This window comes from Bidens hawaiensis, unplaced genomic scaffold (genome assembly GCF_021521415.1).
Source record: "Bidens hawaiensis isolate Kalapana, Puna unplaced genomic scaffold, B.hawaiensis_p1.1 tig00008103_1, whole genome shotgun sequence".
In the NCBI taxonomy this organism is placed as follows: domain Eukaryota; kingdom Viridiplantae; phylum Streptophyta; class Magnoliopsida; order Asterales; family Asteraceae; genus Bidens; species Bidens hawaiensis.
The window spans coordinates 203,476-275,564 of record NW_027491575.1 but is presented as its reverse complement, the minus strand read 5'-3'; the positions used below and the strand labels follow the sequence as shown (position 1 = coordinate 275,564).

The following is a 72,089-nucleotide window of genomic DNA, read 5'->3' as shown; positions in this document are numbered from 1 at the left end:
TTAAAAACAAACTTTTAAAGCTTAAAACGTGTAAACCGGCAAAGTTCGCCTAAGCGAGCTGACTGGTGTATAAAAACCTTAAAAATGGACTATTTTCATGAAACTAAGTTAGTTAGGTAAAAATAAATCATCCGAAAATAATTCGGATGATTTGGGTAATTTTACCCGATTTAGTCGTTTCCGGTATATTAAAGACGGAAACGGGCCCCGCGGCCAAACGGGGTGTCTAAACCGAGCTCTAATTTCACCACTTTAATTAAAATATCAATAACAACTATTTTCGGGTCGTATGTGGCCAAACTCATTTTTGAAAACATAAAGACGAATAACCGTGCTAGGCACGCAAAACGAGAAAACAAACTAATGATAGTTTTGACTAAAGAACTCTAAGTGATATCACAATCTAAGTCCTGAGAAGTGTTTCGGGGTTAACATTGTCCCCGGATCGTGTACGGTACTGGGTTAACAGTGTCCCCAGACGTACCGATTAACACGAATTTAAGATATATTAATAGAAATTGTGTAGTAACGACTTAGGGATCGTATTACAGATCCGGACCGGTAGCTGTGCACGATATTACATCTTTGCTCACAAAAAGGTGAGTTTTTCACGAGCCCCTTTTTATTGAACTATTTTCCCGGGACGGAAAGCATGTTTTTTTATCAAAGTGTTTAAGTACATGCCGATCGCATGGAAATTAATGTATTTATATAATGTTTATTGTACGGGAATCGTACGGTAATGTATTAAGATGGTAATTGTCTGAGTTGCTAATATTGTAAGGCCCGAAACAGTGTTCTGGGTTAACAGTGTCCCCAGAGGTTATTAAATGTATTTCTGGGTTAACAGTGTCCCAGAGGCTATTAAATGTATTTCTGGGTTAACAGTGTCCCCAGAGGTTATTAAATGTATTTCTGGGTTAACAGTGTCCCCAGAGGTTATTAAATGTATTTCTGGGTTAACAGTGTCCCCAGAGGTTATTAAATGTGTTTCTGGGTTAACAGTGTCCCCAGAGGTTATTAAATGTGTTTCTGGGTTAACAGAGTTTCCACTTATAGGCTCAGCATAATTACATCATTAACTTATGATTATTAAAATGATTTGTCAGGGTTTACTTAAATTAGTGAAACTCACCAACTATTCGTAGTTGACCCGTTTTCTTTACATGCTTTCTAGGTACACCCAAATTGGAATGAGTGATACGTGCTTGATGATGTGTGCTATTTTGTGGAAGCTTAAGAGTTTATATTTTGTATTAAGCATGTTAACGTAATATTGGTAAAACTTATGTGATAACGCCTAGTCGGTAACGAAACTCGGAACAATGTAATACGTTTAAATTATTGTAGTGGTGTTTTCTTTATAAGCAATGTTGTTGATATCAGATGTGTCTGTTGCATCCCGTGTACGTTTCCGCTGCGGTTACGGGGTGTTACAGATTTCCTCTCAGATATTGAAAAATCCGCTTGACTGCAGCTAGATGAGTCACTCGTGGACTTGCTTGAAACCTAGCACAAAGACAAACAGCAAACATAATGTCGGGGCAAGAAGCCGTTAGATACATTAAAGATCCAATCATAGCACGATAGAGGGTAGGATCAACAGTATCCTCCAATTCATCCGGTGATAAATTGTGACCCACGGGGAGAGGGGTTGAAGGGATTTTTTCAGCGGATATCTTGAATCGGCTCAAGACATCGTTCACATATTTCAAACTTCGTTTGCATAAAGATTCCTTTAGCAGACTGGTGAATTTGCAGCCCTAGAAAGAAATTCATTTCTCCCATCGAGCTCATTTCGAACTTCGTTTGCATTGACTTCTCGAACTCCTTACATAACGTGTCGTTTGTAGACCCAAAGATAATGTCGTCGACATAAATCTGAACTAGGAGAAGATCATCACCAACAGTTTTATGAAATAAAGTGCAGTCGACAGTTCCTCGCTTGAAGCCATTATCAGTTAGATGGTCGGCGAGCGTGCCATACCAAGTTCTCGGGGCTTGATGTAGACCATACAGGGCCTTGTTTAATCGGTAAACTCGGTCCGGATTATCAGGATCTTCAAAGGCAGGAGGCTGTAAAACGAACACTTCCTCGTGTAGTTCACCATTGAGAAAAGCACTTTTAACATCCATTTGATAGACCTTGATATTCTTATAAGCAGCATATGCCAGAAAGATTCGAATAGATTCTAATCTTGCGACCGGAGCATACACTTCAGTGTAATCAATACCCTCTTGCTGATGAAAACCTTGCACCACTAATCGTGCCTTGTTCCTTACGATCACCCCACGATCGTCATTCTTACATTTAAATACCCACTTAGTCGGAATAGCTTTCTTGACTCTAGCGGGTTTGTCGATTAAATACCAAACACCTAAACATGCAAATTGTTGTAATTCTTCTTGCATGGCTTCTACCCAAGAAGGATCTTGAAGTGCCATACGAGGTATCGATGGCTCAACTTGGGATAGAAAGCAAGTGAATTTGGCAATATTTACAATTCTAGAGGAATGTAAATCTGCATAAGCACACAATACATTATTCTCACTTGACGAAGCAACTTGATGACGTGTTTGAACGCCCACATCAAGTTCTCCAATGATGTTTTCCTGTGGATGATAACTATGAATCCAAAGATTGGGATTCTCAGGAACAACAACATTTTCAAATAATTTAGTGTAGTGTTCACCAAGTTCAGGAGATGAAACATCACTATCAAGTTCAATAACCGGATCATCAGCTTGATTCTCATCAGAAGAAGTAGATACATTATCAAAAATAGCTGGAGACGCATCACATGGATCTTCAGTTGGATCAACGGGTGGATCTTCAACATCATTAGAACTTGAAAATCTCGGAATAACGAAATGATCTTAAAAATATGCTCGAACCAGGTCTTCATCAAAGTTATCTGTTGATGGAGTAAATGAATTAAATAATCCATCATAATCAAACATCCAGTTGGGACCTTTCCCTTGAGGGGGTGTGGTGTACTTTTGACAGTCCACATGATACCATTCCTCAACATAACCAGAAATGACATTAAATACTCTTTTCTTTGGAGACGCATACCCCAAGAAATATCCTTCAATGGCTTTTTCTTCAAACTTACTCGCATCCTTCTTCAGCATTGTACAAGGACACCCAAAAGGTTCCAAATACTTTAAGTTAGGCTTTCGATTGTTTAAAAGCTCATAACTTGTCTTCTTGAGTTGTTTAACAGTTAGCACCTGATTAAGCGTAAAACAAGCTGTATTCACCGCTTCAGTCCAGAATTGGACAGGAAGCTTAGAATCAGCAAGCATAGTTCTTGCGGCTTCAATCAAGGTTCTATTCTTCCTTTCAACAACACCGTTGTTGTGGTACATAAGGTGCACTGTATTCGCGGTGAATTCCTTTTTGAATACAAAAGAAATCCAATACATTGTTCTTAAATTCAGTACCATTATCACTTCGAATTCTCCACACCTTGTGTTTGTATAGTGATTCGATTTTAGTGATTAGGTTTTGTACCAGAACAGGTGTTTGATCCTTTGAACTCAAAAATAAGACCCATGAGTATCTTGAATAAACATCGGTAACAACGAGACAATACCAATCTCTAGATATACTAGCACGATTCACAGAGCCAAAAAGATCCATATGAGGTCGTTCAAGAGGAGTATCAATGGAATTCAATAACTTAGATGGGTTTGACTTTTTCTTCTGCTTGCCCTTCTTGCACACAACGCAATGATCAGATAACTTAAAGTTCTTCAACGAAACACCCTCAACTAAGTCATTTTCCATTAAATAATTCATCTTTCGAACATGTATGTGACCCATTCTATGATGCCATAGAATTGAGTCTTTCTCAGTTGCTTTTGAGACAAAACATGTGTCGATAGACGTTGTTACTTTAGAACTCATATTTAAGACATAAATATCATTTGATCGAGGTGATCACATGACAACCATGTCCTCGGGAATCACATATCCCGGTTTCAAAATCAGACACTCTTTATCAGTAAATACTGTGGTATACTTTTTATCGCAAATTTGTGACACACTGAATAAATTATGGTCCACCTTGTCATAGTAATTGACTTTTTCAAATGTAATATGACCATTTGAAACTTCACTCTCTTGTGTTATCATGCCCCCAAAATTCCCAGCAAACGCCACATAACCCCCTTGAATATTTTTCACATTTGTTAAGAAGTAGAGATTTCCAGTGATATGACGAGAACATCCACTATTCATTATCCAGTTTTCACCAGACACAGTCTAGGATGTACCCTACACACAAAGTAAAAGTGATTAGTTCAAAAAGGCAGCCCAGGCCTTAGTCTTGGGTACCTTTTGAGTTCCTCCTGGAACATTAACATTAATTGAATTCAACTGTTGTTCAGCAACTTGAGAATAAGTTACCGGCTTCTTAGACTTTTGTCTTAGATAAGCAGATTGAACGACATTTGAGTTCACGTTCTTGCATATAGGCTCAGTTGGCACAAACTTTGGTTTCACTTGACTATGTGTTTCATTCACATGAATTACCTTACGTGGATTCACGTTTGAAAACATGATGGGAGTATCATCATCACACGACACAGGTCGTTTCAGAATCTCCTTTATCATAGGAACTAGTCTTGAATGTTCCTTGACAAAAAGATGAAGCAACTGGGATTTCTGCTGACCACAGTTTCTCACCACATGACCTTGTTGTCCACAAAAAAAGCAACTTTGCATGTCCACACGATCAGGTTGAGGTTTGGCAAAAACAGATGCAACAGAAGGTTGGTAACTCACATTTTTAGTGAAACTCTTGGCCAAATCATCAGACGATGCAGACTTCTTTTTCATATAAAAGTCATTATTAGAGCAGTTTGAAAAACTTTGCAATGTGTCAGTTCCAGTGGATTTTACAAACTGAACTTTCTTAGCCCTTTTTAATACTTGTTTAGCTCTAACCAATGGGTCTGAAGAGTTTGATATTTTGGCACAAGCATATTGACGTTCAAGGTCTTGTAGTTTGTCAGTTTCATTGTAAAAGACGCTTTCGATCAGTTCAGGTTTAATGCTGCTAATCGGAAAGTCTTTTTCAGTTAACATCGTGTTCATTCCCTTCAACTTAAAAACCCTAGCAGATGATGGCTTAGAAGCAGTAGGATTGATGAAACGCATCAAGTCCTCATCAGAAATTTTTGGTTTTTCCGATATCTTTGTCTGCACAGGTTTAATTTTCACTTGTTCTTCCTTTTTCACATGACACTTGTATGAACCATACACATCTTCCTCAAATTCATGAGGCTCACAAAGAATGTGATTAGAACTTGGAATGTTCTTGTTCTTGTGTATCACCTCGGGTTCAAATGCATCCTCAATAATTACTTTGTCAATATTTTCAACAAAGACTTTGTTTCTTTCAACATGAGGTTTCTGAGTTGCAGGTTGGGCTTTAACAGTTTCAGGTTTAACTGGTTTAGATTTTTCAAAAATCACAGGTTCTTTCACAATCACATCTTCTTCTCTTTTAGCAAAAGGATTTATTTTATAATCATTGTGAAAAGGTGGTGGAATTTCAACAAAACCTATACCTGTCTTTGAATCTTTTTGCTTACCAGATACTTCGATTATTTCGTTTAGCAAAAAGGAAGAATTTCTGAATTTTCCCAACTTGTTCTTTAACTCAAGAAGCTCATTCTCAAGCTCTGTTATCTTTGAACGATGTTTCAGAATTTCTTGAAACTTTTGATCATTTATTTTCATTTTTACAGATAACTCAGCCTTGAGATCATCGTTACTTGTCGACAAAGCTTCAATCTTCTCTCGAGATCTCATTTGAGATTCAAGAGATTGTCGATAAATATCCTTTAATGAAGCAATTTCTCTCACTAAATTATCATTATGATTCTTTAAAGACTCTAACTTAGGTTTGTTAGTCTCACATTCAACACAAGTTACTTTAACATATGAAGTAGTAGAGATAGAATGACTAACCTCATTGATCTTAGCCATAGAAGCAAACGTGGTTGGAATATTAACACATGAATCATCAGAGTCTGATTCAGTGTCATTGTTAGACGATAACTCACTTCCACTTGTATCTTGAAATGCATCATTTGTCTTGAACATGACCAAATTGGTTTGATTGCCATTACACAGTAATCATTGTGACCAATCAGTTCCATCAGCTAACATTGCTTGTGACCCAGAAGTAGACGGTTTCTTTTCAGCATCATTACCTCGTGGTGTAGAAGAACTTTGGTTTTGACCACGAGGACCAGTATACTCCTTTTTCAGCTTATCACACTCTTTTGCAAAATGCCCAAATTCCTGGAAATTATAACATTTGACTTTTAATTTATCAAATCCCAACTTCTTGTTTAAAGCAGGAAGATCTTTGCCAGTCCTTTGCATAAACCTTTTAACTTTACGGATAATCATTGCCATATTCCACTTCAAGTCAATAATCTCTAAGTCATCCGGATCAATCTGATCATAGTCTTCATTAGTCAAATCACTTGTGGCTATCTTACTACTTACCAAATTCTCGTAGGAGGACATGAAGGCTGTCAGAAAAGCAAAGTTTTGTTCATCTTCCTTCATGTTTACAATTGGTGGTGGAGAGAATTGATTTGTAGTAGATGAATTTCCAAATCCACCAGAAGAACCAGGTGATCCAGAATTACCAGCAGTGTAGAAACATGCTCTTTGATCACTATAGATGGTTGTTGCATTCTCACTTGCATTTCATGTAAGAAATGCCGTGATCGGTGAAATGGTTGAACTTAGAGGCATGCTACCACCGTAAAAAGCAGGATCTTGACTCTCTTTGGAAGACTTTTGACATTTGAGATCGTACTCTCTTGCTTCAATCTATTGCATGAATTCAGATGGCGTCAAGTCTTCATTGTTGAAGTAATTGTTCTCTTTCAGAACCATCAAAAACGTAGAATAAGAACTGGGTAGTGCACTCTTGATAGTATCAATCTTATCAACCTCCGAAGTTTCCAGCTTCATTTTATCCATCACAGCTATCAAATGACTGAACCTTGTCGTCATCTCCTAAACAGTCTCACCCTTCAATAAATTAAAGTTTCTAAATTGAAACTTGAGCATTACCTTCTTACTCTCAGTTGTATTACCCATACTCCTCATACGAATATGTTGGAATAGTGAAGCACAAATTTTTATGCTACCCACTTGGTGAAAGATGTTTTCGGGTAAAGCCATTGTAAGAGTAGAGTAGGCTTTTGTCTCAATCTCTAAAGCTTTATTTTCTTCTTGTGAGTATTGAGAGATAGCTTTAGGTGTATAACCAATAGTCTCATCTCCAATCATAGGAACAGTGTAAACCTCATCCAAACAATATGAACAGTCTGGGTGAACAAAACCCAAATGAGCACGAAAGCGGGGTTCCCATTTAAAAATAAAATCGCTAAATTTCATTAATCGTGGACATTTTGAATGTGAACCTATCTCAGTGTTCAGTTGTAGCATTTGTTGCATTAACATATTTTGAGACGCCAATGCATACATACTAGCCATATTGTTAAATGACAATACTTTCAAACTTCAGGGGTTAAAATTGAAAATTGTCTTAACGAACTGCAAACAGTAGTTAAGGAAATACAATTCATGAATTGAGAGTTGTCCAGGTAACGAATCAGGAACAATATTAACGAATCTAAAATGATAACGAATAAGAAATGTTTTAACGAACTTGTCAACGAACTAGTTTGATGAAATGAGTCAACGAATCAGATTAACGAATCTGATTTCAGTTCAACGAATCACTAAGTGAAAACTTAGCAAATTAGAATAACGAACTGGTGAGTTTCCTTAACGAATCACTAAACGAATTAGGTGACGAATTAAAGTAATGAACTAGGTACAGTTGATAACGAATCAACTATAGCGTATCAGGTTGTTACAACGGTTGTAACAAACTCTGACACCTATTGCCACCTGTCAAAAGTTGTTGGAATTAAAGTTAACGAATTAAGACAAGTGTCTTACGAACTGAAAGACACGAATGAGAAAATGTAACGAATTGAGACACGAATTGGTGAACAGTAAGTAACGAATTAGATGTGAATTTAACGAATCAGCTGAAAATTTAATCAATCTTCAAACACCTATGAAGATCTTCAAATCTTCAACCTCCCTTTTCTAGATTTCTGGAAAATATGAACACCAAAACCAAAAACCCAAATCTGTTATATTCAACCAATTCAACACCAAATCGCACAAAATCACCTATCAAACTACTCGGAAACACAACGGGAAACCAACTCAATCCATCTCGTAACTCAAATCACTATAAATCAAACTCAATTTGACCAAAACACACACTCTATTTTTGGCCAAAACAGATCTAAACCAATTCAATTCAAAACCAATCCAAAATGCAATTCCTTATCACAACAACCTTCCAATACCTTAACCAACACAGATCGAATCCAAATCAATCCATAACCAGTCCAATTCACACTCAATTTGATCAAACTCAAACTGAAACAAAACTGATAACAAAACCGTCCTTAATTAACTAATTATACACTCGAATTAAGAGCAATCGAACAACCGAAAGATCTGATACCACTTGAGAATACCTTAAACAGATCTCAGATCTGATATATAATATAATAACTAAAACGGATCTAGATCATGATGCTCTTATAAGATTATGTATTAATGTTATATCTATTAGTATTGATTGTATATATGTGTATGTATAATATTAAGGTGAAGATTGAGTGAACAATTGGGCAGAGGTTTGATAATCTTAACTCAAAGCTTAAATTAACACTGGAAACTACCACTATATATAAAAGACGGGTCTGGTTCGTTAACATTCCATGACGAACCAGACACCGACTTCGTTACAATACTTTCACGTAATAAACTTAACGAAACACCCCCTGATTTGTTAAACATCCTTAAAGAATCAGGAGGAAACATAACTTAAGTCTAGTTTGTTAGACAACCTTAACGAACTAGATGACTAACTTAACGAACTACATTAATGTCTTTAATAATTATTACATAAATAAAACGATAAATACATTAACCATAGTTACAAAGACTCGAGACGCAAAACCGTGCACTAACAGGAGGAATAGGATGAATCTTGTCAGAAGAGTGTGGCAAAGATTCTTCTTCAGCATCATTTGGCTCCTCATTGACACAATCTTCAATGTATTTAATGAAATTAGCTTTATCACTCTTCTTTTAAGTTTTGATCTCAGCAAAAATTTCCTCGGTCTTCTTGTCATCCTCACAAATAATTTTTTCTTGATCCACAGCAGTTACATCTTCCTTAGCTCCCATAATACCATTTCCAACATTCTTCTCAACTTCAGTCTTTAAAACCTCAGCAACATTTGTTTGAAACTGTTTATCCAGATAAAACCTTCATCAAATTGTGAAGCATGATATTCCTTTTGAGAAGTTGAGGCTTCATTTGGTTTCTTGGTGGTAACTGGATCAACTTGGGATGATGAATTTCTGTGGTAAATAGCTTGTTTATTGTAGTTTCTTCCAAATGGATTCGACCCATTATCAGCCACTTCCTTATTTGTGCATTCTTTTTTGAAATGCCCTTTTTCCTTGCACTTGAAACATTTCACCTTTGATTTACAAAATTCAAGCTTAAATGTATTACCATCAAGGCAATTTTTTCTAGTAATCTCCTAAAACCTTTGAGTCCTTCTGATTACACTTACTATACACCATCTAATGTCTAGTATCTCCATTTCTTATGGATCAGTTTGATCATAATCTTCTTTTGTCATGTTGAAGTTGCCTGTTCTACCTGTAATAAGGCATTCATATGACTCCAACACAAATCCCAGAAATGACATGTGTTCATTGACAAAATCAGTAGTAAGTACCTCAGGGTTTTTGCTTTTTGGAATCTTGAGATAGTTGCTTGGATGACATTTTGCTTGAGTAACTGCTTGAAATTGAGGAGTTTGTGGAATACATTGTTGATTTCCCACAAAAGAAGTTCCCATATTATCAATACAGTAAGCACTTTGAATATTTTGGTTTTGAGGCACCATAGATTGAGAACTTGACAAGTCCGAGCCCCGGTGCGGAAGCGTGAATAATTGTCAATACTAATCAACGGTATGGAGCTCGGATCTAGGTTTAGGATCAAATCTAACTCGTATTCACTCTTGAATGATGTTAGTTGGACGGATGAGGTGTATTGGGAGAGAGCCTGATTTGATTAACAAACGACAATAAAGTAGGATGAACAATTGTAATCAAAACACAAACAAGATAGAAACGGTAGTATGAAATATTAGCCGAATGATTCTCATTAAGATGAAACACTCATACATACATTCATACATACAATCAATTAAGAAATATCTCAGCCGCCACCAGGAGAGCTCATCCTGGAGGCAGAGACTCTCTCAAAGGGATAAAACCCTAAATCTCACATATACACAATACAGTCACTCATACCAGACAAATGAATAAAAACATCTATTTATAATAGTCTAGCATGACTTGGTCTTCAAGCCATCCACCCTTGGTTGAGACCAAAATAATATATTTTTCACCCAAAGATTAATTCGATGCGTCTGTCTAAAATATAAGTCCCAACAATCTCCCCCTTAGACCGATGCCATCGAATTTCTTCCATGATCACCTCATAACTCGTTGTCTTTCATTGAAATTCTCCCCCTCACGTTAAGCTTCTCCCGTTGTTCATTTCGAATCATCACTCTTATACCACTTCTGGATATAGTTGTATGGGCATATGAACGAGGCTTTGAACTTCAAAGATCAACTTCAAGTAACAAGGTTATCACAAAAAGAAATAAACTCAATGTGATCATCAAATAATCTTCAATTCTTCAAAACCGTTTCTTCCCATGTAAATAATCTTCAAACCATTCCCTGAATTAAGATAGCATTCAAGTCAACCATAACCCGTTCTTGACTGTTCAAGTGACTATTTCATAGGAGGTTAGACTCTACTGATCATCCTTTCAACATTGTTGCTCGTGATGACTCCATCTTCTCATCCGTACTAGGAAATCTGAAAATTTACAAATGATGAAACGTCTTTGAAAAACCTTGGATTGTTGATCTTGATCAACTTTTCCTTAGCTTGAGTCTTTTATTTAATTTGAAGCTAGCCATTTGCAATGAAATTCAAAGATTTTTACTCCCCCAATTTCGTTGCAATTGTCTTTAATAAATGTGTCTTCAAATCAAGTGTGGGTGAAACAATCTTGATCATCCTCATCAAGATTGTAAAAATCTCAGATAAACATATTCAAAAGTTGGTTGACACTAAAAGTGATAAAATCCTTAAGCTTGGTCAACACTTGTTCTTGTAAAGCTTTTGATGAAGTCGTGAAATTGGATGAGGTTTGAATTCCATAAGCTTGTTGATGATTGGAGAAAAATTACCAAAATACCCCTGGTATATATCTTCCGTAGAGAACAGCTTGGTCAAACGGTCAACGGCACCAAAAATCTCAAAAGTTTCTTCAAAACTTTGAAATGTTTCACAAACTCTGTTTCCTAGCACACAATGTGCTTGGGAGCACCTTCCTAGCACAAAGTATGCTTGGTTACATTCCAAGCACAAAGCATACTCTGATTCAATTTCCAAGCACAAAGTGTACTCGGAAGCACTTTCCTAGCACAAAGTGTACTCGGAAAACTAAGTGTGCTCGGAAACAAAGTGTACTCGGAAGCAAAGTGTACTCGGAAGAAAAGTGTACTCGGAAGCAAAACACTTGTGATTTTTCAATTTTTCAACGAGCACAGAGTGTGCTCGGGAGCAAAAGTGTGCTCGGAAGTACTTACTATCACTAAGTGTGCTCGGGAATACTTGTGATTTTTCATTTTCTTCACTTAACACCAAGCATGCTCGGGAGCAAGGGTGTGCTCGACACAAACTTGAGTTTTCTCTTCACAAACATAATTGTTCATGGCAAAACAAAGTATGCTCGAAAAAGAGTCTGCTCGAATAAATAACAAAGTGTGCTCGAGACTTAAAGAAGATAGTTTTCTTGAGAAGACAAAGGATATGCTCTGGGTTTCACAAAGTGTGCTCGAATTTGATGTGCTCGATATAAGATGTGCTCGAAATAACCTGTGCTCGAGCCTAACAAAGATGTGCTTGGGCAAAACACCTCCTGTGCTCGAAGCAGCACTTAGTCATTTTCCATACTCGAGTCCAATCTTATTTTTTCATAGTGTGCTCGAGACATCAAAACTTCATTTCTGCGTCATTAGTCACTGATTTGCCCTTGAAGAACCTGCTCGAATATTCACTTTGCATCTGCTGCAACAAACAATGATGAAATTGCCTTTAGTACCTGTTCATTCTTGACTTGTACATTCTCCTTATCAGTTTGTACCATCGGCAATATTTTTCAATAAACATCTACTGTTTTTGCAGCACGAGCACACAAAACCCTAATTTTTCAAATCCAAAATCAAGTTTCGGCATCTGAAATAAACCATTATAGCACCATCCAAGTCATCTCGAAATCAAAGAAACCTATCTTCATATCATAATCAACCTTTTCAGATCTAGAAATAATCAGATGAACAGTGTTGCCCCAAAACGAGCCAAATAACACTGTTACATCAGATCTGGACCGTTTTGACCAAATAAACATGAAATTGATGTTGGATCTCCAAACGAGTCATCAACCCAAACATCAATCCATATACTTTTCTCTGAATCATCAAATAATTTCAAAACCCCCAAAAAATAATTTCAACGAACTTCATCATTTAACGTCCATGGTGGATTCAAGAGCGAAATGAATCAGTTCAGCGGTTAGTCTGAACGATTCGGTAACCCAGGCTCTGATACCAATTGACAAGTCCGAGCCCCGGTGCGGAAGCGTGAATAATTGTCAATACTAATCAACGGTGTGGAGCTCGGATCTAGGGTTAGGATCAAATCTAACTCGTATTCACTCTTGAATGATGTTAGTTGGACGGATGAGGTGTATTGGGAGAGAGCCTGATTTGATTAACAAACGACAATAAAGTAGGATGAACAATTGTAATCAAAACACAAACAAGATAGAAACGGTAGTATGAAATATTAGCCGAATGATTCTCATTAAGATGAAACACTCATACATACATTCATACATACAATCAATTAAGAAATATCTCAGCCGCCACCAGGAGAGCTCATCCTGGAGGCAGAGACTCTCTCAAAGGGATAAAACCCTAAATCTCACATATACACAATACAGTTACTCATACCAGACAAATGAATAAAAACATCTATTTATACTAGTCTAGCATGACTTGGTCTTCAAGCCATCCACCCTTGGTTGAGACCAAAATAATATATTTTTCACCCAAAGATTAATTCGATGCGTCGGTCTAAAATATAAGTCCCAACAGAACTTTTGAAGTAGAGACCAATATCTTGTGTAGCGATGAACTCTTCATTTTCTGTTTCTTCCTTAGTTCGAATTCTTGTGCTTCAAATTTCTCAATGAACCTAGCCAAGTTTAGCCGCGCAAATGAAACAAGATTGGCTTGTTGAATCATTTTGAGTCTCCCACTCCTTAGGCAAAGCGTCAGCCAACTTATCAATGTGCTCATAATCAGGCTTTTCTTTTCCCAAAGGCTTTATTTTGTTCACCAGATGACAGTACATTTCTATTAATTGAGCAAAAGATTATCCCTTCACCATTGTGAATATATCAAATTCTTTCTTTAGAAGAGCAATTTTACTCTTCCTCATGTCAGGATTCCATTTATTCTTATTCAACAAAGCTTGCCAAATGGAATAGCACGATCTATTGGGTTGAAGCAGTTGGAAATTTTCAGCTTTGATTGATTATTGGAAAAGATTCAACATCTTATTTTCCCTAAGAAATGTTTCTTGATCTCCAGCTTCAATTTGAGATAAATGATAATTGGATCCATTCTCATTCTTAGGTATGATATATTCCTCTTCAACAACAGTCCAAGTATCTTATTTCAACGCTTGAACATAGGTCTCAAACTTGTCGGTCCATGAAGGATAATCCTCCATCTTGAGAAACTTTAGAGGCATGTTGTAAGTACCTGTCTCATTCTCCAAGCTCAGACTCAGAAGCAAGCTTGATGGCTGAGATACTAAAGCACTCATGTTATCCATTTTCACAACTAGATTACCCACGGATATGTCTTATGTTCGTATAAGTGTTCCTCAATGTATATGTCTAAGAAACGTATATCTTCTAGCATATAAGTCATAGCAGCAGATAAGGCTCAAGCAACGTATATGTCACTTATGCGTAGAACACTTATGCGCTGGAAAACTTATGTGCCGGATAAGATATTCGTTCCCTAACATGTATGCCAGAGATCATTTTGGAAAATTTGAGGATGCAAAACACCTTGGTTGAGTCAGAAACTTTCTAGGATTGATGGTAACTAATAGCATGAACTCTTGTGACAAGTTGGTAGAAATGTGACAGTGAAATCTTCTGTTCTTGCATAAAGCCGATGAAAAGAGATGAAACTTGTGTTATTCTAAAGTAGATAATGAGCCCAATGCTTCTGATACTACTCGAAAGAACATGTGCCAATGACGTGTAGGATCGATATGACAATCTAATAGTATCTACTCTTCAACATTATGCGCTGAAGTCATAATGAGATGAATTGAACACAAGTAATCCTTTTAGTCTCTTTACTTATATTACTCAAAACAGTTCAAGTACAAAACAGATATTACAATATTTCAGCTCGAGTACTTTTGAATGAACAACTTCTAAATGTAGCGCATTAGTCTAGTATTTATAGACTTGAATAGCACATATACGGCGCATATGTTATGCGCCGTATAAGTACATATGCGTAGCATATGGACTTATGCACTATAACATACAAAACTCCATTCAAACTGTTTTGAATACATACAAGACCCTAACATTAGACATCTATGCACTAACATATTCTCTCTACTCTCTCTTCATACTTACTCTCTTATCACCTCTTACTCATATCAAATTATTGATTCTCACGCTGGAGACTGATCGCAGGAGACGCCCTCTTACGGTGAGATATACCGGCCGTGTTATTTAATCTTAGCAGGTTAGGAAGCAATGTTAGTGTTATACCCTTGGATTGTCATACATTCATTGTCTCAATACCCCTTATAGCAACAAAACAGTAAACAATTTATCTATTTGAACAAATTAATATCACATTAACTGAATCCATATTTAATTATAGATCAATTAGTAATATCAAAGTTAGGTTAAAGCGGAAACACACAAATTACGATAAGATTTTAGAAGGTTTCATATTAAAGAACAGTATTATCATTACTATAATTAAAAGATTTCAATATATTCTCCCCCTCAACCTTACTTATTGTAACACCCCGTAACCGCAGCGGAAACATAAACGGGATGCAACAGACACATCTGATATCAACAGCATTGCTTATAAAGAAAACACCACTACATTAATTTACAACATATTACATCGTTCTGAGTTTAGTTACCGTCTAGGCGTTAACACATAAGTTTTGCCAACATTACATTAACATATTTAATACAAAAAGATCACTAAGCTTCCACAAAAAGCACGCATCGTCAAGCATGTAGCAATTATTCCAGTTTGGGAGTACCTAAAAAGCATGTAAAGAAAACGGGTCAACTACGAATAGTTGGTGAGTTTCACTAATTTAAATAAACAGTGACAAATCATTATAGTAATCATATATTAGCGATGTAATTATGCTGAGCCCACAAGTGAAACCTCTGACTATCCACAAACAACCCCGTGGCATACTCCGCCCACGAACCTGCCCCAAACCGCTATGCCTAACATTACATAGCAAAATAAATAACAACAAAATAGACATGTGCAACTGGCTGGGAAACATCAGCAAATCCATGCCGGACCAGTTGGGTTTGTCAGACCAATAGTACTATTCACACTCTACCGGCTTTCAGTTAATCACTCGTGTTCCGGGGCCTTAGAATGTTAGCAACTCAGACAATTACCATCTTAGTACATTTCCGTACGATTCCCGTACGATTCCCGTACAATAAAATATATATAAATACACGCAAATCCATGCGTTCAGTATGTACTTAAACATTTCAGTAGTAACATGCTTCCGCCCCGGGAAAATATTTAAAAACAATTCAGAAAAAGGGGCTCGTGAAACTCACCTTATCGCAAGCAGTAACACAGTATGTGAGCTATTAATCCGGATCTGTAATACGATCCCTAAATTCGTTACTATACAATCACTATTAATATAACTTTAACCGTGTTAACCGGTACATCTGGAGACACTGTTAACCCAGTACTGTAACCGTTCCGGGGGCAATGTTAACCCAGAAACACTTCTCCGGACTCCGATTGTGATATCGTTTAGAGTTCACTAGTCAAAATTACTATTAGTCGTTTTTCCCGTTTTGCGTGCCTAGCACGGTTATCCGTTTTCACGTTTCAAAAAATGAGTTTGGTCACACGCGACCCGAAAATAGTTGTTGACTGATAATTTAATTAAAGTTGTGAATTTAGAGCTCGGTTTAGACGCCCCGATTGGCCGCGGGACCCGTTTCCGTCCTTGGCGTACCGGAAACTGTTAAATCGGTTAAAAATTACTCAAATCATCCGAATTATTTTCGGATTATTCATTTTTACTTGTTTAACTCAATTATATGAAAATAGTTCATTTTTAGGGTTTTTATACACCAGTCAGCTCGCTTAGGCGAACTTTACCGGTTTACGCGTTTTAAGCTTTAAAAGTTTGTTTTTATCTTCTTTTTAGCACAAATAATTATCCGTTTAGTCTCGGATCTTGAAATTTTGCACCAATCACTTTTTGACAGTGGGGAATTCTATAAAAATATTTCCAGAATTAATTTTTATATTTAAAATTTATTTATCTATTTTTAAACACCATTTAAACACTAAATATGTCGTAAATACCAAACGATCTTAGAAAAATCCCAAATTTTTCCTGGATGACCCCTGCCATCCACATAGTCCCCTGTAATTTTTCCAGAACTAAAATCCCTTTTTACATGCCATTTTAACTAAAACCGAGCTAGAAAACCCTAGAGCTCGTTTAACCGAAAAGCCTACTTAGACTTCTCCAACGGACCTAAAATTTTGTGTGTGACTTTTACATGTTATAAAAAGCTTATCTGGAATTTTCCATAATTTTTCATGATATTTAACTATTTTTCACTATTTTTGGCCAAAACCGAGCATTAAATTCACCAAATATTCATCCTTTGTCCAAAAATTACCAAAAGTTCACAGAACTCATATTTTCATGTATCTAACACCTCTGTAAAATTTCATGACCCAACTCTAAATACATCACAATCTGTTCAAATCACAACATCATACAAAAAACCGAACTACCTTGTGTTTCTAGCTTCAAATCGCAAGGATCTCGCTTTCTAGCCTTTGCTATCAACTAGATACAACACCTACAAGCACAATAACACCACACCAAGCAAGTTACACTCACAATCAAGCCATTTCTTTCATGGTTTCGGTTATGGTTTAAAAACAAAGATTTAACCGTAAAAATTCGTTTTTGGTTCGTTTAACTCCTTTCTTGGACCAAGATCCCTTGTATAACCCGTATACATCACTTGATCATGCAAGAATCGGTTTTCATCTTTGAAACCTCATTTTCTTGCAAATACACTCAAGAAATGAAGATAAACACGTACATAACACGATCTTTACCTCGGTTTTCTTGCTAGAATCTCGGGTTTTAGTTCATAGGTTGAGAGGAAATGAAGATTGTTGAGTTGTGTTGGATGAAAAAAAGAAAATAATAAGGGAAAGAGGACCTTGAGTCCGATCGGCATTAAGGGAGGGGTGGGGTGGGACCCACCTCTTCATTTTTAGCCACACATTCAGATTTCTGTAATCTGGATAATGTTTTGGATAATCTGGTTCAGTTCGTTTTTCGGTTAAACGTTTAATTCGGCTTAAAACGAGGTTAAAATTGTCGTTTTCGGCTTAAAAAAAATTTATTTAAAACCGATTTAAAAACCTTAAAAACTTAAACCATGACATTTATTAACTTAAAACATCATATTATTAATAATTGCGCACCTTTTTCGGCTTGATCGATCGTCTCTTGCTCGGTTTGGTATTAAAGGTTTCGTTTAACGTACCGACGTACCATTAAATCGAAAATTCTTTTCTGTGCTTTAATTCACTTATCCCGAAGCTTTAACACTTCACAAACATCACTAAATATTATATATCTCGTCTATAATGTATCCCCGATTCGTTCGGGCTTCAATAACCGTTAATCGGTTAATCGTATTTCCAATACGATTAACTGTATAATCGAGTATAATCCGTACTGTGAATCATACATACTCGTATAAAACACATTATAATTCATATATTCATTATTAAATAACACATAAATAGTATATACCGGTTAGGGTATACCTGATTCTGCCGGAATCGTTACACTTATCATTCATTGTTTTTCAGTACAATCGTATTCTAATCAAATGAATGTGTGATGTGTAAAAGTGTTAATGAAGAAGAGACTCTCTTCTCCAATATATACAAGTGTATAACTACTGATGAGCTAAAGGTGAAAACGACATTCAACAAATTATGTTACAAACAACTGATAATAAGTAATCCTATTATAACCATAGTAGAGATCAACAGTAGTTGTTAGTCTTTAGTCTTTGCAACAGATGTTTGTTATGTCAGATTTTTAAGAGCAGCAGTTTGCATTAACCATAGTAGAGAACAATAAATGGTTGAACCATTAGTTGTTTGGTTTCTAACCATCAGTCCTTTGATAGGTTCAATACTTAAAATATGAAATTCATATAAATAATGTGAATTCATTCAACAAATGAACTAGAAGGTAAATTAACCTTTTTTTTTAGAATTTACCACTATATAATTCTTCAAAGCTATTAAACTGATATCTTTATCTTCTATATCTACTTATAAATCGGACCGGTTGTCGAACAAACAACTTAGTCAGATGTTGATTCACTGGGTCCAACCGTTTTGCTCCAATTTTATTAATGTTAGCTTCCAACGGAATCGATTATGATAATATTTCCCGGTCTGGTTAGCCATGTTCAGTCATGAAATTTGTTGGATTTACATAAACTTAACCGGTACCATACATACATATATGAGCACATTGAGTTCATAACTTATAAGATCAGGTGTTTGAATAATAAATGCCCACAAGAAGATAAACAAAGAAATTTTTATTTCCAAAAATGAAGAGGAATCTTAATATCTTATACCTAGGATTCTTGGCATTGGATCATCCTTCATCATTTAACAACGTACTGCCCATAATTATCTTACATAAATAATATCCACAAAAGGTTTCAAAAAAAGGAATTAATTTGTACATTATTAAAGCGTGTGTAAGTAATGTCGTTCATGTTGTTATTTAAAGCCTGAAAACAGTACAGGAAATATATAACAAAAATACTTGCATTGAAGTAAATTAATATGTCGGCAAGTAAAATGCTTACACTTGGCCTTAATTTTTAAAAAGTTGTTTACATTTTTTGACTGTTTACTTACCGACACATAATGTACAAGACACTAAAATCATAGTAGTATTAACAAGTGTATGCCTGCTGCTGTCATATATAATAACATTATATAACGTCGTGGTGTGTGTTGGGTTTTGAACTATATAGTACGTAAAGTTAAATATTAGTCTTGATTAGAAATTGGAATAAAGGACGTCATACGAACCCAAAATTTGGAGTAAATAAATTATAAAACAGTGTTAGGTTTACCCAATCCAACAACATTACTAAAGTTATGCCCTCGGCTTTTTGGTATATCCACTTACAATTTTTTTAAGCCATCATTCGGCCTATATATTTTTAGTTGCCCCAAGTCTTCCACTTAATTATATATATACACGCAAATTACATAACTAGTTTTAATTACTTTTATAAAAACAAATGATACGTAAAATTATTATGTACCAGTTTATGGATATAACAAAAGTTAGAATAAAGTGGTATAAATGGATGTATGACCTTTTATGTATTAACTAAAAAAAAGTTTATTATTTTTATTTTGTGAATGACAGTGATCTATTGAAGCAAGAAAAGATACTAGCAAAAAGCTAGAAACTAGATCAATAAAAGATACAATTTTGAGATTTAGTTTGAAAAATATTGGTTTATTGTTGTTTTCAATATAAGTATAGTTTCGTATTTCTAATTAGTTTTGATTTAATTATTAATTGAGTTCCATATGTATTTTTAATTTATACTTGTAGCATGTGTATGTCTTTGTCTCCAGAGGGTAAGGATGATAATATCATGAGAGAATGGGCATTATTGAAAAGTGAAAACAAAATCACACATCAGATTCTATTTAGATCACGTGTAGTCATAATTTTTCATTTATGGGCGTTATACATTACGTGACACCCATTCAGTAAAAGATATAATTTTAAGATTAAGTTTGAAAATTATTGATTTATTTGTGTTTTCAATAAAAGTATAGTTATGTATTTCTAATTAGTTTTGATTTAATTATTAATTGAGTTTCAGGTGTATTTTTTAATTTATACTTGTAGCATGTGTACGTCTTTGTCTCCAGAGGGTAAGGATGATAATATTATGAGAGAATGGGCTGTGAAAAGTGAAAACAAAATCACACATTGGATTCTATTTAGTAGTCGTAACTTTTCATTTATGAGCGTTATGCGTTGCGTCTAGTTAAAGCTATGATTTTTTGAAAAATGAGGTGTAGTTATAACTTTTCACCCTGTGGGCGCTATGCACCACGTGACGCCCAGCCACTATTAAATTTTTTTGTGTTTTTTAACATAATAATTCATTAAATAATTAAATATAAAATTAAAAAACTACATTAATCTCACAAATAAAAACTACATTAAAATAAAAATACATTGACTTAAAAAAAATAATAATAATAATAAGACTTAATGTTGTATTTTTCAAAAAATTTCGCTTGCCGAATTGCTTTTAGATATTGGACTCTCATGTCGTCTTCGGATAACTCCTTTGTTAAAGCCTTGATGTCGTGGTCCAATTCATTCCTTTTAAGTATCTCGACGGCATCTAAATTTCTTTGAAGATGTTGAGCTCTAAGTTCTTGTATACCTTTGAGTCGAATGTTCATTTCTTTGAAATGACTTTCCATTTCGGCATTCGAACCCGTTGTCGACGACGAAGAGACCCTTTCCCCCTTCCCTTGCTTCTTCTATCTCCCGGTCGAGGGATCTCGGCAACATCCGCATACAGATTCTCGTCTTCATTATCGCGTAAGTTGAAGTTTCGAGCGTCAGAACTTGGCGTTTCAGGATCAACCGAAGACGATGTTTTAGACATTTTGTTAGGCTTAACACTTTCGGTGTCGGCCTCCATAACCGGGCCCCATTTAGGGTGAAACCTTAGTTATTATTTCCAACAGCCAAAGTAATTGAAGTTCCCCGAGTTCCGTTGATACTCTGTCAACGCCCTTGCCATGATTTCCGCGTCAAAGACACCGCTACGCCACGTTCGAGTCATCCGAGAGTGAACCGTATGGTAAGCCATGCATTTGGTGTTTATATCGGTCCATTTCGAGATGACCGAATCTTTTTCTCGACGCGAGTCCCCGCCAAGTTCGTGGAACTAATCTTTAATTTTGTTCCAAAATACGTCTGATATTTGATAATTCGCTAAACAAAAAAAATATTGCAAGTTCAATGTTTGTTCGAAATTTTAAAAAATATATATATATATGTTTTAAAAACATACCGCACTTGGGATCTTCCGATATCGCGCACCAAGCACGAGCAACTAGTTCACACTCATCGGTAGTCCAAATAATGTTCTTTTTAGCCCTAGCTTCGTCGGCGGATTTCTTTACGTGTTTTCTCTCACGTAAACGTTGGCTCGAACCACCGCGAGTCTCCGGGACAGGTTGTGCTCCGGGTTGATTTGTGTCTCCGGAACCGTCTCGTCGTCGGGTTGGGAACCCGAACCAGCCATCATGTTTATGGTTGGGTTTTGGAAACTGGGCACCGTATTTGAGTTAGGGCCTCCGGAACCTATATAGTGTATGTATGTGGCCGTTTGCGGGTCAAACAGATACGGGGTTTGAGGGATATGGATTGTTGGCATCGGGACGGTAGATGGTTTCGGTTGTGGATTATTTGGGTCGAGATTGTTTGCGTTGCCTTGTCGGGCGTATGCGGCAAAACCGAGCGTTTGGTTGTTAAACGAAAACATTTTGGTTGGTGTTCTTGAATATATATGTGAGTGTTTTATAGAGAATTAGTAGACGCGTGTAAAAAAATTGAGGTTCGGGTTTGTTTTTATAGTATATTTGTGTTAATATTTATTTTTTTTTAATTCTAACGGCTAGTTAACGGATATTTTTGTTTTGAAAATGGTGCCACAATGTGTTATGGTTAATACACTTGAAAAAAAAAAGCCAAAACGCCGAGGGGGGGGGGGCGGTGTGCCCTCGGCGTTATACTTCAAAACGCGCCGATAACTCCCCGGCTACGGTTGGTCTTATCGTATATACTTGCTTTTTCCTCCTTTTGCAGTATTTCTAATTATTTTTAAGGAACCACTGTTTTCTTTTCTTGAGACAAAATTACAAAAATTTCCTTTATGTTCGTATCAGAATTCGTTGGTTGTCCTTTATCTTTAAAATTGACGGAATTTGTTTATGTTTTCAAATGTTACATAGTTTATCCTTTGACCCTAACGCCGTTAAATTTACTCATTAAATAGTGTCATGTGCCCTGCATATGGGGGCAAATTGGTCCTTATACACATCTATTAAAAAACATTTTAATAATTAAAAAGTTGATTCATTAATAAAAAAACAAAAATAAAATGTTTATAAATATATTATATATAAAATATTAAAAACTAATAATCTATCCCCACCCACCCTTCTCCGACGATAGAATGCACTACCATTGCTACTAGGGGTGTTCTTCAGGTTTCAAAGTTTTAAATCTTGACCTGAAACCCAACCCAAATTTCTCACGGGTTTTTCGGGTTCAGGTAGTTCGGGTTCCAGTTTTTTCAGGTTGGGTTAATCAGGTTTCGAGTATCCTAAAAATAAAAACACAAAGCCAATTTTTTTTAAAAATCTACAATGCTAAAATTAAATTAAAATAACATATTCTTCTTTGCTTGTAACACAAATAATCAAATAATAAACTAACCTAACTTGAAAAATCTATTTAAAAGAATAGTAAAACTAGCTCGAACCATAACCGGGCGTGGTTTGGTTGTTCGATTACGATTGCTATTAGTAATAAATGGAAAACATAAATTAATAGTAAGCAATCGATCCATAATACTTAGAATGACAACAATCGATTAGAGCCAGATTCTGATAACTTTAGTCTCTAAGATTTAGCCTAGTATTCATAAAAATATATTTAATTTCAAAACTAAAATTAGTTTATTCAGGTTTTTCAGGCTGACCCAGATCTTATAAATCAAACCCAAGAACCAACCCGAATTACTTCGGTTCAGGTTCGGGTTAGTCTTTTCTCAGGTTCGGGTCCGGCTTCTTCGAGTAGGGTTAGTTCGGGTTCGGGTACGTGTTTTTTCGGAGACAACCAACCCAACCAAATATGGCTCACCCTTTCTTGGTTTACCTCCAACGAATGTTCTTTTCGGCGTCACCACCGCCACTTAACGTCTCTCTTCACTTTCTCCCGCTACCTCAGCTTGTGATCTTAAAGTTCCATTACTTTAAAAAATCATCCATGTGCTAAACGGAATTCAAATGCCAAACACAGGGTTTCGTCATCGTCAAAATTGGGAATCGGAAGAGATTGACAAAATTTATTAACAAATTAACAACAATTAGAATCAATAATCTTACGATTCGATTACAACTAGGTTTGGTGCTCGATTTTCCGGTGGAATCCTTCGTCCTACTCAAACTAACCCATTGAAGCCCTAGACTTGAAATCTAAAGCTTATTGTAATTTGTTATCAATATTTTCCGGTGATGGATTAGTTTGGCGGAAGTACAATGATGGGTTCTGATTAGAGCTCTCATGTGCGAGGTGAGGTAGTACAGTGGTGGTTGTCTGGTGTTGTGGTGGTGGATTTCCGGTGCTATTGGGTGGTGATGGTGTAGAGAGAGAGAGAGAGAGGAGAGCGGGGGTGGTAATATTATTACTAATATATAAATAATATATAATTATACGTATTATAAATTTTTAATTCAATTAGTAACATATTTAAAGTAAAGATTTACCCTCACGTATAAAACACGTGATCTTATTTAACGGTCAAAACTTAAGTGTTAGGGTCAAAGGATAAACCTTATAACATTTGAAAACATAAAGTACAAATCTCATCAATTTTACAGATAAATGACAACTAGTAAAATGGTCTTTGGCTTTGGTACAAGGAGATGGATAATTGTGTCACTTCTTAAAGTGGTGAGGGATTTAAATCCCCTAGTGGATTTTAATGTGCATATTTACCTGAAATTTGACAATGTTCTTGGAGTATGTTTCCTTTAACTCAAATTTGATGTAAACTTTAATATATTTTTAGGAAATTCTTATAGAGATTTTGTTAACTTTGATAAAGAAGTTCAAAGTTAAAACTTAATCTGTATTAATCCTTTCAAGGCCATTTATTCAGCATGATATCAAAGAATAATTTGTAGTCATGACCAATAAGTTGTGTTTTATATCTTATTGTTTAGTGTTGACATCGTCCCACGAGCTAACATATTATAACGGTCACACAAATATTCATTTATGAAATACCCAATTGAAATGCCTATCAAAATATAAAAAAACAATTGAGTATGAAAACAACAATTAGGACTAAGTTCTAAAACATTTGTCTCTAAAGGATGTTTGGGACAAATCTCACCTTCCTTTTGTTTTCAAATGGTACGCTTTATTGGCCTCATATATTTTTGACTATAAAGTGTTGACTCCTATGCACTAAAACACGTGTGTTGACCGTCTTCCTCTTTACTTTACATAACTCCTATATTCATACCAATTTTTGGTGGCATTATTGCACACACAACCCCACAATACCAATGTAAATCCTTGATATAGATCATGAAAATCTACTTCTCAAGAATATTTATTTTCATTTATATTCTTCAACCAATAACATTCAGGATTTTTTATTTTGAAAGACATATGTGTCAAGAATTATTATGTCTTTATTCTTTTTGTTTTTAATACACTTGGGTCTCTTGCCTTTGAAGCCATTACGTTTCTGAAAATAGTTCCGCAAGTCGTGTACAGTAACCTATCAACACCAAAGAAGTATAACCTTGTTTTCAGTAAGACTGGGTTACCATTCAAAATGAGACGGCGACGCAATATGTTACCCGCTTGCCTATTTATCATAATTGGATGTTTTTGTTTATAACTGAAGCTAAAGGACAAAGTATCTTTGCAAAATCAATAATTTACAATAAAGATTCAAAGTATATGTAATTACTTCAAGTTCCATATTTAATTTAAACAACAAAAAAAACTATTAATCTTCATATATGTATCAAGATTAACAAAAACAAGAAAAAAAGATGATTCAAAACATTGGGTGATAAACCCTATTGCATATCTTTTACACATGCAAGCATAATTGGCCATAACCTATAAACCTTTAATTGTAAACTCAAGAATTTACAAAAAAGATTTAAAATATATACAATTATTTCAAGTAAAATGTGAAAGAAACAACCAAAAAAGAAGCAAGTTTTATATCAAGATTAATAAGAAGAAAACAAGATCATTCATATTTCAAAATTTGGGTGATAAACCCTATTGCATATCTTTCTTACACACATACAAGCATAAGGCATTAAACTTGGCCACCAACTACTCTTTTAACCTTGGGGCAAACACCTATTTGCCCTTTCAATCTTTCAAGAACATCAAGAGAACATAAGTAATACACTTTAAACAACCCATAACAAAAGTAATATCGATCTCATTAAAACCAAAACCTAACCTAACCTAACCAATAACCTGATACTATATTTGTACATCTTTCCAACCAAACACTAACCTAAATAAAACTAGAAAACATAAAAACTAGCAAAACAAAACTAAAAGCATAATAATATTACGTTGGCTTTCACAGGACTTTAAACAAGTTATCCAACTCCGGTGAGGTAAAGAACTCCCTGTTTGCATGGTTGAGACACGTGGACACCGGCCGGCGTTTCCTCGGCGGCGGTGGACACGCCGCCGGCTCCGGTATTCTCGAACCCTTTGAGGTCGGAGTAGTCTCGCCGGAGTTTAAGTTCTCATCATCTTCTTTAACTCTTCTTGTGGATAGAGACTTCAATGGTGCTCTCATAGTGATTCCTGCTAAAGATTCACCGTCTTGATGCTTTTTCGAAAAACCCATATCAAAAGATTGCTTTTTGAAGCAAACCCAGATCAAGATTAAACTACTTTTTTTATGAGAAAATGAAGAATCTTGGAATATATGCCTAAAAATCAAGAAACAAGAGGGTTTGGTTTTGGGGAATAAGAATAATAAGAGCTTTGAATAAAAGCGGTAAATAAAGAGAGGGAGGGAGAGAAAGTTTATATGTATAATAATAATAATAAAATGAGACCTAGAAACTGTTTGCTTAGGATGCTTTTTGCCCGTAAATGCCGGGCAGCCTACCAAGAAAGATTTGGCGCCAAGAATTAACAACGGCTCTACTTCCCGCGTTGATGGGTTTATGCTTGTTGGGATTGGTTTTTTAAGGACGGTGGGTGGGTTTCGATTCAATTATTGAGTTGGTCAGCGGTGTGGTGCGACTGGGCCCAGTGGTCAGAGCCATCGGTTACTTAGATTATAACTTGTACAGCTAGCTGCTTTTGCTTTAGCGTTTTGGGCTGCAAATTTGGGCCCTATTGTAGGCTTGCAACTTAAGTAAGAGTTCAGTTTTAACCGTTTTAGTAGGGGTTTTGGTAATAACAAATAAAAAGATTTCAGATTATTTGGATTGGCTTTATTTGAATTTTGATTTTATCAGATTTGGGTGTGGATTTGAGTTCAAAACATCGATATGAATTCGAAATTTGAAGTCAGATTGATTCGAATAAACCCATTTTGAATGGAAAACAGATAAACACAAATAAGTTGTATATGAAAAATATAAATACAAAAACAAGACTTTGTGTATGAATCGAATAATCTAACTTCAAATTCGAATTCAGCTGGCTTTGAGTTTTGCTTCTTTTATTATACACACTTCAAATCATTAATGTTATCCAATTTATCGTATTTAATAACTAATGCCCGGCATCGAGAAAGCATAAAAAACTATGGGTCGAAGACGAAATTTTTATTGGACCTTGATTAAAAATGAGTATTTTAATGGTTTAAACAATTAAATTTTTATATAGGTTTACTTGGTTACAATTTGGGTTGTGTAAAATTTTTTTGTATAAAAGTAGACTACACATGTCTCAAAATGAGACTTGAACCCATAACTTTTGGTTGAGAGTAATATCCCTTTACAACTAGACAAAGCTAGTGGTCATGTAATTAAGTTTAAACATTAAATATATATATATATATATATATATATATATTGTTTTTAGTAAAAATAAATATATATATTTTAAAAAAATTTCGGGCCTAACAGGGTGTCGGGCCTGTGGCGATCAACCACCGTGCCACCCCTATGGGCCGGCCCTGAACTAATATATATATATATATATATATATATATATATATATATATATATATATGTTTGATTTATTTTGAGTAGGGGTGTTCATCGAATCAGATAACGGATTATTTGGTTTATTTGGTTCGGGTTATTCGCATTTGAAAACTTTTGGACCATATCCGAAATCCGATCCGATTCCGAATTAGGAATATTCTTATCTGATCCGAATATATCCGAATTCAATTCAGATCGGATTCGGATAATATCCGAATAATCCGAAATTATCCGAAATAAACCTAAAAAATTTTCCTATATTTTTGTTCATAACATATAACAGTTTAGAATCACAATAAGCATACAAACCAGAAAATACGAATTACTCTTAACACAAGTTTAAAGTTCAAACATAAATAATAGTTTAATAAATATACCAAACCGGAAAAATATTACTAAAAACACGTTTTTTATTCGGATTAAACGGATATCCGAATAATCCGAACAATCTGAATTTTTCAAAATTCCATATCCGAATCTGATCCGAATCTGAATTAGTTATTCAGATATTCGGATTGATCCAATCCGAATATCCCAATAAGAATTCGGATCGGTTTACTTGGGTTTCGATTTCGATTTGGATTTCGGTTTTTTTCGGATTTCGGTTTTCTTGAACAGCCCTAATTTTGAGAACCACTTGAGTTTTAAGAACTCGAAAGAACTCACCGTAACAATTTTTTTTAATTTGTTTTTACACATATGTAATACGTAAGTGTAAGTAACATAAAAAAATTTACAGTATTTTTTTACACACCGAATTGACTTATTACACATGTGTACTTAACATTTAAACTTGTGTAATCATCAAAAATATTTATTCTCTCTCCTGATTCATTTTTTAATCAGATTTATTCTCAGACACATATTCCATACTCATTTAATTAAATGTGTGGTTCATATTGAGTTCTTAAAGTTCTTACAACTAATCATGATTCTCAAAATATCTCTCCTATATATACACACACACACACACACACATATATATGGGTGGGTTATAATAAAAAGAGATAGTTTTCTACGAAGAGTAAGAATAAATCTAAGCCCTTGGATCTATGATCTAGTGGTTGAGATTGGTAGTTTTTAAACTACAAAATAGTTTACTAAGATCTAGGATTTAGGCTACATAGTTTTCTAACTCTAAATTTTATGTTATTCCTACTCTTCCTACAAAACCATGTCTTTTTATTTTAACCATATATATATATATATATATATACATGTTTAAGTTCAAGAAAGAAATGAAATTACTGCGAGAAATGAATATGAGCCACTAGTTTTATTTTAGGTTTTAAAAATTTAAATATAAATGAAAGAGATATAAATGTAACAACAAATGCACGCTCCCTCTCCAATTAATACAACTAATATAACCATAATAAATTTCTCTCTAATTAATATATCTACATAATTTAACTAAAATAATTAAAAAGATAAAAACACTAATTTAGTTTTCATAAATATAAAAAAAATGTGTCCATTAAATATAAACAATAAATATACAACCTACACAAAATGATTTAACCTACACTTGTTTTGAGCAATAAAAACGTACAATATACAAAAAAGCATACAAATTACATATTAAATCGACACCAACAATTATATAAACTACACAAATATACACATATCCTACACGTGTGTAGGTTATATGTTTTTCGTGTGTAGGTTATTTTTTCTTATTCTTAAAACAAGTGTGGGTCCGGTTATATGTTATTGTGTAGGTTGTATATTTCACATTTAATGCAAACATATGTAAGATAAGTTTTTGTATTATTCGTCACAATGTAACTACGTGTTGATGGATATTGATAAGTTGAGTTGGAAGAAATTGGTTTTAAATAGAGAATTTTTTTAATGTATGAATAAATTGTATTTGTGTAGGATAAAGTTTTCATGTGTAGGTTATATGTTTTCGTGTGCGTGTATATTTTATTGATGATGAATTTTGTGTGTATGTTATATGTTTTTACTTATTCTCAGAACAAGTGTAGGCTATATATTTTTGTGTATGTTGTATATTTTTTGTTGACATTTAATGCTAACACATGTAAAATAGTTTTTTATATTGTATATCACAATGTAACTACGTGTTGATGAATATTTATATATTGAGTTGGAAGAAATTTGGATAGAAAGAAATTTTAATGTATGAATAAATTGTACTTGTGTATGATAAATTGTACTTGTGTAGGATAAAAATTTGGATAGAAAATTAATGAATTCTTAATATTTTTCAATTACAGTAATTTGATTAGTTATATTAATTTAATAGATATATTAATTGAAGAGAGAGATGCATTTATAGTTTATTAATTAATCTTGAAACTTTAAAAACCTAAAATAAAACTAGTGGTCTATATTCATTTCTCGCAGTAATTTCATTTCTCTCTTGAACCATCCCCTATATATATATTGGTATTGGATCATTTCAGAAGTTTTATTATAGCGAGAAGTGAAGGTGTAACTCCATTAATCCCTAATTTCACTCCATTTATTATGTGTAGGTGTGTTGTGTAGGTGCGTATGTACGTGTGTAGGTACGTATGTTTGTATATGTGTATGTATGTTTGTATGTGTGTAGGTACGTAGGTTTTAATGTGGCTCGGTACATTTGTATGTGTATAGGTAGGTTTGAATGTGTATTAAGACATAAATACAACCAACCTACATACATGTAACTATGTAAGTAACATCAAAAGCAAGGGAGTGAAAAATTAGGGATTAATGGAGTTACAAATTCACTTCTCGCACTTCTCGCTGTAATATCACTTCTTGCAAGATCCATCCCCTATATATATATATATATATGAACGAAAAGATACGATTGATTGGACTTTTTAATAGTGATATACAAAAGTACCAAGGGTGTTGTTACAAAACTTGGTACTCGATTTTATTATTCAAGAACACATAGGTGTATAGAAAACTCAAATGATTGTAATTGATAAACAAGAACAAACGATTACAAATTATTTGAATCAGAATTACAAATAATTGTAGACGACTCTCATCGAACTGATCACTAATGAATTGAGAATAATAAAATCAAAATTCCTGTAATTTTGTATACAACCGTGTATCCTCGATGGAAATCTCATCTCCGTATATATGTAGATTACGTGTGTTTATTAACATGGTAATCATTAGTCATTCAATCAAAATAGTAAACAATGATCATTGATCAGGTCTAGACAATTACTTTAGGGTTAAAGCTGTTGGTTGAGAGAGATGATGAAGGAAGCCGAGAAAATGCCAGTTTGTAGCGGGAGAAAAGCCTTGTTGAGCCCATAGTAAGACTGAGATGCAGAAGCGCAAACTTAAATGAATCCTTAGACACAAGTCTAAAAGATGACAATCCAACTCACATGATAAACAAATAAAGATGCTAAAGCAAGTTAAAAGATTATAAAATTGAAAAAATAAATTTATATTTTTTAAAGGTGTTCAGAAAACTTCAAAAGCCAAAGGACGAAAACTAAGAGCATGTTTGGGATGATTTTAAAAACAACTTATTGATTTTTTCGAAAAAAAAAACTAAGACCATGCTTCAACAAGGATCATCTTTCTTCCAACCAGGATCCTCTATCCTTCAACCAGGATCCATGAGTCAACACACTCAAGGAACCTCGATCTTTCAGCAAGGATCATCTACCCTTCAACCAGGATCCATGGGTCAGAACACTTAAGGATCCTCGATCTATCAGCAAGGATCATCCATCCTTCAGCCAGGATCCCTGGGTCAGCGCACTCAAGGATCCTCGATATTGCAGTAAGGATCATCCATCCTTCAACCATTTCCGGAAGGAAGTCATAAACTATCAAGGTTTGCTCCACTGATATGTGATGCTGAAATCACGAAGCGCTTTCAACCCCCCCCCCCCCTGAAAGTTTAAGATGGCTCAACCGATCTAGAGGAACATGTGGCTCAACACATGGAAAGAATGGAAATCAATCCTATTCCAGAAAGACTTAAAGAAGTCTGCTTGTGCAAAGGTTTCAGATCCACATGAACTGGATCCGCTCTAAAATGGCTGCTAAGTCTTCCTCCTACTCTATTACTTCATTTTATCACTTAGTTAATTTGTTCAATAGCCAATTTTCTTGTAGTAGAAAATTTGAGAAATTAACTAGTGATTTATACCGTGTTGTCCAACCTCGTGATGAATCCTTAAGGGATTTTGTCACCATGTTTAGAAGGTAGGCCTTGGAGATCACAAATCTTGATATGGCTACGACTGTTGAGGCATTCAAGATGGGATTACAAAAGGGCTCCCCATTTTATGATGATCTTGTTATAACCCCATGCAGGACATTAGATGAAGTCAGGAATAGGGCGCTGAGATTCATCAGACTAGATGATGATAAAAGGATCCATGAAAGATTGGGTACTATAACAAAACAGGAGTCAACTGATAAGAAGCAAGGATCCTCCTACAGGAACAACAATTCCAAGCCCTATTCAAAGTTACACAACTAAAATGTCCATGTGGTCGAAGAAGATGACCATGACGCGGAATATCCATGGACATCAGAATATTGCTTCTCTGTTGATACTCCTGGTTTGGTATGTGCCATGAGAGATCTTGGAGAAAAAGCAAGGTGGCCTCGGAAGAATGAGAAGTCAACATCCTTCAAAGATAAGTCCAAGTGGTGTGCATACCGTGAAGTCTTCGGCCACATGACTGATGATTGCATTGGTCTAAGAAGAGAAACTGGGTATCTTCTAAGCAAGGGTCACTTCAAAGAGCTTATGTGAAAAAAGAAATCAAGGATCTAGGATCCCGAAGAAATCCCACAGAAGGCTGCTCCACCACCACCTGATGCTCAGATTATTAATTTTATCTTCGGAGGATCAGACATTTGTGGAACTTCATTCTCCTCGGCAAACGACATGCCAAAGAAACAAAATTGGAGAATGGTGAAAGACTCTTTAGGACGAAAACTTTAATCGATCAAAGGGTCATAACCTTTGACGAAGAGGATCACATGCACCTCCAGGATCCTCACCATGATGGTTTGTTTTTTTACTTTATTTATTGCTAACGACCATGTTCGCAGGATCCTCGTAGATGGAGGGAGTTCAGTGAACATAATTCAAGCTGATGTACTCAAGAAAATGAACATCCCTGAAACGTAAATTACACCAAGATCGTCTGTCCTCGTTGGTTTTAGTAGAGAAACCAAAAACACATTGGGGGACATCAAGCTTCCTATTTATGTTGAGGGAGTTAATTCTTTCCAAAAGTTTTGTGTTAGATAACTTGTCATGTTGTAATGTGATTTTTGGCAGGCCCTGGATACATGAGATGATAGCAATAGCCTCCACCTACCATCAATGTATCAAGCTTCCAACCCCATGGTAAGTAGTGAAGATTGACAGTGACCAAGCGGAGGCGAGGAACTATTACACTTCATCTATGAAGCCAGCTACAAAGAAGAGCATCGCATGGAAATTAAAGCACAATTCAATGGAGGTGCTGGAAGCCCAGGAAAAAGATCTTAAAGAAGTGTCCTTGTACCCTGAGGATCCAGATGTAAAGGTGTATATAGGATCCAGTATCCTCAGCAACATTGAAGAGGATCTGGTATCCTTCCTCAAACAAAGGAAGTCCACCTTTACCTTCAAACACTCTGATATGATAGGTATATCTAAAAAAAATTATTACGCATAAATTAGGGAAAAAGACTTCTATCAGATATGTCCACCAGAAAAGAAGGAAATTTGCGCCTGAAAGAAATATCATTATCCAGGAAGAAGTCGAAAAACTTCTCAAAGTGTAACATCCCGTTTTCTCATTTCGGTTAATATATAAAATATGGGTTATTATGAGTTGGGCTTGTGTTGGGTAAATAGATGTGAGTTATGGACTTGGGTAAAACGGAAAGAGATAAAGAACATGGGCTTAAGCCCATGACCCATCATATATAAACAATAATTAACCCTTAATCCATTCATTTTACACATATTCCATACACCACCCAAAACACACACTTAATCTCTCTCTAGTTTCTCTATTTTCTCTAGCCAAACCAAGAAGGAAAATCGATCCCGACCCAAGGTTTTGATAGTATGATGTTGTATGGATCCAAACCCGCTAGATTTAGTTCCGAAACGACGAGCCGACACCCTTAAAACGTTAAAGTCATGAGATCCAGGTGAAATAGGGTATAAACCGAACCAAAGATGAGCTTAGGGGTCACCCTAGCTTAGATCTGGATCGAAAAGAACGAAAAACGGTGGAAAACGAGTGAGATCTCATTTTTCCAGCGAAATCACGGTTTTCCGGCGACGATGGCGCAGGAAATGCGGCGTCAGAAAGGCGGTGGTACGAGGTTAACGAAATGTCAGTGAATGTTTTTGACATTCTCTGACCTAACCCTAATTCGTTACGGGAACATAACGAATTAACCCCTGGTTCGTTAAGCCAATTCGCTATGGAAGAATAACGAACTAGCTTTCTTTCGCTAACTAATTCGTTAAGCAATTCGTGTGCCAATTCGTTAGTGAAAGAGTGACGAACTTGCCCCTGTTCGTTAAGTCCAATTCGTTATGAGGACTGGTTTGTTATAAGGGTTCAGTTCGCTATGAAGTTCAATTAGTTAACCAGACCAAACGAATGAGGTCCAATTCGTTACAAGAACCAGTTCGTTATGATAGTCAATTCGCTAAGGACTGAGTAATGAGCTGGAAGTTTAATAAAATGACAGAACAGTCCCTGGATTTAGAAAAGAATGATTTCATTACAAAGAAGCCTTTGAACCCTGCTAACCCTGGACAGAACAGCTCGACCCCAGCCAGGGGCTTTGCCCCTTGGACCCTGCTAGGGGCTGCCGCCCCTAGACCCCGCTGCCAGGGGTGCTGCCCCCGGACCCCCCGTTCGTTGTGGGTAATAATTAAACTAGAAACACGATATGGGTAGTGATAGTTAAATTGATACGTGTAATTGTTATACAGTTAGTCGTGCACAGCTCAAAAAACGAATAACCATAAACGGTGAACGTAACCAAGTTTAGGTGAGTTTCTAGCCCCATTCCTTGTTATGTTTTCGGGGCTGTGTGCATACTCGATGTGATAGTTAATACAGTTGCCTTAAATGGTACGTTTATGCCATGTATGATTTGTACGTTACTTATGTATGTCTTAAATATGAATGAAAGCTTGTCGGTGCGTGAAGGATCTTCGGATATTGCATGCACTGCCAGGTGATGGTTGAGGATATGATTGTTTTATATACAAAGATTTACATTTTTATATAACACTAACATCTCCTCCTTACTAACTCTAGGATTCACAATCAATAATTCAAACTTTATCTTATCTTATTTTATTTTTATAGACCTTCATATTCATTTCTTTTTACCCAAAACTTATTCTATTTCTTTATAATCTTTTAGCATGCCTCCATTAAGACCGTGTAAGAACTCCAACCGACGTATGGCCGCTTTTATCTTCAAGAAAATGGCCGTTGCGATTCCCGAACTTGTAACCCAAATCCAAGCTACCTAACCCGCACCCGTTGTTGCACCCGTTGAACCCAAACCCGCATCCTACTTGTACAAGCAATTTACTAGTGCCAACCCATACGAATTCCTTGGAACCAACTGTGCGACTACTTTGTTGCAATGGTTCGAATCAACCGAGAGTGTGTTCCAACATAGCGAATGCCCCGAAGAGAAAAAGATGAATTTCGCTTCAAGCATGTTTAGAAAGACCGCTCTAACATGGTGGGGTAGTGTTATGCACCTCCAAGGTTCGGAAACGGCTATGGATCTTCCATGGTCCAATGTAAAGCACTCATGATGAAGAAGTTCTGTCCCAAGCATGAACTTCAAAAGCTCGAGGAGAAATTTTGGAACCTAAAGCAATAAAGTGGTGACAACGGCGCTTATTCACTCCGATTTCACGAGTTGAGCATTCTTGTCCTTCACTTGGTTACCCCGACCGAGGGCGAGCTTGACAAATAGATTGGAGGTCTACTGATGCAAATCCAGGACTCTGTTATGAGTAGCAAACCCGTGAATCTTGAGGATGCCATCACTCTAGCCGGTGCGCTATCGGAGAACCATGTGAAGGCGGGTACTCTAACCCTCAAGAAACCGAGTGAGAAAGCCAAGCCCGAGCTCGTAAATCAAGCCAAGGTTGAACCCACACCACAAGCCATCAATTACTCCAACTCATCCCGTCACAACAACAACAACAACAACAACAACAACAAGAAACCCAAAACCAACTACCGAAACTATGCCGTCACTCAACCTCAACCACAACAACAAACCCAAGTTCCACCCCAAAACCGAAGACCCTATACCGGTACCGCCCCGTTATGCAGCACTTGCCAACTCCACCACCCACCAAAGATGCCTTGTCACCATTGCACCATTTATAAACGACTTGGCCATCTTAGCACCACTTGTCGATCTGCCCAACGAACCCAACCTAACCAACCAAGAACCTTTCCCCAAAAATCCCAAAACCGTTTTCACCTTACCCACCAAACCAACCCCAACAACCCGAGCTTGCTTCAATTGTGGTAATTCTAACCATTTCTGCAATAATTGTCCCCGATTAACCTTTGCCAACCAAGCCCAAACCGTGACTATACCATTATATCAAACCCAACTTACCAAGTTCAAACCTATCAACCCCAACTTCCCCAACCCAATGCACCACTTATCCAACCCATCCAAGCAATCCAAGCACCACCTCCTCTTCCACAACAAGCACCTCAAGTCAACCATGGTAATCAAGGGTGAGCTTTTATGATGAATGCAAATCAAGCTCAAGTGGCAAACGATGTCGTTAACGGTATGTTTTTGGTGAACCATCATTTGGCTTCTATATTATTTGATACTGGTGCTGATAGAAGTTTTATTTATTTGAAATTTGAATCGAAAATTGCTATGCCTCGAACCAAGCTTTCCCGACCGTTTTCTGTTGAAGTCGCCAATGGGAACTCCATCACCATAAATTCCATTGTCCGCGATTGTACTCTCATTCTTGCTAACCATAAATTCTCAATCGATCTCATCCCGATGCAAATGGGAAGTTTCGATGTCATAGTAGGCATGGATTGGTTTTGTTTGCACCATGCCGAAGTTGTTTGCTTCGATAAGTTCATTCGCATTCCGCTCGTCAACGGAAAAATTCTTAAAGTCTTTGGAAACGCCACTTCTAGAAGGCTTAATCTCATGTCGTGCTCCCAATCGCAAAAGTACTTACGCCAAAAGTACGTTCCGTTTCTAGCTCTCTCGGTGACAAAAGACAAAAAGGAAAGGAAAATCCATGATATTTCCATTGTTCGTGATATCCCCGGTGTCTTTCCCGACGATGTCACCGGTCTTCCACCCGTTTGTCCGATTGAATTCTGAATCGATCTTGTGCCCGGCGCGATGCCCGTGGCCAAGGCTCCTTATCGTCTAGCCCCGTCGGAAATGCAAGAATCGTCAAACCAACTCGACTTTTTGATAAAGGTTTCATTTGTCCAAGCTCTTCTCCTTGAGGCGCTCCTGTTCTCTTCATGAAAAAGAAGGACGGTTCATTTCGTATGTGCATCGATTACCGAGAGCTTAACAAACTCACCATCAAGAATCGTTATCCCTCGCCACGAATCGACGACCTATTCGACCAACTTCAAGGCGCAACTTGTTTCTCAAAAATTGATCTTCGATCAGGTTATCATCAATTGCGTGTTCGCGAAGAAGACATTCCTAAAACTGCTTTCTGTACTCGATATGGACATTTCGAATTTTTGGTCATGCCCTTTAGGTTAACAAATGCACCCGCGGTATTTATGGACCTCATGAACCGCGTTTGCAAACCATTCCTTGATAAATTTGTTACTGTCTTTATTGATGAAATCCTTATCTTTTCTAAATCCAAATCCGAACATGAACATCATTTGCGTTCCATTCTCGAGCTCCTTAGAAACGAACGACTTTATGCCACGTTCTCCAAATGCGAATTTTGGCTAGAGGAAGTTCAATTTTTAGGACATATCGTAAACGACAAGGGTACATGTGGATCCCACTAAAATTGAGGCCGTTAAGGATTGGAAAACTCCAAAGACTCCCACGGAAATTCGATCCTTCCTTGGGTTGGCCGGATATTATTGGCGTTTCATTCAAAATTTTTCAAAGATCTCTTTGCCTCTTACCTCCTTCACTCATAAAGGAAAACCATTTGATTGGGGTTCGAAGCAAGAGGAAGCCTTTTGTACTCTTAAGGACATGCTTTGCAATTCTCCCGTTCTAACCCTTCCCGACGGAAAACGACGATTTTGCTGTATTTTGCGATGCCTCTCATCGTGGTCTTGGTTGTGTTCTCATGAAACGAGGACAAGTCATTGCTTACGCATCAAGGCAAATTAAGGTCAACGAGTAGAACTATACGACTCACGATCTCGAACTTGGTGCCGTCGTTTTCTCATAATCTGGAGACATTATTTTTATGGTACGAAATGTGTGGTTTTTACCGATCATAAAAGCCTTCAACATATTTTTTAACCAAAAAGATCTCAACATGAGACAACGATGATGAGCCAAATTACTTAGTGATTACGATTGCGAGATTCGCTACCAGCCTGGTAAAGCGAATGTTTTCGTCGACGCCCTAAGTCGAAAGGTTAATGTTAAATCCATTCTGCTTCTAAGTGTTGTCGTTCAAACCGATCTTCAAATTCGTATCTTTCAAGCTCAACGTGCCTGCGTTGAAGAGGGTAACATGTACGACGAAATGCCATGTGGTGCCGAAATTCAACTCGGAACCAAACCCGATGGTCTTTTGTACTTTCTCAATCGTTTGTGGGTTCCTAATCGCGATGACCTTCGTACTTCTATACTCAACGAAGCTCACAATTTGCGATATTCCGTTCATCCCGGTGCGTATAAGATGTATTTCGATCTTCGTGCTACCTTTTGGTGGCCGGGTATGAAAAAGGATGTAGCTTTGTTTGTATCTAAATGTCTTACTTGCTCAAAAGTGAAAGCCGAACATCAAAGACCTTTTGGTCTACTCGAGCAACCACCGATTCCCATTTGGAAATGGGAAGACATTGCTATGGACTTTATCACTAAATTACCCAACACCCAAAAAGGCAACGATAGTATTTGGGTGATCATTGATAGTTTAACCAAATCTGCTCATATCATTCCGATCCGCGAAAATTATTCTGTTGAGTAGCTTGCTCAAATCTATGTTCGGGAAATTGTGTGCCGACACGGTTTACCGTTGACTATCATTTCTGATCGCGATGCTCGTTTTACCTCTCATTTTTGGCGATATCTTCAAGAAGCCTTGGGAACTCATCTCGATCTTCGCACCGCTTATCATCCTCAAACGGACGGTCAATCCGAACATACAATACTAACACTCAAGGATATGCTAAGAGCGTGTGTTCTTGATTTCGGTGGGAATTGGGATTCTCACATTCCGTTCATCGAGTTCTCTTATAACAATAGCTACCATTCTAGCATTGATATGGCTCCATTTCAAGCTCTTTACGGTCGTAAATGTCGATCTCCGATTAGTTGGAACGAAATCGGTGGAGCTCAAATCACGGGACCCGAAATGGTCCAAGAAGCTACCGATGTGATCGATCAAATCCGTAAGAACCTCCTAGCCGCTAGAAGTCGTCAAAAGAGTTACGCCAACAAACGGCGAAAACCGATCTAATTTATTGTTGACGACCTTGTCCTTATAAAAGTATCTCTTTGGAAGGGGGTAGTCCGTTTCGGAAAGAAGGATAAGCTAGCTCATCGTTTCATTGGCCCTTTTAAAATTCTTGAACGTGTTGAGAAAGTAGCTTATCGACTCGAACTACTGCAAGAACTTTCTGGTGTTCATCCAACATTTCATGTTTCAAATCTTAAAAAGTGCTTAGCCAAGGGTAATCTCCATATAACTCTCAACGAAGTAAAAGTTGATGAGTCGATGATTATGGTTGAACGACCCGTTGAGATCATGGATCGCAGCGAGAAGAAAACCAAGCGTAGTCGTATTCGGTTAGTTAAAGTTCGATGGGAATCACGGCGTGGCGCGGAGTTCACTTGGGAACGAGAAGACACAATGAAGGAGAAGTATACACACTTTTTTGCATCATCATCGTCATCTTAATTCCGGGACGAAATTTCCTAAAGTAGGGGATACTGTGACATTCGCCAATTTCGGGTCCTGTTTGTATTAGTTTTCGTATTCGTTTATCATGTAAACCTGACCCGTTTGTAACTCGAACATTTCAAATATATAAAATATTGGATTTTTTGGTCATTTAAAATATATAAAATATTGGATTTTATATTTTTTTTAGTATGCATTGTTTGACCATTTAAACATACCCATTTACATGTAAACATGAATGAGAACCTTGCAAAGGAACTTTGACCCTTACCCTATATATACACACCCATCTTCTTCATTTTACACTTGCTCATCTCTAAATTCTCTCTCAAAACTCCATAGATTCAATGTTGTTACTTTATTTATGTTCTTGAAGGTTTGACTTCCAAATGTCAAACCGAGTTTAATCTTTCATTATAACTTGTTTATCTAACCTTACTAACACTTGATTATGGTGGTACAACATATATATATAATACACACCCCTTGTTACCTTCGGTAGTTACTTCTCCGACTCCGGTTGGTTAAGTTTCGGACTTCGTAAGGCAAAGCTTCATGTAGGACTTTCGTGGTCCTTGATATATATACACATATAAAACTTGTTGCACATACTAACCATGAGTATCTTCTACTCTTTTTAGTGTTTTTGTCATATTTATGAAGTTTCATGATGAGCTTAGGGGTCACCCTAGCTCAGATATGGATCGAACGAGACGAAAAACGGTGGAAAACGAGTGAGATCTCATTTTTCCGGTGAAATCATGGTTTTCCAGTGACGGCGGTGCCGGAAATGCGGCGTCGGAAAGGAGGCGGTACGAGGTTAACGAAATGTCAAAGAATGTTTCTGACATTCTCCGACCTTACCATAATTCGTTACGGGAACATAACGAATTAACCCCTGGTTCGTTAAGCCAATTTGCTATGGAAGATTAACTACTAGCTTCATTCGCTAACTAATTCGTTAAGCAATTCGTGTGCCAATTCGTTAGTGAAAGAGTGACGAACTTGCCCCAGTTCGATAAGTCCAATTCGTTATGAAGGGTTCAGTTCGCTATGAAGTTCAATTCGTTAACCAGACCAAACGAATGAGGTCCAATTCGTTTCAAGAACCAGTTCGTTATGATAGTCAATTGGTTAAGGACTGAGTAATGAACTGGAAGTTTAATAAAATGACTAAACAGTCCTTGGATTAAGAAAAGATTGATTTAATTACAATAAGACCTTGAACCCTGCTAAACCTGGACAGAACAGCTCGACCCCAGCCAGGGGCTTTGCCCCTTGAACCCTGCTAGGGGCTGCCGCCCCTAGACCCTGCTGCAAGGGGCGCTGCCTCCGGACCCCCCGTTCGTTGTGGGTAATAATTAAACTAGAAACACGATATAGGTAATGATAGTTAAATTGATACGTGTAACTGTTATACAGTTAGTCGTGCACAACTCAAGAAAGGAATAACCATAAACGGTGAACGTAACCAAGTTTAGGTGAGTTTCTTGCCCCATTCCTTGTTATGTTTTCGGGGTTGTGTGCATACTCGATGTGATAGTTAATACATTTGCCTTAAATTGTACGTTGTATGCCATGTATGATTTGTACGTTATTTATGTATGTCTTAAATGTGAATGAAAGCTTGTTGGTGCGTGAACGATCTTCGGATATTGCATGCACTGCCAGGTGATAGTTGAGGATATGATTGTTGTATATAATGGATGAATGATGTATGTACGTATGAAACTTACAATTACACATATAGAAAGGTATGGCATGATAGTAGGGAAGAAAAGGAGACTGGACCCTAATAACATCTGAGGATGAAGGGTACCGGACCCTAATAATATACGAGGAAGAAGGGAGACCGGACACTAATAATATCCGAGGATGGAGGGTACCGGACCCTAATAATATCCGAGGTATGTAGGGTGAAATGCTCTTTATAATGTAAGGTTAGTTATGAATATATACGGAAGAATGATGCACATGTTATGTATGTAATGCGTACCTTCGGGCACATATATGTGTATGTAAAGAAAGTTATGTTATCAACTAGAACTCACTCAACGTAGCTGACTTTTAGTTTGCACGCAGGTGAGTAGATTGAGGCAGTTCGCTTAATGAAAACACATGGCATGGAATTGAAGATACTGCATCTCAAGGAAATGTTATGATGTTTTGAGACTATGTGTTTATGTTTAAACTACTTGAATGTTTGATAAGACAAGATTTGTTGAATATGAAATATATTACGGGTGAAGTTTTAATATTTCGTTAAAGTTTTATTTAACTCTGATATTTAGAACTGTGTTTATGAGTAAATCTAACGTCCAATGTAGTGCACCGGTAATGGGGCCTTACACAAAGTAGGTATGATAAGAGAGGTAAAATATCCAAGATGGTTAGCCAATGTAATGGTAGTTTCTAAGAAAAATGGAAAGTGGAGAGTATGTTTCGATTTTACTGATTTAAACAAGGCATGTCCCAAGGATCCTTTCCCCTTACCAAACATCGACTCCATGGTGGATACTATGGCAGGACATGAAATGCTCACTTTTATGGGCGCTTCCTTTGGTTTTCAACAACTTTAGATGGAACCGTGACATTCGCCAATTTCGGGTCCTATTTGTATTAGTTTTTGTATTCGTTTATCATGTAAACCCGACCCATTTGTAACCCGAACATATCAAATATATAAAATATTGGATTTTTTTGGTCATTTAAAATATATAAAATATTCGATTTTATATTTGTTTTAGTATGCATTGTTTGACCATTTAAACATACCCATTTACATGCAAACATGAAAGAGAACTTTGCAAAGGAACTTTGACCCTTACCCTATATATACAAACACATCTTCTTCATTTTACACTTGCTCATCTCTAAATTATCTCTCAAAACTCCATAGATTCAAGGTTGTTATTTTCTTTATGTTCTTGAAGGTTTGACTTCCAAATGTCAAACCGAGTTTAATCATTCATTATAACTTGTTTATCTAACCTTACTAACACTTGATTATGGTGGTACAACATATATATATAATACACACCCGTTGTTACCTTTGGTAGTTACTTCTCCGACTACGGTTGGTTAAGTTTCGGACTTCGTAAGGCAAGGCTTCATGTAGGACTTTCGTGGTCCTTGATATATATACACTTATATAACTTGTTGCACATACTAACCATGAGTATCTTCTACTCTTTTTAGTGTTTTTGTCATATTTATGAAGTTTCATGATGAGCTTAGGGGTTACCCTAGCTCAGATCTGGATCGAACTAGACGAAAAACGGTGGAAAACGAGTGAGATCTCATTTTTCCGGTGAAATCACGGTTTTCCGGCGACGACGGTGCCGGAAATGCGACGTCGGAAAGGAGGCGGTACGAGGTTAACGAAATGTCAGAGAATGTTTCTGACATTCTCCGACCTAACCCTAATTAGTTACGGGAACATAACGAATTAACCCCTGGTTCGTTAAGCCAATTCGCTATGGAAGAATAACGAACTAGCTTCATTCGCTAACTAATTCGACAGGCAATTCGTGTGCCAATTCGTTGGTTAAAGAGCGATGAACTTGCCCTAGTTCGTTAAGTCCAATTCGTTATGAAGGGTTCAGTTCGCTATGAAGTTCAATTCGTTAACCAGACCAAGCGAATGAGGTCCAATTCGTTACAAGAACCAGTTCGTTATGATAGTCAATTGGTTAAGGACTGAGTAATGAACTGGAAGTTTAATAAAATGACTAAACAGTCCCGAAATTTAGAAAAGATTGATTTAATTACAAATAAGCCCTAGAACCCTGTTAAACCTGGACAGAACAACTCGACCCCAGCCAGGGGCTTTGCCCATTGGACCCTGCAAGGGGCTGCCGCACCTAGACCCCGCTGCAAGGGGCGCTGCCCCCGGAACCCCCGTTCGTTGTGGGTAATAATTAAACTAGAAACACGATATGGGTAGTGATAGTTAAATTGATACGTGTAATTGTTATACAGTTAGTCGTGCACAACTCAAGAAAAGAATAACCATAAACGGTGAACGTAACCAAGTTTAGGTGAGTTTCTAGCCCCATTCCTTGTTATGTTTTTGGGGCTGTGTGCATACTCGATGTGATAGTTAATACAGTTGCCTTAAATGGTACGTGTATGCCATGTATGATTTGTACGTTATTTATGTGTGTCTTAAATGTGAATGAAAGCATGTCGGTGCGTGAACGATCTTCGGATATTGCATGCACTGCCAGGTGATGGTTGAGGATATGATTGTTGTATATGATGGATGAATGATGTATGCACGTATGAAACTTACAACTATGCATATTGAAAGGTATGGCATGATAATCGGGAAGAAAAGGAGACCCGACCCTAATAATATCCGAGGATGGAGGGTACCGGACCCTAATAATATCCGAGGATAGTGGGTTCCGGACCCTAATAATATCCGAGGAAGAAGGGAGACCGGACCCTAATAATATCCGAGGATGGAGGGTATCGGACCCTAATAATATCTGAGGTATGTAGGGCGAAATGCTCTTTATAGTGTAAGGTTAGTTATGAATATATACGGAAGAATGATGCACAGGTTATGTATGTAATGCGTACCTTCTGGCACGTATATGTGTATGTAAAGTAAGTTATGTGATCAAATAGAACTCACTCAGCGTAGCTGACTTTTAGTTTGCACGCATGTGAGTAGATTGAGGCAGTTCGCTTGATGAGACACATGGCATGGAATTGAAGATACTGCATCTCAAGGAAATGTTATGATGTTTTGAGACTATGTGTTTATGTTTAAACTACTTGAATGTTTGATAAGACAAGATTTGTTGAATATGAAATATATTACGGGTGAAGTTTTAATATTCCGTGAAAGTTTTATTTAACTCTGATATTTAGAACTGTGTTTATGAATAAATCCAACGTCCAATGTAGTGCACCGGTAATGGGGCCTTACACAAAGTAGGTATGATTAGAGAGGTAAAATATCCAAGATGGTTAGCCAATGTAATGGTAGTTTCAAAGAAAAATGGAAAGTGGAGAGTATGTTTCGATTTTACTGATTTAAACAAGGCATTTCCCAAGGATCCTTTACCCTTACCAAACATCGACTCCATGGTGGATACTATGGCAGGACATGAAATGATCAATTTTATGGGCGCTTCCTCTGGATTTCAACAAATTCAGATGGAACCGTGACATTCGCCAATTTCGGGTCCTATTTGTATTAGTTTTTGTATTCGTTTATCATGTAAACCCGACCCGTTTGTAACCCGAACATTTCAAATATATAAAATATTGGATTTTTTTTGGTCATTTAAAATATATAAAATACTCGATTTTATATTTGTTTTAGTATGCATTGTTTGACCATTTAAACATACTCATTTACATGCAAACATGATAGAGAACTTTGCAAAGGAACTTTGACCCTTACCCTATATATACAAACCCATCTTCTTCATTTTACACTTGCTCATCTCTAAATTATCTCTCAAAACTCCATTGATTCAAGGTTGTTATTTTCTTTATGTTCTTGAAGGTTTGACTTCCAAATGTCAAACCGAGTTTAATCATTAATTTAACTTGTTTATCTAACCTTACTAACACTTGATTATGGTGGTACAACATATATTTAATACACACCCCTTGTTGCCTTTGGTAGTTACTTCTCCGACTCCGGTTGGTTAAGTTTCAGACTTCGTAAGGCAAGGCTTCATGTAGGACTTTCGTGGTCATTGATATATATACACTTATATAACTTGTTGCACATACTAACCATGAGTATCTTCTACTCTTTTTAGTGTTTTTGTCATATTTATGAAGTTTCATGATGAGCTTAGGGGTTACCCTAGCTCAGATCTGGATCGAACTAGACGAAAAACGGTGGAAAACGAGTGAGATCTCATTTTTCCGGTAAAATCACGGTTTTCCGGCGACGACGGTGCCGGAAATGCGGCGTCGGAAAGGAGGCGGTACGAAGTTAACTAAATGTCAGAGAATGTTTCTGACATTCTCCGACCTAACCCTAATTCGTTACGGGAACATAACGAATTAACCCCTGGTTCGTTAAGCCAATTCGCTATGGAAGAATAACGAACTAGCTTAATTCGCTAACTAATTCGTTAAGCAATTCGTGTGCCAATTCGTTAGTGAAAGAGTGACGAACTTGCCCCAGTTCGTTAAGTCCAATTCGTTATGAAGGGTTCAGTTCGCTATGAAGTTCAATTCATTAACCAGACCAAACGAATGATGTCCAATTCGTTACAAGAACCAGTTCGTTATGATAGTCAATTGGTTAAGGACTGAGTAATGAACTGGAAGTTTAATAAATTGACTAAACAGTCCCTGGATTTAGAAAAGATTGATTTAATTACAAATAAGCCCTTGAACCCTGCTAAACCTGGACAGAACAGCTCGACCCCAGCCAGGGGCTTTGCCCCTTGGACCCTGCTAGGGGCTGTCGCACCTAGACCCCGCTGCAAGGGGCGCTGCCCCCTGACCCCCGTTCGTTGTGGGTAATAATTAAACTAGAAACACGATATGGGTAGTGATAGTTAAATTGATACGTGTAATTGTTATACATTTAGTCGTGCACAACTCAAGAAAGGAATAACCATAAACGGTGAACGTAACCAAGTTTAGGTGAGTTTCTAGCCCCATTCCTTGTTATGTTTTCGGGGCTGTGTGCATACTCGATGTGATAGTTAATACAGTTGCCTTAAATGGTACGTGTATGCCATGTATGATTTGTACGTTACTTATGTGTCTCTTAAATGTGAATGAAAGCGTATCGGTGCGTGAACGATCTTCGGATATTGCATGCACTGCCAGGTGATGGTTGAGGATATGATTGTTGTATATGATGGATGAATGATGTGTGTACGTATGAAACTTACTACTATACATATTGAAAGGTATAGCATGATAATAGGGAAGAAAAGGAGAACAGACCCTAATAATATCCGAGGATGGAGGGTACCGGACCCTAATAATATCCGAGGATAGAGGGTTCCGGATCCTAATAATATCCGAGGAAGAAGGGAGACCAGACCCTAATAATATTTGAGGATGGAGGGTACCGGACCCTAATAATATGCGAGGTATGTAGGACGAAATGCTCTTTATAATGTAAGGTTAGTTATGAATATATACGGAAGAATGATGCATAGGTTATGTAAGTAATGCGTACCTTCGAGCACGTATATGTGTATGTAAAGTAAGTTATGTGATCAAATAGAACTCACTCAGCGTAGCTGACTTTTAGTTTGCACGCATGTGAGTAGATTGAGGCAGTTCGCTTGTTGAAGACACATGGCATGGAATTGAAGATACTGCATCTCAAGGAAATGTTATGATGTTTTGAGACTATGTGTTTATGTTTAAACTACTTGAATGTTTGATAAGACAAGATTTGTTGAATATGAAATATATTACGGGTGAAGTTTTAATATTCCGTGAAAGTTTTATTTAACTCTGATATTTAGAACTGTGTTTATGAGTAAATCCAACGTCCAATGTAGTGCACCGGTAATGGGGCCTTACACAAAGTAGGTATGATAAGAGAGGTAAAATATCCAAGATGGTTAGCCAATGTAATGGTAGTTTCTAAGAAAAATGGAAAGTGGAGAGTATGTTTCGATTTTACTGATTTAAACAAGGCATGTCCCAAGGATCCTTTACCCTTACCAAACATCGACTCCATGGTGGATACTATGGCAGGACATGAAATGCTCACTTTTATGGGCTCCTCCTCTGGATTTCAACAACTTCAGATGGAACCGTGACATTCGCCAATTTCGGGTCCTAGTTGTATTAGTTTTTGTATTCGTTTATCATGTAAACCCGACCCGTTTGTAACCCGAAAATTTCAAATATATAAAATATTGGATTTTTTTGGTCATTTAAAATATATAAAATATTTAAAATATTCGATTTTATATTTGTTTTAGTATGCATTGTTTGACCATTTAAACATACCCATTTACATGCAAACATGAAAGAGAACTTTGCAAAGGAACTTTGATCCTTACCCTATATATACAAACCCATCTTCTTCATTTTACACTTGCTCATCTCTAAATTATCTCTCAAAACTCTATAGATTCAAGGTTGTTATTTTATTTATGTTCTTGAAGGTTTGACTTCCAAATGTCAAACCGAGTTTAATCATTAATTTAACTTGTTTATCTAACCTTACTAACACTTGATTATGGTGGTACAACATATATATAATACACAACCCTTGTTACCTTTGGTAGTTACTTCTCCGACTCCGGTTGGTTAAGTTTCGGACTTCGTAAGGCAAGGCTTCATGTAGGACTTTCGTGGTCCTTGATATATATACACTTATATAACTTGTTGCACATACTAACCATGAGTATCTTCTACTCTTTTTAGTGTTTTTGTCATATTTATGAAGTTCCATGATGAGCTTAGGGGTTACCCTAGCTCAGGATTGGATCGAACGAGACGAAAAATGGTGGAAAACGAGTGAGATCTCATTTTTCTGGTGAAACCACGGTTTTCCGGCGACGACGGTGCCGGAAATGCGGCGTCGGAAAGGAGGCGGTACGAGGTTAACGAAATATCAGAGAATGTTTCTGACATTCTCCTACCTAACCCTAATTCGTTACGGGAACATAACGAATTAACCATGGTTCGTTAAGCCAATTCGCTATGGAAGAATAACGAACTAGCTTAATTCGCTAACTAATTCATTAAGCAATTCGTGTGCCTATTCGTTAGTGAAAGAGTGACGAACTTGCCCCAGTTCGTTAAGTCCAATTCGTTATGAAGGGTTCAGTTCGCTATGAAGTTCAATTTATTAACCAGACCAAACGAATGAGGTCCAATTCGTTACAAGAACCAGTTCGTTATGATAGTCAATTGGTTAAGGACTGAGTAATGAACTAGAAGTTTAATAAAATGAAAAAACAGTCCCTGGATTTAGAAAAGATTGATTTAATTACAAATAAGCCCTTGAACCCTGCTTAACCAGGACAGAACAGCTCGACCCCAGCCAGGGGCTTTGCCCCTTGGACCCTGCTAGTGGCTGCCGCCCCTAGACCCCGCTTCAAGGGGCGCTGCCCCCGGACCCCCCGTTCGTTGTGGGTAATAATTAAACTAGAAACACGATATGGGTAGTGATACTTAAATTGATACGTGTAATTATTATACAGTTAGTCGTGCACAACTCAAAAAAGGAATAACCATAAACGGTGAACGTAACCAAGTTTAGGTGAGTTTCTAGCCCCATTCCTTGTTATGTTTTCGGGGCTGTGTGCATACTCGATGTGATAGTTAATACAGTTGCCTTAAATGGTACGTGTATGCCATGTATGATTTTTACGTTGTTTATGTGTGTCTTAAATGTGAATGAAAGCGTGTCGGTGCGTGAACGATCTTCGGATATTGCATGCACTGTCAGGTGATGGTTGAGGATATGATTGTTGTATATGATGGATGAATGATGTATGTACATATGAAACTTACAACTATACATATTGAAAGGTATGGCATGATAATACGGAAGAAAAGTAGACCAGAACCTAATAATATCCGAGGATGGAGGGTACCGGACCCTAATAATATCCTAGGATAGAGGGTTATGGACCGTAATAATATCCGAGGAAGAAGGGAGACCGGACCCAAATAATATCCGAGGATGGAGGATACCGGACCCTAATAATATCCGAGGATAGAGTGTTCCAGACCCTAATAATATCCGAGGAAGAAGGGAGACCGGACCCTAATAATATCCGAGGATGGAGGGTACCGGACCCTAATAATATCCGAGGTATGTAGGGCGAAATGCTCTTTTTAATGTAAGGTTAGTTATGAATATATACGGAAGAATGATGCACATGTTATGTATGTAATGCGTACATTCGGGCACGTATATGTGTATGTAAAGTAAGTTATGTGATCAACTAGAACTCACTCAGCGTAGCTGACTTTTAGTTTGCATGCAGGTGAGTAGATTGAGGCAGTTCGTTTGATGAAAACACATGGCATGGAATTTAAGAAACTGCATCTCAAGGAAATGTTATGATGTTTTGAGACTATGTGTTTATGTTTAACCTACTTGAATGTTTGATAAGACAAGATTCGTTGAATATGAAATATATTACGGGTGAAGTTTAAATATTCCGTGAAAGTTTTATTTAACTCTGATATTTAGAACTGTGTTTATGAGTAAATCCAACGTCCAATGTAGTGCACCGGTAATGGGTCCTTACACAAAGTAGGTATGATAAGAGAGGTAAAATATACCAAGATGGTTAGCCAATGTAATGGTAGTTTCTAAGAAAAATGGAAAGTGGAGAGTATGTTTCGATTTTACTGATTTAAACAAGGCATGTCCCAAGGATCCTTTCCCCTTACCAAACATCGACTCCATGGTGGATACTATGGCAGGACATGAAATGCTCACTTTTATGGGGGCTTCCTCTGGATTTCAACAAATTCAGATGGAACCGTGACATTCGCCAATTTCGGGTCCTATTTGTATTAGTTTTTGTATTCGTTTATCATGTAAACCCGACCCGTTTGTAACCCGAACATAAATATTGGATTTTTTTTGGTCATTTAAAATATATAAAATATATAAAATATTCGATTTTATATTTGTTTTAGTATGCATTGTTTGACCATTTAAACATACCCATTTACATGCAAACATGAAAGAGAACTTTGCAAAGGAACTTTGACCCTTACCCTATATATACAAACCCATCTTCTTCATTTTACACTTGCTCATCTCCAAATTCTCTCTCAAAACTCCATAGATTGAAGGTTGTTATTTTTTTTATATTCTTGGAGGTTTGACTTCCAAATGTCAACCGAGTTTAATCATTCATTATAATTTGTTTATCTAACCTTACTAAAACTTGATTATGGTGGTTCAACATATATATAATACACACCCCTTGTTACCTTTGGTAGTTACTTCTCCGACTCCGGTTGGTTAAGTTTCGGACTTAGTAAGGCAAGGCTTCATGTAGGACTTTCGTGGTCCTTGATATATATACACTTATATAACTTGTTGCACATACTAACCATGAGTATCTTCTACTCTTTTTGGTGTTTTTGTCATATTTATGAAGTTTCATGATGAGCTTAGGGGTTACCCTAGCTCAGATCTGGATCGAACGAGACGAAAAACGGTGGAAAACGAGTGAGATCTCATTTTTCATGTGAAATCACGGTTTTCTGGCGACGACGGTGCTGGAAATGCGGTGTCGGAAAGGAGGCGGTACGAGGTTAACGAAATGTCAGAGAATGTTTCTGACATTCTCCGACCTAACCCTAATTCGTTACGGGAACATAACGAATTAACCCCTGGTTCGTTAAGCCAATTCGCTATGGAAGAATAACGAAGTAGCTTAATTCGCTAACTAATTCGTTAAGCAATTCGTGTGCCAATTCGTTAGTGAAAGAGTGACCAAATTTCCCCAGTTCGTTAAGTCCAATTCGTTATGAATGGTTCAGTTCGCTATGAAATTCAATTCGTTAACCAGACCAAACGAATGAGGTCCAATTTGTTACAAGAACCAGTTCGTTATGATAGTCAATTGGTTAAGGACTGAGTAATGAACTGAAGTTTAATAAAATGACTAAACAGTCCCTGGATTAGAAAAGATTGATTTAATTACAAATAAGCCCTTGAACCCTGCTTAACTTGGACAGAACAGCTCGACCCTAGCCAGGGGCTTTTCCCCTTAGACCCTGCTAGGGGCTGCCGCCCCTAGACCCCGCTGCAAGGGGCGCTGCCCACAGACCCCCCGTTCGTTGTGGGTAATAATTAAACTAGAAACACGATATGGGTAGTGATAGTTAAATTGATACGTGTAATTGTTATACAGTTAGTCGTGCACAACTCAAGAAAGGAATAACCATAAACGGTGAACGTAACCAAGTTTAGGTGAGATTCTAGCCCCATTCCTTGTTATGTTTTCGGGGCTGTGTGCATACTCGATGTGATAGTTAATACAGTTTCCTTAAATGGTACGTGTATGCCATGTATGATTTGTACGTTATTTATGTGTGTCTTAAATGTGAATGAAAGCGTGTCGGTGCGTGAACGATCTTCGGATATTGCATGTACTGCCAGGTGATGGTTTAGGATATGATTGTTGTATATGATGGATGAATGATGTATGTACGTTTAAACCTTACTACTATAAATATAGAAAGGAATGGCATGATAATAGGGAAGAAAAGCAGACCGGACCCTAATAATATCCGAGGATGGAGGGTACCGGACCCTAATAATATCCGAGGATAGAGGGTTCCGGACCCTAATAATATCCGAGGAAGAAGGGAGACCAGACCGTAATAATATCCGAGGATGGAGGGTACCGGGCCCTAATAATATCCGAGGTATGTAGGGCGAAATGCTCTTTATAATGTAAGGTTAGTTATGGATATATATGGAAGAATGATGTACAGGTTATGTATGTTATGCGTACCTTCGGGCACGTATATGTGTATGTAAAGTAAGTTATGTGATCAACTAGAACTCACTCAGCGTAGCTGACTTTTAGTTTCCACGCAGGTGAGTAGATTGAGGCAATTCGCTTGATGAAGACACATGGCATGGAATTGAAGATACTGCATCCCAAGGAAATGTTATGATGTTTTGAGACTATGTGTTTATGTTTAAACTACTTGAATGTTTGATAAGACAAGATTTGTTGAATATGAAATATATTACGGGTGAAGTTTTAATATTCCGTGAAAGTTTTATTTAACTCTGATATTTAGATCTGTGTTTATGAGTAAATCCAACGTCCAATGTAGTGCACCGGTAATGGGGCCTTACAAAAAGTAGGCATGATAAGAGAGGTAAAATATCCAAGTTGGTTAGCCAATGTAATGGTAGTTTCTAAGAAAAACGGAAAGTGGAGTGTATGTTTCTATTTTACTGATTTAAACAAGGCATTTCCCAAGGATCCTTTCCCCTTACCAAACATCGACTCCATGGTGGATACTAAGGCAGGACATGAAATGCTCACCTTTATGAGTGCTTCCTCTGGATTTCAACAAATTCAGATGGAACCGTGACATTCGCCAATTTCGGGTCCTATTTGTATTAGTTTTTGTATTCATTTATCATGTAAACCCGACCCGTTTGTAACCCGAACATTTCAATATATAAAATATTGGATTTTTTTTGGTCATTTAAAATATATAAAATATATAAAATATTGGATTTTATATTTGTTTTAGTATGCATTGTTTAACCATTTAAACATACCCATTTACATGCAAACACGAAAGAGAACTTTGCAAAGGAACTTTGACCCTTACCCTATATATACACACCCATCTTCTTCATTTTACACTTGCTCATCTCTAAATTCTCTCTCAAAACTCCATAGATTCAAGGTTGTATCTTTATGTTCTTGAAGGTTTGACTTCCATATGTCAAACCGAGTTTAATCATTCATTATAACTTGTTTATCTAACCTTACTACCACTTGATTATGGTGGTACAACATATGTATAATACACACCCCTTGTTACCTTCGGTAGTTACTTCTCCGACTCCGTTTGGTTAAGTTTCGGACTTCGTAACGCAAGGCTTCATTTAGGACTTTCGTGGTCCTTGATATATATATACATATATAACTTGTTGCACATACTAACCATGAGTATCTTCTACTCTTTTTAGTGTTTGTGTCATATTTATGAAGTTTCATGATGAGCTTAGGGGTCACCCTAGCTCAAATCTGGATCGAACGAGATGAAAAACGGTGGAAAACGAGTGAGATCTCATTTTTCCGGAGAAATCACGGTTCTTCGGCGACGACGGTGCCGGAAATGCGGAGTCGGAAAGGAGGCGGTACGAGGTTAACGAAATGTCAGGTAATGTTTCGGACATTCTCCGACCTAACCCTAATTCGTTACGCGAACATAATGAATTAACCCCTGGTTCGTTAAGCCAATTCGCTACGGAAGAATAACGAACTAGCTTCATTCGCTAACTAATTCGTTAAGCAATTCGTGTGCCAATTCGTTTGTGAAAGAGTGACGAACTTTCCCCAGTTCGTTAAGTCCAATTCGTTATGAAGGGTTCAGTTCGCTATGAAGTTCAATTCGTTAACCAGACCAAACGAATGAGGTCCAATTCGTTACAAGACCCAGTTCGTTATGATAGTCAATTGGTTAAGGACTGAGTAATGAACTGGAAGTTAAATAAAATGACTAAACAGTCCCTGGATTTAGAAAAGATTGATTTAATTACAAATAAGCCCTTGAACCCTGCTAAACCTGGACAGAACAGCTCGACCCCAGCCAGGGGCTTTGCCCCTTGGACCCTGCTAGGGGCTGCCGCTCCTAGACCCCGCTGCAAGGAGCGCTGCCCCCGGACCCCCCGTTCGTTGTGGGTAATAATTAAACTAGAAACACGATATGGGTAGTGATAGTTAAATTGATACGTGTAATTGATATACAGTTATTCGTGCACAACTCAAGAAAGGAATAACTATAAACAGTGAACGTAACCAAGTTTAGGTGAGATTCTAGCCCCATTCCTTGTTATGTTTTCGGGGCTATGTGCATACTCGATGTGATAGTTAATACAGTTGCCTTAAATGGTACGTGTATGCCATTTATGATTTGTACGTTATTTATGTGTGTCTTAAATGTGAATGAAAGCGTGTCGGTGCGTGAACGATCTTTGGATATTGCATGCACTGCCAGGTGATGGTTAAGGATATGATTGTTGTATATGATGGATGAATGATGTATGTACGTATGAAACTTACAACTATACATATAGAAAGGTATGGCATGATAATAGGGAAGAAAAGGAGTCCGGACCCTAATAATATCCAAGGATGGAGGGTACCAGACCCTAATAATATCCGAGGATGAAGGGAGACCGGACCCTAATAATATCCGAGGATGGAGGGTACCGGACCCTAATAATATCCGAGGTATGTAGGGCGAAATGCTCTTTATAATGTAAGGTTAGTTATGAATATATACGGAAGAATGATGCACATGTTATGTATGTAATGCGTACCTTCGGGCACGTATATGTGTATGTAAAGTAAGTTATGTAATCAACTAGAACCCACTCAGCGTAGCTAACTTTTAGTTTGCACGAAGGTGAGTAGATTGAGGCAATTCGCTTGATGAAGACACATGGCATGGAATTGAAGATACTGCATCCCAAGGAAATGTTATGATGTTTTGAGACTATGTGTTTATGTTTAAACTACTTGAATGTTTGATAAGACAAGATTTGTTGAATATGAAATATATTACGGGTGAAGTTTTAATATTCCGTGAAAGTTTTATTTAACTCTGATATTTAGAACTGTGTTTATGAGTAAATCCAACGTCCAATGTAGTGCACCGGTAATGGGTCCTTACACAAAGTAGGTATGATAAGAGAGGTAAAATATACCAAGATGGTTAGCCAATGTAATGGTAGTTTCTAAGAAAAATGGAAAGTGGAGAGTATGTTTCGATTTTACTGATTTAAACAAGGCATGTCCCAAGGATCCTTTCCCCTTACCAAACATCGACTCCATGGTGGATACTATGGCAGGACATGAAATGCTCACTTTTATGGGGGCTTCCTCTGGATTTCAACAAATTCAGATGGAACCGTGACATTCGCCAATTTCGGGTCCTATTTGTATTAGTTTTTGTATTCGTTTATCATGTAAACCCGACCCGTTTGTAACCCGAACATAAATATTGGATTTTTTTTGGTCATTTAAAATATATAAAATATATAAAATATTCGATTTTATATTTGTTTTAGTATGCATTGTTTGACCATTTAAACATACCCATTTACATGCAAACATGAAAGAGAACTTTGCAAAGGAACTTTGACCCTTACCCTATATATACAAACCCATCTTCTTCATTTTACACTTGCTCATCTCCAAATTCTCTCTCAAAACTCCATAGATTGAAGGTTGTTATTTTTTTTATATTCTTGGAGGTTTGACTTCCAAATGTCAACCGAGTTTAATCATTCATTATAATTTGTTTATCTAACCTTACTAAAACTTGATTATGGTGGTTCAACATATATATAATACACACCCCTTGTTACCTTTGGTAGTTACTTCTCCGACTCCGGTTGGTTAAGTTTCGGACTTAGTAAGGCAAGGCTTCATGTAGGACTTTCGTGGTCCTTGATATATATACACTTATATAACTTGTTGCACATACTAACCATGAGTATCTTCTACTCTTTTTGGTGTTTTTGTCATATTTATGAAGTTTCATGATGAGCTTAGGGGTTACCCTAGCTCAGATCTGGATCGAACGAGACGAAAAACGGTGGAAAACGAGTGAGATCTCATTTTTCATGTGAAATCACGGTTTTCTGGCGACGACGGTGCTGGAAATGCGGTGTCGGAAAGGAGGCGGTACGAGGTTAACGAAATGTCAGAGAATGTTTCTGACATTCTCCGACCTAACCCTAATTCGTTACGGGAACATAACGAATTAACCCCTGGTTCGTTAAGCCAATTCGCTATGGAAGAATAACGAAGTAGCTTAATTCGCTAACTAATTCGTTAAGCAATTCGTGTGCCAATTCGTTAGTGAAAGAGTGACCAAATTTCCCCAGTTCGTTAAGTCCAATTCGTTATGAATGGTTCAGTTCGCTATGAAATTCAATTCGTTAACCAGACCAAACGAATGAGGTCCAATTTGTTACAAGAACCAGTTCGTTATGATAGTCAATTGGTTAAGGACTGAGTAATGAACTGAAGTTTAATAAAATGACTAAACAGTCCCTGGATTAGAAAAGATTGATTTAATTACAAATAAGCCCTTGAACCCTGCTTAACTTGGACAGAACAGCTCGACCCTAGCCAGGGGCTTTTCCCCTTAGACCCTGCTAGGGGCTGCCGCCCCTAGACCCCGCTGCAAGGGGCGCTGCCCACAGACCCCCCGTTCGTTGTGGGTAATAATTAAACTAGAAACACGATATGGGTAGTGATAGTTAAATTGATACGTGTAATTGTTATACAGTTAGTCGTGCACAACTCAAGAAAGGAATAACCATAAACGGTGAACGTAACCAAGTTTAGGTGAGATTCTAGCCCCATTCCTTGTTATGTTTTCGGGGCTGTGTGCATACTCGATGTGATAGTTAATACAGTTTCCTTAAATGGTACGTGTATGCCATGTATGATTTGTACGTTATTTATGTGTGTCTTAAATGTGAATGAAAGCGTGTCGGTGCGTGAACGATCTTCGGATATTGCATGTACTGCCAGGTGATGGTTTAGGATATGATTGTTGTATATGATGGATGAATGATGTATGTACGTTTAAACCTTACTACTATAAATATAGAAAGGAATGGCATGATAATAGGGAAGAAAAGCAGACCGGACCCTAATAATATCCGAGGATGGAGGGTACCGGACCCTAATAATATCCGAGGATAGAGGGTTCCGGACCCTAATAATATCCGAGGAAGAAGGGAGACCAGACCGTAATAATATCCGAGGATGGAGGGTACCGGGCCCTAATAATATCCGAGGTATGTAGGGCGAAATGCTCTTTATAATGTAAGGTTAGTTATGGATATATATGGAAGAATGATGTACAGGTTATGTATGTTATGCGTACCTTCGGGCACGTATATGTGTATGTAAAGTAAGTTATGTGATCAACTAGAACTCACTCAGCGTAGCTGACTTTTAGTTTCCACGCAGGTGAGTAGATTGAGGCAATTCGCTTGATGAAGACACATGGCATGGAATTGAAGATACTGCATCCCAAGGAAATGTTATGATGTTTTGAGACTATGTGTTTATGTTTAAACTACTTGAATGTTTGATAAGACAAGATTTGTTGAATATGAAATATATTACGGGTGAAGTTTTAATATTCCGTGAAAGTTTTATTTAACTCTGATATTTAGATCTGTGTTTATGAGTAAATCCAACGTCCAATGTAGTGCACCGGTAATGGGGCCTTACAAAAAGTAGGCATGATAAGAGAGGTAAAATATCCAAGTTGGTTAGCCAATGTAATGGTAGTTTCTAAGAAAAACGGAAAGTGGAGTGTATGTTTCTATTTTACTGATTTAAACAAGGCATTTCCCAAGGATCCTTTCCCCTTACCAAACATCGACTCCATGGTGGATACTAAGGCAGGACATGAAATGCTCACCTTTATGAGTGCTTCCTCTGGATTTCAACAAATTCAGATGGAACCGTGACATTCGCCAATTTCGGGTCCTATTTGTATTAGTTTTTGTATTCATTTATCATGTAAACCCGACCCGTTTGTAACCCGAACATTTCAATATATAAAATATTGGATTTTTTTTGGTCATTTAAAATATATAAAATATATAAAATATTGGATTTTATATTTGTTTTAGTATGCATTGTTTAACCATTTAAACATACCCATTTACATGCAAACACGAAAGAGAACTTTGCAAAGGAACTTTGACCCTTACCCTATATATACACACCCATCTTCTTCATTTTACACTTGCTCATCTCTAAATTCTCTCTCAAAACTCCATAGATTCAAGGTTGTATCTTTATGTTCTTGAAGGTTTGACTTCCATATGTCAAACCGAGTTTAATCATTCATTATAACTTGTTTATCTAACCTTACTACCACTTGATTATGGTGGTACAACATATGTATAATACACACCCCTTGTTACCTTCGGTAGTTACTTCTCCGACTCCGTTTGGTTAAGTTTCGGACTTCGTAACGCAAGGCTTCATTTAGGACTTTCGTGGTCCTTGATATATATATACATATATAACTTGTTGCACATACTAACCATGAGTATCTTCTACTCTTTTTAGTGTTTGTGTCATATTTATGAAGTTTCATGATGAGCTTAGGGGTCACCCTAGCTCAAATCTGGATCGAACGAGATGAAAAACGGTGGAAAACGAGTGAGATCTCATTTTTCCGGAGAAATCACGGTTCTTCGGCGACGACGGTGCCGGAAATGCGGAGTCGGAAAGGAGGCGGTACGAGGTTAACGAAATGTCAGGTAATGTTTCGGACATTCTCCGACCTAACCCTAATTCGTTACGCGAACATAATGAATTAACCCCTGGTTCGTTAAGCCAATTCGCTACGGAAGAATAACGAACTAGCTTCATTCGCTAACTAATTCGTTAAGCAATTCGTGTGCCAATTCGTTTGTGAAAGAGTGACGAACTTTCCCCAGTTCGTTAAGTCCAATTCGTTATGAAGGGTTCAGTTCGCTATGAAGTTCAATTCGTTAACCAGACCAAACGAATGAGGTCCAATTCGTTACAAGACCCAGTTCGTTATGATAGTCAATTGGTTAAGGACTGAGTAATGAACTGGAAGTTAAATAAAATGACTAAACAGTCCCTGGATTTAGAAAAGATTGATTTAATTACAAATAAGCCCTTGAACCCTGCTAAACCTGGACAGAACAGCTCGACCCCAGCCAGGGGCTTTGCCCCTTGGACCCTGCTAGGGGCTGCCGCTCCTAGACCCCGCTGCAAGGAGCGCTGCCCCCGGACCCCCCGTTCGTTGTGGGTAATAATTAAACTAGAAACACGATATGGGTAGTGATAGTTAAATTGATACGTGTAATTGATATACAGTTATTCGTGCACAACTCAAGAAAGGAATAACTATAAACAGTGAACGTAACCAAGTTTAGGTGAGATTCTAGCCCCATTCCTTGTTATGTTTTCGGGGCTATGTGCATACTCGATGTGATAGTTAATACAGTTGCCTTAAATGGTACGTGTATGCCATTTATGATTTGTACGTTATTTATGTGTGTCTTAAATGTGAATGAAAGCGTGTCGGTGCGTGAACGATCTTTGGATATTGCATGCACTGCCAGGTGATGGTTAAGGATATGATTGTTGTATATGATGGATGAATGATGTATGTACGTATGAAACTTACAACTATACATATAGAAAGGTATGGCATGATAATAGGGAAGAAAAGGAGTCCGGACCCTAATAATATCCAAGGATGGAGGGTACCAGACCCTAATAATATCCGAGGATGAAGGGAGACCGGACCCTAATAATATCCGAGGATGGAGGGTACCGGACCCTAATAATATCCGAGGTATGTAGGGCGAAATGCTCTTTATAATGTAAGGTTAGTTATGAATATATACGGAAGAATGATGCACATGTTATGTATGTAATGCGTACCTTCGGGCACGTATATGTGTATGTAAAGTAAGTTATGTAATCAACTAGAACCCACTCAGCGTAGCTAACTTTTAGTTTGCACGAAGGTGAGTAGATTGAGGCAATTCGCTTGATGAAGACACATGGCATGGAATTGAAGATACTGCATCTCAAGGAAATGTTATGATGTTTTGAGACTATGTGTTTATGTTTAAACTACTTGAATGTTTGATAAGACAAGATTTGTTGAATATGAAATATATTACGGGTGAAGTTTAAATATTCCGTGAAAGTTTTATTTAACTCTGATATTTAGAACTGTGTTTATGAGTAAATCCAACGTCCAGTGTAGTGCACCGGTAATGGGGCCTTACAAAAAGTAGGTATGATAAGAGAGGTAAAATATCCAAGATGGTTAGCCAATGTAATTGTAGTTTCTAAGAAAAATGAAAAGTGGAGAGTATGTTTCGATTTTACTGATTTAAACAAGGCATGTCCTAAAGATCCTTTCCCCTTACCAAACATCGACTCCATGGTGGATTCTATGGCAGGACATGAAATGCTCACTTTTATGGGTTTTTCCTCTGGATTTCAACAAATTCAGATGGAACCGTGACATTCGCCAATTTCGAGTCCTATTTGTATTAGTTTTTGTATTCGTTTATCATGTAAACCCGACCCGTTTGTAACCCGAACATTTCAAATATATAAAATATTGGATTTTTTTTGGTCATTTAAAATATAAAAAATATATAAAATATTGGATTTTATATTTGTTTTAGTATGCATTGTATGACCATTTAAACATACCCATTTATATGCAAACATGAAAGAGAACTTTGCAAAGGAACTTTGACCCTTACCCTATATATACACACCCATCTTCTTCATTTTACACTTGCTCATCTCTAAATTCTCTCTCAAAACTCCATAGATTCAAGGTTGTTATTTTCTTTATGTTCTTGAAGGTTTGACTTCCAAATGTCAAACCGAGTTTAATCATTCATTATAACTTGTTCATCTAACCTTACTAACACTTGATTATGGTGGTACAACATATATATAATACACACCCCTTGTTACCTTTGGTAGTTATTTCTCCGACTCCGGTTGGTTAAGTTTCAGATTTCGTAAGGCAAGGCTTCATGTAGGACTTTCTTGGTCCTTGATATATATACACTTATATAACTTGTTGCACATACTAACCATGAGTATCTTCTACTCTTTGTATTTTGTTTGTCATATTTATGAAGTTCCCTGCTATGTTTTGTTGTATTTGTCTTATGAATATTGTTATGTGACATTTTCGATGTTGTGAAATGAAATGAGTTTATTAAATATTGTCGGTTTAAATAGTGTCATGTGCGTATGGGCAATCGTTACACCTAGGCATGTTCCGCCGCCTTTGGTCGGGGTGTGACAGGAACCATCTGATCAAGAGGATACAACATTCATGACTCCTACCGGCATATATTGTTATATTGCTATGCCGTTCGGACTAATAAATGCAGGGGAACCATACCAAAGATCGGTCAACATGATGTTCAAGGATCAGCAAGGAAAGACCACGGAAGTCTACATAAATGACGTGGTAGTGAAGTCAAAGAAGGCTTAGGATAATCTCAAAGATATTGAAGAAGCATTCAACATCCTTGATCTATACACTAAGATGCTAAACCCATCAAAGTGCCATTTTGGTGTCAAGGCTGGGAAATTCCTAGGATATATGGTGACTAAAAGGGGAGTAGAAGCAAGTCCTGAGCATATTGAAGCAATAATCAATTTAAAGTCTCCGGAGAATGCTACAGATGTCCAAAGACTGATGAGAAGGATAGCTGTTCTGAACAGATTCATTTCCAAATCTTTAGAGAAGTGCAAGTACTTCTATGATATCTTTAGGAAGAATAAGAAGTTTGAATGGACTTAAAAGCATGAAGATGCGCTGAAGGCTCTTAAGGATTATCTATCCTCAGCACCAGCCTTGATGAAACCAATAGATGGTGAACCGTTGTCCTTATACTTAGCCATTTCAGGTAATGCGGTCAGTGCTGTCTTAGCCAAGGATTATGAAGGTCAAAAACATCCGGTATATTATGTAAGTAAAAGCCTCTCAGATGCCGAGGTCAAGTATTCTCACCTTGAGAAATTAATTCTTGCTTTAATTATGGCCTCAACTAAGTTGAGATATTATTTTGAAACTCATACTATTATCGTAAGGACTACCTATCCTTTTAAGAATGTGCTTAGAAAAACAATAGTGTCAGTTAAGAAAGGAAAGTGGGCTGAGGAACTTCCTTATGTTCTTTGGGCTGATATAACAACACCCAAGAATGCAACATGCTTTTCAAAATACAACTAACCCCGCAAATGGAAAGCTAGCACCTAAATGGCGAGGACCCTACTAGATTGAATTAGAAGCAGGAAAAGGGGCATACCATCTACTTACCATGGAAGGTGACCGACTTCTAAGAGCATGGAATACTATCCATCTTAAGAAATACTTCGTTTGATCAGGATCAAGGATCCTAAAGTTGGCAAAATTTTATTTTATCATTTAAGTGACAAATATTAATTGTTTTGGTCAAAAATCGGCAAAGGATAATATAACCAAACTAGTTAGGTGAGGTCTAGTGCTAATTTGATGATAATAATAATGAAACAATTGCAAGTACAAACAGGAGGATTTGTTACGAGGAAAAGCCCTTGATCTTGTTTGGATCGCCGACACAAAAACCCCGGGTGATGACAATTTTCTATCACCTATTTATTTATCAAGAAGTCGCGTTACAAAGGTGGAGATCACGATCAGTATGACAATGAATGCTTAGCGTAAGTGCTGTGCTTAGAGGGAATTGTCAGTAATGTTAGAGTGTGCGAGAGTGTAAGTGTGTTCCTAGCTGATCAATGATCTCATTATAAATACAAATAACAACCAACAAGATTTCCTATAATCACGCCACTCTTCCCACTAGCCGTTCTCTTCTCTTTGACCACGTGCGGGAGTCGTCCAGTAGCGCTAAAATAGAGTGACCAAGTCGTCTAGCCGTTATATCTAACAAACACAACAGCACTAAAACACAGTTATTAGTAAATATGTAATACCAAGGATCCTTAATCCTTTGCAACCTTGAACATATATTAAGGATAATTTATCCATAAGTCACTCAAGGATAGAGGATCCTCAGCAGAAATTCTATGCCCTAACAATTGCTCTCAAAATGGCGGGTGTTTATGTGACGCAACTGTCATTTTGAAATTTAAATCCCTGCAAAAGATAAAACGATTAGACGGTTTTCAGGTACTTTTATTATTGTTAACACTTATTATCACTTCTAGCCGCCTATATATGCGATCATGACAATCCTTTTATAACCACACAATCCGGTAGCCGAACAAGTATCCTCTTTCTTTCTCTTTCTTTTCTTCATCTAATATTCTGAAAGAAAATGTCTACCGCTTCTTCTTCTTCTACCGACCATTCTAAGCATTCCGATAATTCTGATCAATCCGATTTATTGGAAATGCAGTCTCAAAATCTTATAACCAACCCATCCATGGAGATCTACAAGTTTACTGATCCCGAAATCGACGAACTCTGCCCACTGTTCCCGCTAGAAACCGTTTTCCAACCGTTTGATTCTCTGATTCGATGCAATATTTACTCAAAGATCTGGGTCTGCTTCCCCGTTTGCCCCTTCCTTATCGGCTATACGTATCCATTCCCCTCTTTGAGACCACCGGGATGTCTTATATCCAAGCCATGCTGATGATTTGGAAGGTTTTGCGTACTGTTGAGAGATTGATAGAGGAGGAAAGCATTGAGTTTATTGTTCCGGAGTTGTCATACCTTTACAGTTTAACCACCTATGGTTCAAACCGGTTCATCCTGAAGTCTAAACCTAGGCAGCCCACTCCAATTTCTAAAGTAACCCAGAATGGTTCTCTTTGGAGGAACCAGTTTTTCTTCGTTAAGTGAAACCCCATCCCTGGTGGGGTCGATTTACCTTTAAAATGGGTTAGAAAGTGTAGGATCCCAGATCCTTGAAAAAAGGAACGATTTAGGATAAGTGATCCTTCTTCTAACTATCTTTTTCTTGTTTATATTTCTTGCAGTGGATAACTTTGCGTCCTTAGCGAATTTACCTGGTACAAAAGATAAAGCAAAAATATTTCTTGCCCTGGATTCCGAAGTCCGAACTTTCCAGGCCAAATTTTTTGAGGCCTTTTGCGAAATCTCCTCGGATTTCAACATGTCAAGTAAGTTTTGTATTTGTATAATAGAATAAACAAAAATAAAGTAGTTATCTGTTTCTTGTCTTCTATAGGTGCTCAAAAGTCTCACAAATCCGTCAGCAAGTTTCTTTGGAGGACATTAATAGTCTAATCACTCCTCAAACCGTCAAGAAAGAATCTTTAAAGGCAACCATCACTTCCGAGCCAAGGACCACAACCACTAGAGTTAAATCGGCAGCTTCCAAGAGGAAAAGATCCTCAGAGCCTAAGACTCATTTCGATATGAACATTGCTGTAAGTATCCTTTATCTTGGTATCTTTAATTTGATGATCCAGTATTCTTCCAACTTTTGCACAATTAATTAGTACAGGCCGTGAATGCTTCCAAGGATCATTATGGTAAGATCGTGAGCCAGGTGAGTGACAACCTTACTGGAATGGGGAGTGTAGCAATGGCAAAGGACAAAACTATAGCCCCGCTCTCCAAGGACAAGAAGCAGTTGGAGGATCTGCTATCTACCATGGAAGCTCAACACCAAGAGGAGGTGAAGCAAGCCACTGAGGAAGCGAAGATGTGGGCTGCAAGATCAGTGTTGCAGGCTCGAATCAAGTTGGTTGCGGAAGCTACTGAATCCTGCTTTCGATAGATCGGCTTGGAATGTGGAAAAGTGGAAGCAGGCCTTGGTGGAGCTCGGTGGTGAGGAGGATACTATGATGGCTGAAGGAAACGAGGTTGGGACAAGCAGGGCGAAGGATGCGGTTGAGACTGAAGAAGGAAAGACAACAACAGACAGTGAAGAGGCTGCTTGAATGGGCGAATATTGAAGATAAGGCCCGAGCCCGTTTTCTTTTTATTTTGATGATGTTTTTATGGATAATGCATAATGGTTTGTAACAGACAATAGTAACTAGAATGACGGATCCCTGATCCTTAAGACAATTTCCAGGGGTAACAAAGGTGGATGGATCCTCTGTTTGTGGTGATGAAGCCTTTGATGCCCCTGTTTTATCTTCATGCACTCTTTTAAACAATTAGTAGTTACTTACTTTAGCCTGGATGGATGGTCCATGTTTAAATGGTGAAGTCCGGGTTAGCCTTTGTAATATTAAGTAAGTTTTAATAAACAATATCTCTTAACTATTTATGTGTTGTTTGTTATGCTGAAAGTTAATTAGATATAGTCTTAGTCTTAGTCTTGTTAAAGTTTTAAGAAATATCTTTAAGTAAAAAGTCTTTAAAATAGAATATCCTTGTAAAAACTATATTAAGGATCTTAAATCCTTACAAGAGAGAGTTAATAAAAGAATTTATCTAAGTAAATGTAAATTGATATGTAGAAATCATACCATATGGTCTAATTAGACCTAAGTTACCATAAGTATCAATCCTTCTATGATCTTTGTAACATAATTTAAGGATCTTGAATCCATAGATGTCGATCCTTCAGTGAACTTTGTAATCGAACTTAGGATACCTGATGCAAACAACTTATGAAATTAACTGGGATTAAACCCAACAAACTAGGGACAATCCCATAAAATAAACTGGAGACAAGCTCGTGCAACTGGGGACTAGCCCGTGTAACTGGGGACAAGCCAGTGAACTGGGACAAGCCCAAACTGGGGACAAGCCCCAAAACTGTGGACAAGCCCAAAAACTGGGGACACGCCCAATAATACGGATGTTAACTAGGGATTCGCCCAAACCGGGATTTAGCCCAAACGTGAGATAACATGAAAATTTTATAAACGGGTGGTATGGTACGTTTACCATAAATCGTAGGATCCTTCATATAGTCGAAGACAACGAAATTGTCAGCAACTAAGCGTGTACTGGTCCCGCTGCCCCGGACTATACGTTGGATAGCGTGCGCTCCTGGCGAGAGTGTAGAAAATCCAATTTATAAGTGTTAGGGTATGAATTTTATGCTGAGGATCCTTAATCCTTAACTATCTTATGGATAGATTATCCTCGAGATATGTATTAGGTTATGAAGGATCAACGATCCTTGTATTATTTGTTTACTAATGATTGCGTTTAGTATGGTGATGTGTTAGATATGTATAACAACTTTAAGATCCAGTCTACATTGATCCTCCTGGAGAGTTCTTTAGTTGAAGTCTGGATCCGGGATCCTTAATCATCATAACTATTAATGGATGAATTTCGTATGAAGACTGACGTTTAAATAACAACAACAGCTCCTAGACCTAGTCCACCACTTAATTCGTTAATAAACGGCTATTAGCACGTGGTCAAAGAGCACAATGATGAAGAGTGGAAGACTAGCGGATTTATAGGATATAGTTGTTAGTTAGTTACTTGTTCTTTCTCTTTATATATTGAGCTGTGATCAACATTAGAAACACACACGTTCACATATATCCTAGCTACTAAGTTATATGTAATCACGCACACATAGCATTCATTGTATCTGTTGATCAACAACTCCAACCTTTGTACCACCTTTTTTGATTAATAAAGTGGTGATAGACGATTTGTCATCACCCGGGGTTTTTGTGCCAGCGATCCGAACCAGATCAAGGGCTTTTCCTCATAACAAATCCTTTTGTTTGCGTTTGTAATCGATACATACTTGTTTTTATCACCTTAGCACTAATCCTCACTAAATGAATTTGGATACATTATCCTTAGCAGATTTCTATCCAGAACAATTTGGCGCCCATCGTGGGGCAATTGGTGCTATAATCCATATTATTCCTATCATTTTCAACCTTCTCATACCCATATCACCATCAATGGCCTCTCAATCAACCTCTGCTTTGTCAACTATGCCATCTTCGGTTTCTCTCTCATCAAGAACTTTGCCGCCGATGCCTCCGCCAATCACGGGAGCACCAAGGCTGCTGCTGCTGGAAGAAAGACGCAATTACCAGTCTTCCAGAGCTCGAAAACCGCTGCTACTGCGCCGGTGGTTAATACTAACAATGATGTTTCATCTATGTTTTCGCAGGTTAAAGCATATATGGAGCAGCATAACAAGACCAACCAGAGGATCTTTCGTGAGATAGAAGATCTCAAGAAGACTAAGAGGCCAGCGAAGGATCACAATCCCCTGATACCCAGGATGCTGGATTTCACCAGTCCAGGATCCATGGCTCAGTTCACTCAAGGATCATCTATCATTCAACAAGGGTCCATGGGTCAACAGACTCAAGGATCCTCACTGTTTCATCCAGGATCATATATCCTTCAACAAGGGTCTATGGGTCAGCAAACTCAAGGATCCTCATACTTCCAGCAAGGATCATCTATCCTTCAACAAGGGTCCGTGGGTCAGCAAACTCAAGGATCCACAAACTTCCGACAAGGATCACCCATCCTTCAACCAGGATCCTCTGGATTATATCTTCAAGGATCCTATAAATCCTAACCTCAAGGATCCTTCTATCAGAATCAAGGATCCTCAGGAGTCCAACATCAACAATCTTCTAAAGTCCATGAAGGAGATTTCATTCCCATGCAGACTATCGCGTCGGGTGGTCCAACTCCTATCGCTGACTCTTCTTATCCCAGATACTCATCCGAGATGCCAACCTTCGCCTAGCAAAGAGGTAATTTTTATGATCCTTTATCCTTAGATGCTAACCGTGGTTCCATGCAGGATGCAGGTATCAACCAAGCTATGGCCAAGGAGCTACAGAAGCTCAATGATATGATATCCAGTGTTCCCGGGGTGATACGACCAATTCCCGAGATACCTGAGGGGAGCCACAACTTATCCTGATTTTCTCCGCCTATCTGTGATGCTGAAATCCCGAAGCGATTCCAAACTCCCAACATGAAGACTTATGATGGAACCACTGATCCTGAAGAACATGTGGCACAATACAGAGAAAGGATGGAGATCAACCCCATTCCAGAGAGACTCATGGAAGCCTGCTTGTGTAAAGGCTTTGGATCCACACTGACTGGATCAGCATTAAAATGGCTGCTAAGTCTTCCTCCCTTTTCAATTACTTCTTTTTCACATTTAGTTAACTTGTTAAACAGTCAATTTTCCTTTAGCAGGAAATTTGAGATGTTAACTAGTGATTTATACCGAGTTGTCCAACCAAGTGATGAATCCTTTAGGGATTTCGTCACGAGGTTCGGCAGGGAAGCTCTGGAAATCCCTAATCATGACATTGCTACTGCTGTTGAAGCCTTCAATATGGGACTTCAGAGGGGCTCCCCCTTTTATGATGATCTTGTGATGACACCTTGCAGGTCTCTAGATGAAGTAAGGAACAGAGCACTAAGATTTATACGGCGGGAAGATGACAAAAGGATCCCAGAAAGATTGGGGGCTTAGACAAAATAGGAATCCCCTGACAAGAATAAAGGATCCTCAAACAGGAACAACAACTCAAAGCCGTACAACAAGTTCAACAATCAAAATGTATGAGCAATCGAAGAAGGAGATGATGATGAAGACTATCCCTGCATCTCCGAGTATTGTTTCTCCGTAGATACCCATGGCTTGATTTGTGCCATGAAGGATCTTGGGGAGAAAGCAAGGTGGCCCCAAAAGAATGAGAAGACGACTACTTTCAAAGACAAGTCTAAGTGGTGTGCCTTCCACGAAGATTTTGGCCACATGACAGACGAATGCATTGGCTTATGGAGGGAAATCGAATACCTCCTGAGCAAGTGTCACTTTAAAGAACTCTTGGGAAGGAAGAAATCCAGGATCCAAGATCTTGAAGATCCTCCACAAAAAGCAACGCCACAATCACCAAATGCTTACGTGATCAACTTCGTCTCCAGAGACTATGACATATTTCAAACATCTTACCCTAAAGATGAATTCAAGTTGGACGATGAGAGAAGGCCAATCATCCCTACTACTCGAATAACTGATGAAAGAATATTCTTCGATTCGAGTATCCAGGATCCTCACCAGGATGAACAGGACGTACAAATGTTCAATTTCCTCTCCGAAGGATCCGACATATGTGGAACTTCCTTCTCTGCAGCAAAAAGGCTCGCCAAAGAAATCAAGTTGGATAACTGGGATCGACCAATAGTATCCACCACTTTAACGACAGACAAAAGGATCTTCTTCGATGAGGAAGACAAACTAAACATCCAGGATCCTCACCATGACGGTTTAATTATTACTTTATTTATTGCTAACCACTATGTACGCAGGATCATAGTGGACGGTGGAAGCTCGGTCAACATCTTCCAGCATGATGTCCTTAAGAATATGAACATTCCAGATTCCGAGATCGTTTCCAGAACATCACTGCTAGTTGGTTTCAGCGGGAGAAACCAAGAAGACATTGGGGGACATCAACCTCCCAATTTATATTGAAGGGTTAAATTCATATAAAAAATTATGTGTAATTGATAACCTTTTTTGTTGCAATGTTATTTTTGGTAGTCCCTGGCTCCATGGGATGAAGGCAGTGGCCTCAACTTACCACCAATGCATCAAACTACCTACCCCATGGGGAGTCGTGAAGATAGTTGGTGATCAGGCAGAGGCCAGGAACTATTATTCCTCATCAATGAAGCCAACAGCCAAACAAAATATAGCATAGAAACCACAACAACATCCTAGGGACGTACTGGAAGCTCGGGAGAATGATTTAAAGGAAGTATCCTTGGACCCCAAGGATCCAGACGTAAAGGTGTTCCTAGGATCCAGTATCCCCGATGATATTGAGAAGGATATCATATCCTTCCTAAAACGAAGAAAATCCACGTTTGCCTTCAAACATTCAGACATGACAGGTATTTCAAAGGAGGTAATCACTCATAAGCTCGGCCTTGATTTATCTATTAAACCCATCCATCAGAAGCGAAGGAAATTCGCTCATGAGAGGAACAAGATCATACAAGAAGAAGTTGAAAACTTCTTAAGGCCAGTATGATCAGAGAGGTTCAATATCCTCGATGGTTGGCTAATGTGGTTGTAGTTTCAAAAAAGAACGGAAAGTGGAGGGTATGCATTGATTTTACAAATTTAAACAAGGCATGTCCCAAGGATCCTTTCTCGTTACCACATATAGACTCCATGGTGGATGCAACGGCTGGACATGAAATGCTTACCTTCATGGATGCTTCCTCTGGATTTCAACAAATTCAGATGGAACCATCTGATTAGGAGGATACTGCATTCATGACTCCTACCGGCATATATTTTTATATTACTATGCCATTTGGACTAAGAAATGCAGGGGCAACATATCAAAGACTGGTCAACATGATGTTCAAGGATCAATTAGGCAAAACCATGGAAGTGTATATAGACGACATGGTGGTGAAGTCAAAGAAGACTGAGGATCACCTCAGGGATCTTTAAGAAGCATTCAATATCCTTGACCAGTATAATATGAAACTGAATCCGTCAAAATGTCACTTTGGTGTTAAGGCTGGAAAGTTTCTGGGATACATGGTGACTAAAAGAGGAATTGAAGCAAGCCCAGAGCAGATTGAAGCCATCATCAACCTAAAGTCTCCTGTAATGCCAAGGATGTCCAAAGACTCACGGGAAGAATTGCCGCTCTCAATAGGCTCATCTCAAGATCCTCCGAGAAATGCAAAGACTTCTATGACATTCTTAGAAAAAATAAGAAGTTTGAATGGACGGAAAAGAATGAGGCTGCGCTTAAATCCTTAAAGGATTACTTATCCTCGGCTCCAGCTCTAATGAAGCCCGTGGATGGAGAATCCTTGTATCTATATCTAGCAGTTACAGGTGTTGGTACATGTTTGTCAGTAGTTCATAGTCTAGTATTTGTTATCGAGTCTGTAATATAGTTAATGGTTTGTTTATGTTTTGTTTTGTAAACTAGCGAAGTTATCAGCAAGTTCGCTATGGCGAACTTGCTGATTTAGCGAGGTTACTGACAACTTCGCCAGTGGCGAAGTTGTCGTGTTTAAATACACTGTTTCAGCCGAAACAGAAGAGGACGTGAGTTAGGGTTTTTGGTTACGCTTTGTTTCGTTTTGTTCTCTGTAACAGTGACCTACTGTCACGTGTTTAGTTATTCAATATAACGTGTTTACTTTAAAAAAAAAAAAAAAAAAAAAAAAAAAAAAAAAAAAAAAATCTGTTGGTACATGTTTGTCAGTAGTTCATAGTCTAGTATTTGTTATCGAGTCTGTAATATAGTTAATGGTTTGTTTATGTTTTAGATTGTGTAACTAGCGAAGTTGTCAACAAGTTCGCTCAGGCGAACTTGTTGAACAAGCGAAGTTGTCAACAAGTTCGCTCAGGCGAACTTGTTGAATATGCGAAGTTACAGACAACTTCGCCACAGGCGAAGTTGTCGAGTATATAAACTGTTTCAGCCGAAACAGTTTGAAGTTAAGCAGTTTAGGGTTTCAGTCAAGTGTTTGAGTTTAAGCAAACGTGTTTACTAGTTCCAGAGTCTGTATTAGTGACTACGAGTCACGTGTTTGGTTATTAATATAACGTGTTTGATTCTTTGCTCGTGTGATTCTATCTCTACACTCGTAACTACCTGCGCAGGGATTCCGCACCTGCGTTGTTAGCGATATCCCGTGTACGATCCGTCCAGGAACCTACAATTGGTATCAGAGCCATCGGCTCGATTGTGAGGTTCGGGATTTCACGCGGGTGTAGATTTCGTTTCATTTCGAGTGTTACCGGGACAAGTTTGTGGTGTTTTTGCTCTGTTTAGCTTCCTACCGGTGTGTTTAAGCTTTCAATCCATTGGAATCGTCGTTAAAATCCGTTTTCCAGATCTGCAGTTCATCAGGCGAAGTTGTAGTTCTTCTGGCGAAGTTATCATTATTCAGGCGAAGTTGCCGTCACTGAAATTAGGGTTTTGGCGAAGATATAAGGATTAGCGAAGTTAACCACAACTTCGCTTACCTCATAAGTTCGCCTTAGCGAAGTTACGAACAGGCGAAGTTGACTTT

General features: G+C 37.6%; 1 protein-coding gene across 1 annotated transcript; it reads right to left on the bottom strand.

The window, feature by feature from the left end:
* Window positions 1-26,106: 26,106 nt before the first annotated feature.
* On the bottom strand, window positions 26,107-26,382 carry LOC143637054 (cyclin-dependent protein kinase inhibitor SMR6-like). Its single transcript, XM_077104522.1, has one exon. It carries the CDS (start codon window positions 26,380-26,382, stop codon window positions 26,107-26,109), a length of 276 nt encoding a protein of 91 aa, XP_076960637.1.
* Window positions 26,383-72,089: the final 45,707 nt, after the last annotated feature.

Excerpts from the sequence above, each read along its gene's own strand:
- LOC143637054 (XM_077104522.1), bottom strand. The coding sequence starts at position 26,382 with ATGGGTTTTTCGAAAAAGCATCAAGACGGTGAATCTTTAGCAGGAATC.